General features: G+C 44.5%; 4 protein-coding genes and 3 long non-coding RNA genes across 11 annotated transcripts; 3 read left to right on the plus strand and 4 right to left on the minus strand.

Moving 5' to 3' along the window:
- Nucleotides 1–21,624: 21,624 nt before the first annotated feature.
- LOC6538178 (putative odorant receptor 98b) lies at nucleotides 21,625–23,144 on the minus strand. The gene is made up of 4 exons (XM_002098670.2): nucleotides 22,834–23,144; nucleotides 22,556–22,742; nucleotides 21,891–22,497; nucleotides 21,625–21,675 (listed from the first exon to the last, which is right to left on the minus strand). The coding sequence occupies exons 1-4, from the start codon at nucleotides 23,141–23,143 to the stop codon at nucleotides 21,625–21,627; spliced, it is 1,155 nt and encodes a 384-aa protein (XP_002098706.1). The 5' UTR covers nucleotide 23,144.
- Nucleotides 23,145–30,425: 7,281 nt separating this feature from the next.
- Nucleotides 30,426–35,502, minus strand: LOC6538179 (peptidyl-prolyl cis-trans isomerase G). Its single transcript, XM_002098671.4, has 8 exons — nucleotides 35,107–35,502; nucleotides 34,318–34,405; nucleotides 33,531–33,560; nucleotides 33,328–33,467; nucleotides 33,124–33,268; nucleotides 32,922–33,048; nucleotides 32,663–32,857; nucleotides 30,426–32,604 (listed from the first exon to the last, which is right to left on the minus strand). Exons 1-8 carry the CDS (start codon nucleotides 35,408–35,410, stop codon nucleotides 30,583–30,585), a joined length of 3,051 nt encoding a protein of 1,016 aa, XP_002098707.2. The 5' UTR covers nucleotides 35,411–35,502; the 3' UTR covers nucleotides 30,426–30,582.
- Nucleotides 35,503–36,018: 516 nt separating this feature from the next.
- LOC6538180 (glutamine--fructose-6-phosphate aminotransferase [isomerizing] 2) lies at nucleotides 36,019–38,887 on the plus strand. The gene is made up of 2 exons (XM_002098672.4): nucleotides 36,019–37,992; nucleotides 38,228–38,887. Exons 1-2 carry the CDS (start codon nucleotides 36,316–36,318, stop codon nucleotides 38,600–38,602), a joined length of 2,052 nt encoding a protein of 683 aa, XP_002098708.2. The 5' UTR covers nucleotides 36,019–36,315; the 3' UTR covers nucleotides 38,603–38,887.
- A 620-nt stretch (nucleotides 38,888–39,507) lies between these two features.
- Nucleotides 39,508–57,218, plus strand: LOC6538182 (la-related protein 1). 5 transcript variants are annotated; one of them, XM_039376306.2, is made up of 7 exons: nucleotides 39,508–39,964; nucleotides 41,312–42,304; nucleotides 50,181–50,499; nucleotides 51,149–51,216; nucleotides 51,399–52,390; nucleotides 52,602–53,289; nucleotides 53,624–53,806. In XM_039376306.2, exons 2-7 carry the CDS (start codon nucleotides 41,507–41,509, stop codon nucleotides 53,666–53,668), a joined length of 2,910 nt encoding a protein of 969 aa, XP_039232240.1. In that variant the 5' UTR covers nucleotides 39,508–39,964; nucleotides 41,312–41,506; the 3' UTR covers nucleotides 53,669–53,806. The 5 variants fall into 5 exon arrangements, with proteins under 5 accessions (XP_039232240.1, XP_015048692.1, XP_015048693.1 ...); XM_015193206.3 differs by adding an exon at nucleotides 54,784–57,218 and having other exon boundaries at nucleotides 39,512–39,964; nucleotides 52,602–54,715; XM_015193207.3 differs by lacking the exon at nucleotides 39,508–39,964 and adding exons at nucleotides 40,414–40,725; nucleotides 54,784–57,218 and having other exon boundaries at nucleotides 52,602–54,715.
- LOC120321950 lies at nucleotides 42,239–44,552 on the minus strand. The gene is made up of 2 exons (XR_005561684.2): nucleotides 44,111–44,552; nucleotides 42,239–44,062 (listed from the first exon to the last, which is right to left on the minus strand). It is a non-coding gene; the product is annotated as an uncharacterized LOC120321950 (long non-coding RNA).
- Nucleotides 48,569–49,930, minus strand: LOC120321952. The gene is made up of 2 exons (XR_005561686.1): nucleotides 49,033–49,930; nucleotides 48,569–48,957 (listed from the first exon to the last, which is right to left on the minus strand). It is a non-coding gene; the product is annotated as an uncharacterized LOC120321952 (long non-coding RNA).
- A 130-nt stretch (nucleotides 57,219–57,348) lies between the features above and the next one.
- LOC120321951 lies at nucleotides 57,349–60,616 on the plus strand. Its single transcript, XR_005561685.1, has 2 exons — nucleotides 57,349–59,024; nucleotides 59,078–60,616. It is a non-coding gene; the product is annotated as an uncharacterized LOC120321951 (long non-coding RNA).
- The last annotated feature ends 6,464 nt before the right edge of the window (nucleotides 60,617–67,080 follow it).

The following is a 67,080-nucleotide window of genomic DNA, read 5'->3' on the forward strand; positions in this document are numbered from 1 at the left end:
CAGGACTTGTCTCGAATGTTCTGTTCCCTGATTTCGCTCAGAATGGTTGGGTCAGTGCTAAGGCAATTAAATGGAGGCGAGTTGAGTGAAAATGTTGATCCGCATCAAGTGCTTTCCTGGGAATTATCCTTTGGAAGATAGTTCAAGCATCGCTGGAGAGCATTCGGCAGTCGATTTGTTGCCAGCCTCCCGATTTCCTTGTACATTTCGAAACATTTCCCTTTGTTGTCGCTCCTTTTTTTGGCTTCTTGCTGAAAAATGTTAAATGTTTTCACGGCTGTTAATTTCTGCCAGCCCCAAACGAAGCGTTAAATGTCCCTGGCGAATACAAGCCGCCTGCAGGAGAACATCCAACCTCCTGTTTAACCATTTTCAGCACAGGTGTGAAAGTGTTGAGAGCCTGCGAAAATAATGTTAATTATAAAGCGCATGCGGCTTGGCATGGCATTTTGAAGGGTACAAATTGAAAGTTATTTTTGTGTGTGGCATTTCAATTAGCATGCCGCATAAATTTTTATTTAGCAAATCACTGGCAAGCCAACTTCAAAGACATGACCCCCTGGGGCATTCGTGGGTTTCAGTCCCCCTCGTGGCAATGTGTTTTCCATTTTCTCCCATTTTGCGTTGTCTACAATTCTATTCCATTTCTATTTCAAACCTTTTTCCAAACCCCCCAACCCAACCCGGAAAATCCTTTGACGCCAGCAAGGCATCCGAAAAAAACGAAGTATTATATACGTATAGAAGATGGCAAGATGGAGGATGAGAGACTCGTGCCTGTTTTTCTCTATACAAAATGAAATTAGTGTCAAAATGTTTTTGCACTGGTTGTGACTGAGTTTTCATGCTGTTTTACACCGGCGCCGGCGACAGCGTCAGCATCGCTGCCACGCCCCTAAGCGTTTAGCGTGCCTTTGGAAAAAGGAAGGCGAATGAGCGATAAATGTGCAGGGGTATAGAAAAGAAGGCGAGCATTGAACAACAAACTGTCACGACTAACAGATGCCCAGCCATTACAGCACACATAGAAAATGAGCAGTTAACTCAAAGGCTTGTCCTTGGTCAACCAATGTTGTATGTAGTAATCTAGTTCTATATTTTGCTGGTTAAGTAAACAATGAACTGATTAGAATGATTTTCGAGCTATAAAATCCCCATTGGATTGAAACACCTGAAATCCCTCAGAAATACCCCGGTATAGGAAGAATTGAAGCGACGGGCAGGAGAGAGACAAAAACCAAACAAAGTACGGGCGAAAAACATCAACAAGGAAAACGGGCGATTTCATTCAATGTTATTTTCAGCTTTAAGCAAAAATAAAAGCCGACACCACGCGGCACAAAGGATGCGAAGGATGCAAAGAGGACACTGAAGATGGCTGAGTGAAATGAAATTTTTTGTGACATGCTTCAAATGCTTGTCACCCATCCTTACCTCAGTACAACCCGAAAGCAACCCAAAAGGTAAGTCGTCAACTTCTACCTTCTCCATTGTATTCCACCCATTTCAGCTCACTGGCACGGCTTTCTCCGCCTTTCAGGCAGTGTATTACTGTGTTTGTCGGCCAACAAGGTGTAAACAAGTGAAAGGACATTGGCCTGTTGCTGTATTACTGTTGCCAGTATTAATGCATCAATTATTACCAACGAGCGGCTCAATTAAAACTTACGCAGTGGAATGATTGGGCTCAGAGCTCAACTTGATTCCTGGTTTCTGGTGCTGGTGGTAGTTCATTTGCATTATGCAAATTCTTGGCCAACAACATGGACTGCAGTTTATGGTCACAGTTTGATGTAGCATAAATAAACATTACATGCCAACCGCACCATAAATACGCTTTGCGACCAAGCTTCACTGCCATTTCTCCTGCGGTTGTCTATGCCAAAAATTGCATAATCTAGTCACCGCTACGGACTTAAAGCCATTGCTGCGGCTAACCAAGGATAATACCCCAAATATGAAATGACAATTTAAGATTTTCTTTTGATGGCCAAGCTAAGTTCGAGGCTTATATCGTGCACGTGACTTGCCTAAATATTTGGTAGCACAGTTACCAGGGAAACTGCTAATTTAATCAGCGCTGTAATATTTCAATTGAAAATTTCATCGAATAAAAATGTCTAGCGCGACATCTGACTATATATTATTAACATTCCGTTGCCGAATTGCATTCAGCAATCAAAGTTGCCCTCAGGAGAAAATCCTTTGAAGAAGAACTCCTCTAGGAACTCGATTTTTTTTCACCAGATTCACGTCGGCAGCTCAATTCGCGTTTTGTTTTTTCTTTGGTTTTTTGTCTTTCGCGCTACAAGTAAATAAGTATATGCAAATCACGTTGGCATTCTATTTTTCGTTTTGGTGCTTTATTTTATCGACTGCTCGTTGTTGGGCAGCCCATCGATTTTATATGCCATGTTGTACTCGCAGCAATTTCGGGTGATTCGTTTTTGTTTGGCGGCTTAAAATGCTTGAAATACGCCGTCACCTGCTGGGCGAAATCGCGGAAAAGGACATGCAACTGGTTGCCAAAGTGGGCAAAGCTGATGTGATGGAGAAAAGTACAAAAATCGGGAAAAAATGCAGTCTGTTTCATTTTTTATTCACTGATATTTCGTTAATAACCCATTTTTCATTGCGTTTCACGGTGAAACGGTTTCTAGATAAAGGGGTTTAATATGAAAGAGAAGTAGTTCAGTAACTTCTACGGTAGCAGGATTACCAATTTAAATATAAATAGATAAGGTATTAAACTTGTACGGTTTTGCTGAATTTTTGATACATTTTAAGCACTTTAAGTGCATCAAATGCCAGATAGCAGAAGCCATCCACTGCACTTGAAATATACATCTTCATGTGTCTGCGACCCTAGTTGATGGTTGATTTTTATTCGAGCGCTTTCTTCATTTGTTACGTAATATCAATAACTCACGAGCAGCTGACACATGTAATAATTCAATCGTGCGGACAACCATTAAACAAGATTGATGATCTCTTTAAAGCAGCGCAATGGCAGAATCCAAAGAGCCAAACCCAAAGACCCAGACCCCTTGACGCCAATTGATGTCTTGGGTCTTTAAAGTTTATTCAGTGCTAGGGTCTCGAGTGTCGGTTGGGTCTCGAAAAACGGTTCGGTGAAAAATGAATCGACTATAGGAAGTGAGAACAATTAAAAGGCGACTCAAGCGAAACCGCAACACAAAAAGTAGATGTATAATCCTCGCGATATCTTGCCGTATTCATAGGCCAACATCCATACATACACTTCAATGCGATAAGAGTCGCTGGTATGATTGATGAACTGCTCGGATATTCTGGCTGCTCATTTATAGCCGAGATACATATACATATACTTGTACACCGAATCCTGCCGAAAGAGACACTCCTTACACTTTACGACAACCGCAGATTAGTTGAGATTGCCACCGACAGACCGACAGAGAGACAGACAAAAGACAGGCAGCAAATTCCGCAGCTGTTAAAAAGCTGACATCGTCACCTTTGGCTCTCGGCATTGTGCCGCATAAATATTTACGTCTGGCATTCCATGGAAAACGCCTGTTGCCTCTTGTTTCCTCCTGAATGAAGAAGAGAAGAAGACAACGCAGCCGAACGTCAAAGTGGCGACTGTTTGAGCTGCTAAATTGAAATATCCTTGGTCCTGGCATTGTTGTGGCAGCCCACCCACCACGGGATTCATAATGAAAGGTGTAACAAAGCCGTGCCAAAGTAGCTAATAAAAGTCGTCGTCCCAAAAACCTGAAGGCCTCAACCCACCACGCATTCAACTCCATCTCCATCCATCCATTTCCATCCCATCTCAGCCAGAGAAGACGAGGAACAATTGTTGACTGGCTGGCTGGACGGGATGGGCTGCGATGGGATGGCATGCTCAACGAGTCTCGGCAGTCTCCTTGTTTATTGTCATCATAATTATAAAAGGGTTTTTATGGCCAGCCGGCAAAATGGGATAAATGGCTGGCAGGTGAATGGAGCTCGGTCGCTTTTTTTACGGTGGCCATGACCTTGGGTCGCCAAAGGATTAAAAAGGTATTATCTTAATATGTTGACAAGATTGTGTTAAAAATAAAAAAAAAAATTACAAAGAAGAAAAGCAATCTGTGTGTGACTTCTTTGTTGTTTGCGCTGCAAAAACAAACATAAAGTACAAGTAAAAGTAAAAGTCTTGTTGAAACAAGACATTTAGCTGATTGCCACTCGATTAGGCGAAGTATTTTCCGTTTTCCGAGAAACGCTTGGGAAAACAATTAAATTAGCCTGAGTCGCTAACATCATAAGACTTTGGATTAAGTTATTTATATTTTAATGTCTTACCCAAGGCGACTCACAGAGATGGCAAACAGATGGGTTATGAACGTATTAAAGTACATACTTTAATGGAAAAATTATATTTTTATTTTAAATGCTGAAATCCTTATGGAATCCTTACCACAAACCAAAGCTCTTCAAACCAACTCTATCACTGCAAGCTGTGTAAAAATCACGGTAAAATTTAATTTAAATAAAATAGCCGCGGGAAATGAAGTATCGAAGAAGCAGATACGTGAAACTTGTTGCACTCGAGCAAATAAAACAACTTTCAGCTGTTTAATCGGACGTCAAACACGCCAACACACGACACGACAAACAAACAGGCAGAAAACACGCTCGACTTGCATGTTAAATGATATTTGAGAGGCGGGGAGGCAAACAAATGGCCTAATAGAGCCATAAACTACACCGAGATGAACACGAACAGATAACTGCTTATCAGTTAGACAAAGTATTTACGGAGTTTTTCCATTTTCCACATTCACTCGCAGCACACTCGCTATTTGCCATTGCCATTGCCATTGTGGCTGACATTCTGATGGCAAGAGCCGTAAAGCCAGTGATGCACATGATTGACAACGCACTGAGCCAGTTACCAAGTCAGTCAGTCAGACAAAGACATTTAAAATATTTGAGTCATTCGAGCAAGTTCCACACCCAGACCGAGAACACCCACACACATGGAGACATCCTGTCTGGGTTGGAAAAGAATGGCTAAACAGTCACAGGAATTGAAATAAATGCGTGGGTCTGGGTCGTTGGGATGCCAGTGGAGTTCTGCAGTTCGCAACTGCAAAAACACAAACTATAGCCATCGATGCAATGTCAGACTTGCTATATATGTACATATATCCAGATGTAGATGTGCAGTTTAGATGGCGCCGTGTCTACCAACGTAAATGACAGAATTTGGGATGCTTTTGATGCCCGGTCACAAAATGGCGGACTTGTAGTGCCAGTTTTGCATTCGAATGCTAAAGATTTTCAATTAAAACTACTTTGGCAATCAACATATGTGAGTGAGCGGCAATTGCAGCCAGCGACTAGGCGACTGGCAACACTTGCAAGTGTAATTATGAACTTTAATCGAAAAACTTTGCCAACTCATTGTTCATATTCCTATGCAGGCGGCGTCATCCGGAGAGTTGCACAAACAGATAGCTGTCTATCAAGGACATTCCGGCGCGAATCCTTCGAATGCTGCACATGTAAATCGTCTGCAAGTGGGGTAAACCAATTTCCTGCGCCAACAGAATGTGAAAGTGCTCTAAGTGAAAGCAAGCTATATTAATATTTTAGAAGGCGAGGTATGGCGAATTTTAAAGGTGTCTAAAGGTATGATTTCGAATGTAAAGTGTATTTTTGCATACCTTTAGATCAAGAGTTCGAGTATTTGGTACCAATCTATTTGGTTTCATACTTATATGCGCACTTTTGTGCTGCTTTTTTTTTATTATCAGAGAAGAGCTCAAGAAGCACCAGGCTTTATTTAACTGCTTAAAACACGCTTCGGCATCGAAAATGGAATGCGGTTCTGCAGCAATTTGGCCATTTGACCGTGTTAGCAAACACGGAACATTATTGCCGCCTCCAGCCGAGATCCTGTTCTCTCAGTCCAATATGTTCGTTTTTGACTTTGGAGTGCCAACGACTCTTGCAAAAATACAACAAAAAAAAAACCGGCAAATAAATAGAAAGAACAGCGCGGCGCTGAAAAAATTTCAATTCACAGCGCAGACAGACACATGCAATGAAACGCGATTGCATGTGCCTTGTTTGTATGGGTGAGTGTGTATGTGTGTGTGTGTGAGGGGTGTGTGTGTGAGGGGTGTGTGTGTGAGGGGTGTGTGTGTGTGTTGCTGCTGCTCGGCCTGTGAGTTGTGAAAATTGCATTGAAAATCGCGGGCGCGTAACAAATAAAATTCCGCAATTTCGCTGCCATTGATGCCTAACGCCCCGCAACTGGCCAATATAGAAACAACAGTGGAAATGCCGAAAATAAAGAGCGCTTGGTCAGGGGAAAGAAGGAAGGATATTGTGGCCTCCGTTCTTCAACCACTCACTCACTCATTCACCTCTATTTTGGCCAGCAGGTGAACTTTGAACTCGCCGGAAACTTGACGAGGCCATCAAAAGTTCTGACACCGACTAAGGCTTATGGCGTTGTCTTCAGCCTGCTGCCTGCTGCCTGCTAGCAGCTTCCTTCCTGCTCGCAGCATTTATCTGCATTTTATTTCGTTAATAAATTGAAACTTACTCAAAAGTTTCAACCGGGCCAGAGCTCTTTTGGCCGGAAACAAGTGCCAAGAGCTGTTGCCAATGCGTCAGCCAAAGCGATTTTCAAGACTAGCTGGCTTTAATAGGCCTCTTCACTCCATTAGAGTGTCATATGGCATGGTACTGTATACTGGTATACTGTAGTTTAGTAAGGTATATAGTATATAGTATATAGTAGTGGCCCTTGAGGCAAGGGGCAACCCACTCTGCATTTAATGCCCACCGATTCACAGAGACCGCATTGAAAACACTCCGAGATGGATGGTGGTTGGGCTTCTGGGCTTCTGTGGTTTATCTACGGAAATCTCGGGAGTGGGATGAAACAGGAGCGTGGAACGTGGGACGTGCTACCTTTGCTTAATTACATTCTGTCGAGCAATTAAATCCTCAATAATTGTTTTGTTGCTCGCTTTAATCGCAGTTATTCAGCGGTGGTCCTGGTCTGGTCTGTTCTGTCCTGGCCTGTCCTGTCCTTGCCGACCTGGACCCCCCGTGTCTTGGCCATCATCATTTACGCTTTTCAGCTGGCCAAAGGTGCTGGAATTTTCGCTATCCAGTCTGCGTACCTCTGCGTCGCTGGCTTTATTTATGGTAGCGTAATAATGATCAAACATTTGTCTTCTGCCTGCCTCATCCTCATGCTCGGTCTCGGTCTCGTTCTCGTTTTGTTTTTGTTTTCGCCTGTACGCCTTTTTCAGTTCAACCCGCTGCGCGGCATACACGGCGGATGAGCAATGCCTTAAAGTTTGATTAAAACTTAATTACATTGCCCTCGAGCTGTGGAGCCGGTAATTTAAACAACGTTTGTGCACGGTAATAAGCTTGTGGATTGGAGTCACATCACCGAGGTCCTGGAGCAGGATAAACCGCAAGGTGCTCGACATGTGTCCTCTCTCACATGATGATGGTGCCTCAGATTGTTATGGGTGTGTATAGTTGTGTGTGTGTAATGTACGTATGCTATCCTGCTGCATTGTGAAATCAATAAATCAAAGTCAGAGTGAGGCGCTGATGATGAGGCTACCTCAGCTGGCATTCTGATGAGCTTGCCACTGCAGCAGAGACACCGATACCAAGCCAAAACTCTGGCCCCTGATACCTGCGGTTTGTGGCAGAAAAACAATAGAATTATCTACATATACCCGGACTTGGATTCCCAACGGCAAGGCAAGAGGATGGGCTGGCACGGAAAAGGAAAGGAGCTTGCCGTCTGCCAGTCAATCAATAAATTCTAATGATCGCAAGTGACGCAGTGCGTCAGAGAAAATGCCACAATTTCACTACTGAATTTTGTTGAACGCAAACTATTCATATTACGACAATTTCTGGCGACATTTTCCCCTTAATTTGATGGCCGAGTGCAGCTGCTGCTGCTAATTTTGCTTTCCCGCTTGCTAAATGTAAGTCACTTCATCTAGAGCTTGTATCTGAAAACTTTCGCAATAGCATTTAGGATAAAAATACAGCGCACAAGTTTTCGCCAGCTTAAGATCCTCGACGGTCGACGGCAACCGGCGTCTGTCTGTCTCGCCAACCGCAAGCTACAACGATTTTCGCCCCCCATCGTAAGAAATTTGCAAACATTCGAGGCAATTAAAACTGTCAGATGGAAGTGGGACTGGAAAAGTGGGGCTGGAAAAGTGGGGCGGGAAAAGTGGGCGGCGTTCTGCTGCGAAACGCTGATAACTTTTGTTCATGGCACATGGCCAACGGGCCACGGCCAGCATTTCTAACCACCAAGGCTGTCCGCGAGTCCAGCTGTCCGGAATGTCCAGTGTCCAGTGTCCAGGATGTCCACCCCGTACACTACGTCCACTCCGTCCACACTCAACAGTCAACAGAGTCAGCTGGCCCATGTGGGCACGCAAAAGTTTTTGGCCCACATTAGTTGGGATTTGTGTTTGAGCTGGAATATTGTGCTCTATGGTCAGATCAGCGCTTGGCCCTTCGCTGCTCATCTGCCATTTTCGTCCTTTTTTCACTCATTCTATGCTGCCATCCTTTGGCCGGCCACACAAACAAAAGCAAAGGCAGCGGCCAGGATGACAACTAGTGGAGGCAAAGGCAAACAACAAGGATGGCACAAATTAAGTGCACACTTCCTTTGCATATTTAAATGCCCCTATATACTTCCGCTTTGAGTGTGTGTGTGTGTGTGTGTGAGTGTGTGTGTCTCTGTGTTCCTGTTTGTGTGAACAAACATTTTTTTTTCGACCATTTGTTTGCATGTTGAACATGACCATGGCCAAACCAACTGGCCCAGCTACGCCTGTCCATTGTTGTTTGATTTCTAACGGAATTGAATATAATTTAAGCTCATGTACCGGGATTGTTGGATGCCCTGTTGCCTGGATGCCCTGGATGCCCTGGATGGCCGGATTAGAGCGGTTGCTAACTAACTGGTCCACAGGAATCGCCTAGAGATCGCCTGCTCGGGGGATTTCATAAATATTTATTAAACCCAGGCTGACCAAAGTGTCTGCTGTGAATGCCTGCGGCTATTTATTTATAAGTAATACATTTGGGTGTGGCTCCAGCCGCCAGTCGGCGTGTGTGAATACCCAATGTGGCTAAACGGAGTCGAGATTGAGAAAGATTGAAAAGCTATTGGGTAGGGCTCGGAAAATTCGATTAAATGGGAACTGAAACAGATGCAAACCGCTCACGGAGAGAAAAGTTCTATGATACGATGTCTAAGCTGAAGATACCCAATAAACCGCAGCACTATTAATATGTAAAGCATATTTTCAAACCACATACAAGAAGATTTAATATGACTTTACATTTCAAAACGCTGTTAGAATCAACATAGTCCTGCTTTTCTTGCTGTGCTGAAGTGCAGTGTTCCTGGAACAAAAGGACCATAAACCGCTGACACTGCTTCGATCTGGAGGCCCAGGCTCAATGGCAAGGAAAACTGCCAGAGTGTGAGCTACATGCACTATATGCACTGGCATAAAAACACAAATGTGACGAGGATGCTGGTTGCTGGTGCTTCTGCTTCTGCTGCGTGTGTGCCAACTCAATAGCTGGAAAATTGAAATTGAAAATCTATTGGGTATTATCCAGTCGCCGGAATGTCAAGTTCAGACAAAGCTGGATTAATTGCCAACGCAGCAGTCGGCGGCTCAAATTTAATTGCAAACGGATTAATCGGTTGGGTTCAGCCCACCACGGAACATAATCATATGCGTTTAAGGGCAAAACAATCAGGGCCATGCAAATATGTTTCTAAGAACAAACTAATTAGTGGAACGAAAACACTGCCTTTTGTGGCCTAGCTGGCTACCACAGGCTCGTTGGCTGCACTTTAATTACTCGCAATGGAGAGCGGCACTTGACCATAAAATTAACATAATAATTGGCCAGAAAAGCGGGCCGAAAGGCAACTGGGCACTCCAGCTGAGAAAGCCGACAGGAAACGCGTGACATGGCAGCATTTTCGGGGCGAGTCGAGAGACGAGACGAGATGACAGAGTCTGATGTTTTCAACTGCTTTTAATTACAACGTTGACATGTCTAAGCTGCTTTCGATACAAGCCGAGCGGGCCTAATAGGATTAGGCCATGACGTCGCTGCTGCTGATGGTGTTGCTGTTGGTAGATGTCCTGTCAAGAGGCAGCAAGACAGAAATCAAGCATACGCCGCGTTGTCACGATGTACCAGGAAGATGCTGGCTCATCAGCTGCTCGATAGGTGTTGTGGTGCCACGTATTTAAAAATCAACAAAAAAAATTAACGAAATAAAAAGAAAATCCAGACGCGTTGAGTGGGAAATGAAATCTAAACGCCCATGAAGCCATGGCTTGCATACTTATGCAGGCGACTGTGTTTAATGGCCACTATGCGCTGCGTGCAGAGAAAAAGGCGTAAATTTTGCTAATGGCCTGAAAATTGGGCAATTTTATAGCCTCATGAATAAAAGATTTTCATTTTGCTTCAATTACAGTCAAAGCCAGAGAAGCGAGCCAGCCCCCAGTTGCCATTCAAGGATGAAGTCAAGATAGCAACCACACACAAACTCACACACACGCGAGAAGCACTCACAAGGACTCAAACCCAAACACACACACATTCACACACGCACACACACACTCCCATATGCGACAAGTTGGCGGCCACAATCTTGGATTTATACGGCTTCGAGTGGCTTCGGTGGCTAAGAGGAAAATAGGTGGGAGGTTGCAGGTTGGAGGTGGGGCACTCAAGTTGCCTTTGGCCTATTTAAAAATTAAAATTGTGTAAATTTTTAATGCCAAGCAGCGCGAGTTATTAGCCTAGCTTGATAGCTAGCCGAGCACCACCTGAATATCCTGCTAATCGACTGCCAACCGCGATGATTACAAAAATTTCCACTTGGCCGCGTATTTTCCTGATTAATTCTGTGCCGATATAAAATGCGCACCATGAATATTTCATACCACAAAGCTCCAGCAAATGTCCATATATAAAATAAAAACGAGATACAACAAAATTGGTTAAGCAAAGGGCATAGCAAATAAAACGAAGCTTACTTTATACAATTGGCAACCGCAAACAAAGTGAATTTCGTTTTTTTTTTTGTATTTTTGCGGCCACAGACGTGTCAGTTTGGACACATGAATGATGAATTATATTCGGTGGTCAATTTGGAATCCATATTTCACAGCGCACCAATAAAATATACCACCAGTAACCCCAATGGCACACAACACACAATTTTTGGAACCCGCCGAGAAGTTTACAAAGCCGATCCAAACTTTGTGAAGTGACCTGAAGTCCTTTTTCATTAACCGATCGTTCGTTCGATGCGCCGGGCCAGGGGAAATAATAAAGTGATTTCGATTTAAGCTTCCAACATCAATTCAATTTCAATGCCAAATTGTTGTTACCAGCCCCACGTTGACTGCGTGACTTTTCCAATACCCATCGACCAAAGGTGGAGGGGGGCAGTCGGCGAGCCAGAGCTTAATTGAAAAACGTAATTAACTTGAATTTTCTGCTTTTGGCGTTTATTGCCGCTCATTTGCAACGGGCCATCCGAACGCTTTGGGTCTTTGGGTCGCCGTTGCAACTGCAGCCTGCGTATTTATTTGCACTGCAACGTGTGCAGCAGGATGGTCAGCTGCATGATGGGATTGGGAATTGAGTTTGGTTTGGGGCTCGCTTTCTGCGTTGCCCAGCCTTGATGATGATGATGAGGATGATAATGTTGCTGGCGTCGCTTAGCGATGGCAGTCAGTGCAAGGTAGGACTCTATATACTCGTGATATGAAAGCTGGCAAAGAAACATCGCAGAGTTTAAACAGATCTAGCTGCATATGAATCCCAATACCCCATAGACTTAATCGATAGTGCCTAACTGCCGTGTTTGCCCAGCTCCAAAGCCGATAATGAAGGCCTCGCGGGCCTGTTAATGTTGACCGCAATACGTGGCTGCAAACGAAATCAGTGGCACGGCAATTTGCTGCGAAATATGCAGCCAGCGGACTGACAAATCGCTCACCATTAAATCCAGTAGCCCAAAAAACGGCTTTAACTGGCTCGAGTGCCTGGAAGCTGCACAACATTCATATTTCATAGGAATTTCATTTAGCTAGCTGGTTTAATAAGCTGCACAATGAGCTGGCGCTCATGCTGAATGGCAGCCAGACTTTGGTTTTCGTTGTTGGTTTTTGCCATTTTGCCGTTTTTGCCAGCAGAAAGTCCCTTTACGAGCTGCACCTAATTATGTGACCAAAAAAAAGGCGAGGCCAGGCAAGTGAAGATGGTGAAAGCAAATGTTACCTGAAACACTGGTAATTAGTAATTTAAAATGCCGCACGTGCATTGAATAGCTCTTGTAGAGCTACCTTCAACTCCTGCGTCCTTCGGCCAGTGCTTCCAAACGCTGATTGAACGCCGACTAAGCTCGCTTGGGTAGGGCAAACACGTTTAATTTAATTGTTGATATGGCGACGCTACAAATGAATCGGCCACAGACTCAATTTCAGCGACAGAGTCTCTGGTCTCTGAGCTTCTGAGTCTCTGAGCCAAGTGTCCTGCGTCCTGCGTCGTGAGTCCTGCGTCTTTCGGCCTCGTCCTTCCGTTTGTCAGCTAAGAAAATCCAAGCTGGCATTGGCCCGCTGTGAGCTGCTGGCAGTTGCCACATGCTGCGTCAAAATAAGTAAACATGACGGGACCAAGCGCCCAGACAACAAGCAAACTTGCTGACTTTACAGCCAGCCAGCCCCTGGGAAACCCAAACCGAAACTGAAACTGAAACTGAAACCGGATTCCAGCCCAGCTTCATGGGTACAAAATAATCAAGAGCAAGTAATCTGCGATAATTAACTAAATAAGCAAGCGTGGCCAAATTTGTTGCTTACAAAACGACAAGCAGGCTGCCTGCTGTGCTAAGCCACTTCTTTTCCTGATTTTCCGAATTTTCCCACACCGTTTTATCCGAGCGTTTATCTGGGTGTGTATGTGTGTGTGGGAATTATAAATAATGTATAATTGATTATCCGTTTAATCGCTTGCTGTACGCCCGTACACACGTCGGAACGAATAAAACATGCAAGTTTTCTAATGCCCGGTCATTACTCATACGCCGTGTGAGCCGCAAATGATTTCAATTAGCCAAACTAAATAAACCATTAAGCGTTTTATTAAGCTCTGCTAAATTTGGTTAAATATTTTAATGGCACATAAAATTAAAATTTAATTAACTACCACACTTTGCGTGAAGCGGGGTCCAAAGAATCGTTTTTCACAAAAGCGTGTAATTAAATTGAATGCTGCTGCTGCTGCTACAAAAAACAACATATACTATGTCAGCAAGCGGGGAATTATTTAAATATTCATTGTGCCACCAAGGCATGTACATTGTGCATGCAATAGCAACACAATCAACTGATGAATGAGCTAGCAATAATGAACTGCAAACAGGCGACACGTGCTGCCAATGGCAAAGCGTCCGTTTGCATGTCCTTCATGTCCTCGTCATTGATTGAAAATATTTCGAGCGAACTCCTCGGTCTAATAAGAAAGCAATTATTTCTTTCCTAATTTGTTTCCAAGCCTCAAGCCCCCGTCGCCCTGCCCCTCTGGCTCTGCGAATCAGCTTAAAATGTGGCCCAAAGATTTTGTGAGAATAACCAGGACAACAACGCAAAAAATGCGAAGCAAAATAAACAAGGCAAAAGTTGATAAAGCAAAGTGGCCTAACCGAAACAGGCCATATAATCGGGTTTAGGCCAAGCGAAGAGGAAAATCGAGCACGCTGCAGTTGTAAACTTGAAGCTGATGCAAGAGGTAAGATTATCTTGATCCCAAAGCAAAATAATAATATGTGATGATTAGAAGAAACTACATAATAAAAACATAGCATGTCACAGTAAAAGCTAAATTGAAATATTCTTTAAAAGTAAGGCTCTTCAACGCAAATTGCATTCTCCTTTAAAATTATTTTTCCCATAGGGTTACCGTAATTTCCTGAACTCCCATTATATCTGCCATATCCTTCAAGGGCTTACGTCCTATATTCGAATTTATGCTCCTGCGGTAGCGCACCGAAAGTTCGTGAAGCCAAGGCCACGCACTTGGCCTGTTGTTATTTTTATGCTACTTTCCGCTTACATTTTTTTGCCTCTCAGTGCTCGGCCTCCAAGGACTTGGGGCGAAAGAAGGACCCTGGCCGGCAGGCAATTTTCTGCTTAATAAAAATTAAAAAGGGTTATGCGCGCGAGGCAAAAAGTTTTTCATTAAGCTGCCAACGATGATGATGATGGCGAAGGCGGTCGGTCCGCTCGAGAAAAAAAAAACCAACAGACAACAGGGAAAGGATGAGGACACGAAGAGGTGGCAAACGAATCCTTGGATGCCGCAAATTTGATAATGAAGATAAATGTTTATCGCATTCAGGGGCGTGGCCGTTTGCCAAAAAGTTTGTAACGCAAATTTTCACGCTGATTATGCCAATAAAATCAATGATAAGCTTGCTTGCCACCCAGCAAACAAGGAAATTTGGACCGCCCACCGTTGGCCGAAAACCAACTGAGAAAAACTTTTCACGACAAAACAGATGAATGGGCAAACGCAATGAATTAAAATGATAGGGTCACGGGGGTCACAGACTCTCGCCCCATAAATGCCACAAAAACACAAATAAATGCTAGTAAATATGCACGCTGGAGTGACAGTGGGGCGTCGAGGGACGGACGTGCTGAGCCGCAAGTAAATTGGTTTGCCGTGTCATTAGTGAACACGTATCCACATTTTGGCACTAATTAAATTTCATTTGAGTTTTTCCACTCAGTTGTGGCCAGTGGCCAGTGACCAGTGGGCAATGGGCACTGCATCTGCATTCAGCTCTCACCCAACTCGGCGTGCATTTTGTCAAATTTAATTGCTTCAGCAACGGCATTTCCAAATAAATTTGATATTTAATTGCAGTGGAATCGGTCAAGTAGTTGATTAACTAATGAGTTATATAGCAAAACAAAAATCAACATAACTTCAACTTTTTCTATGGTGAGACTTACTCATAGATAAGATTATGATGTGCTGGCTCTATGTGAGTAATCTTATCTTTTACGCTTCTGTTATTATGTATTTTTAAGTTTCCATTGAATTTCAAGTTGTGTTAACTTTTTCTTCGCCCACATTTACCTTTCCGTCTGAGTGGGAGATTAGATTGTGTCAGTGGGTCAATGCACCTGCACAATTGTGGAATAGAAGCCAAGAAAGTGGCAACAATCCGGAGAGGAAAGGAAATTACAAAACACATGGCGCCCGAAGCTAGTTACACACAGCAGACAATGCAGCCAGGTAGAAGTGAAAGAAGAAAAGCAGCAAATGAAGAGGATTGCAAGAAGGACGATGGCAGGACGAAACAGCTGCTTTCAGGACGTGAAGATGGCACTACAGCCAGGCTATGGATACCAGGGGTATGCTTAGATGGATGGGTTGACAGGTCGAAAAAAAAAAAGAGAAAAGGAGAAGGAAGCGCCAGGACACGGAAGCACATGAGAGCATTTGCTGCTTATTCTAAGTTTGATTCAGTGTCGCTGCAACAGCTCAAGGCTGTTTGGTGCTGGCCACAAAAGATGACTACATTGCACTCAATGCGGAAGTTTTCGCCAGCGAAACGATGTGGCAGATTTAAATGGCCGTACATTAGCGAAATAACGAGTGAAACAACGCTGCAAATGACTGCCATAACTGTTGTGGATTTAATTTGTTGAATTCTGTTTAATTTGCTGCATTTATTGCTCGTCACATGTGCAAAACTTTTTATTTATACACCCGGCAAGCAACAGCCAAACAATTTTTTTTGTAGCTGCCTTTTATGCAAAACTCACAACAGCAATTGCTGTGGAGCCCTGAAGCTTCTCAACCAACCGATCCTCGTCCTTGCTCCGCAGGACCCGCTCCTCTTGTAAAGTTATGGCAAAAGCACTTAAGCGATTTCATGCAAATTTTCGTATATATTTTTTGCCGTGCTTTCGCTCAGGTGAGCATTATGGCTATATGTCTACGCCTGCGACTCTGCAAACAACAACCACTGAGCGTTGCGAATAACAAAAAATACTTACGAGGGTGCAGCACAGTGGCAACAACAATTGCGAGCCGAAAGTTGAAAACTTCTGCAAATTGTTGCTGCCAAAGTACCGTGTGCGTGGAGGGGTATGTTGTATTTCAAGGGCAACTCAAGAAAAACTTAATTACGTGTTACGGTTAAGCTTATCTGCTTATCCATATTAACTTTGAAAAGAAAGGAATATTCTGATGGATTTTATAGAATACTTATACTTATTTATCAAAAATTCAGTTTACATTTGTTTTTGAAAGCTCACTGACTAATTTTAAAGGATAAAAGTAGTTCGTATCCATGAGCAGCTCCAGTTTTTGGTTAAACATTCCTTCCATCCATGTTGACATTTAATAAGGACAGTTTATTTGAGCCAAATAAACTTCAGTTTCCTAGCTGCATACTTGTGTACTTGTAATCCTGACAAATTGTGAGCCACAATTCAAAACAAACTTCAAACTTGTGAAGAATCTCCCAGCAATTAAAGTACCCAGCATCTTTGGATATAATGACGCAGCTCGATGCAATAAACACTTGACAATAAACACATATGTACATGTTGCCATTTATTCAGTAAAATAGTTTCATTTGTTACGCCTTGGCATAAAATCGTTATGTTAACAATTTGCGAACGAAAACGCTTTTGCTGTTGATGGTCGCATATAAAAATGTCAACGCTTAAGTGATGGAATGGCTGAATATCATAATAATAAAGTTGGCTGGGCGGCTGAATATTACTTGCAACAACGACTTTTGGCCACGCCACATAAATTAGGAGTGCGTGAAATCTTTGGATATAAATTTAATGTGCCGCCAGCGGTGGCTGTGGCAGTGGCAGTGGCAGTAGCAGTGGCTGTGGCAACACAAATCAAAAACACTTTTAAATGGGCACGTCGCTGTCGTAAAAACATCAGCGAATCGTAATTTGCTTTGTTGCCTTCGCTTATTTATTGAATGTTTAGTCGAAACAAAAGGCAACCCTCGACTTTTGGCATAAATCAAGCACGTGGTCTGTGCTGGATTATCCTGGCGATATTTGGAAACCCCCCTTCAGCCTTCTGCCAGGATCGGGGATCCATCTGGCTGACAGCACTTTGTTGGCCACGAAACGGAGCGTACTTCTGGCCCGGCCAAAAGCCGACAGCAAGCCGGGCTTAAGGTGAGTGCACCACGTTGCACCAGATCCACAACAGATCCAAGTTGCATTTGCATGCCACTCACCTGTTCAACTGTTTGCCTGTTCACTTGTTCACCTGCTTACCTGTTCACTGGCTCACCTGCCTTAGCATTTTCGACTTTTACCTTTTCATTTCGCTTTTGGTCGTTGGTTTTCTCGGTTGCAGCTCGGTTTGGTTTGCCTTCGCTCTAATTGAAAATATTTTTGTTCGCACTTCATTAAACCTAAACGGAGCAGCAAGCTGAGAGATATGCAATGTCTGTCAGTTCCATTTGGCTGCCGTTAAAAAGGTAAGGTGAAAAGTTTTAATAAATATGCATGCAAATGGGCACTCTATATGGTAAGGGGTATGTATGTATGTTTGTACGATTTGCACAAAGAGATGTCGATGTCTCTGGCTGTTATTGTTGGTGCCCAGTCGAAATGTTTGTTGGTTTAATCCAAAATGCAATCATTGAAATGCATTTTATTTAAGCTGCGCTCGCTTATTGCATTTTTGCATATACATTTTTTGGTGGCCCCTAACGAAATGGTTAGAGTAAAGTGGGAAGTGGGAAGTGGGAAGAGGGAAGCCCCCAAGGGACTTATTTTTATATGCTTACAACTCCTCCGGAACCAAATTCTGGCCATCCTGACCCTATATACATGTACATGTACGTCTGTGTATATGCGCAAATTCAATGACAGTTTGTGCCTTTTGCAACTTTCAGTTGATTTTTTATTGTCAATCGAACAATAACGAAATCATCGGCCAAGTTACGCCAAACGCCACAGCAGCAGACTTCGATTCGTCGATGGGCTGGGATCAGGATGAAAATGTGACTGTGAGTGTGAGTGTGAGTGTGACTGTGACTGTGACTGTGAGTGTGAGTGTGACTGTGAGTGTGACTGTGAGTGTAAAAGTGAGTGTTAGTGTGAGTGTGACGGTGACAGTGACTCAGCACGGCGAAAACTTTAAGGTAGGCAGCCCGGAATTTCTGACACAAGTCGAGAGCGTGCCACACCCCATCGGTGGAGATTTATATGCCCAGGCGTTGTGACTCAATCAATGGCATTTGTGTTGTGCCAGCAGCAAAAGCAGCAAAAGCAAAAGCAGCAGGAGCAGAAAAGCAGCAAAAGAAGCATCAGTTGGATGAAAATGGTAACACGAAGGGGTTTTTGGGGGGCAGAAGGTCCTCCCCTTTCCCTGCCCAGCGGAGCATCAGTGGCAGGACATCAGACAGTCGGAGAGACATGCACAGCATTTTGTGTAAAGAAATCAAAAATTTATACAAACTTTGCACAATGAATGAGCAGCAACAAAGCAGCAGCAGAGCAGAATCAGTACCAGTGCCAGTGCCAGTAGCAGTAGCAGTAGCAGCACAAGGGGGCAAGTGTGTCCCAGTGTCCTGGCAGGACAGCAATTGCCGAAAATTGTTGCAGCTCGCCTCGCTCGCTCCCTGACAATGGCTGCAACGGCAAATGGAACATACGTGCACTGGACAAAAAGTTGCTGCCTAAAATAATGACTAATGACTAGAGCCCCTAGTGAAGTTCTTATCCCATAGTTAAAATCAACTCAATGGGAGCCAACAAACCAATCCAAACAGAAACATAATCTGTTTTAAAGATTATTGCCTAAATTAAAGCCCCAACTAAGCTATTGATATTATTTTTGCGAGTGTGGTCACTTGCAGAGCTGCCTGACTTGCAAGTTGCAGCTACGAAAGTGGGCGCAAGGACAGCTCCGCATCGGACAACAGCTCCAGTGTGTGTGTTTGTGTGTAGATAGGTAGTCAGCAATGTGTATACATGTATCGGTGGGTAAGTCGGGGGGTCAGTGCAGACGAATTAATTAAAAATTCCGAAAATATCCGGTTAGCTCTTTATAACAATTTCGTGCACAATGCCGAGCTCTCCTGCTGCATTCGACAAAAAGTCGTTGGCTCACCTTTGTGCGTTGTGTGTGTTGTGTGTATCCTGCACGGCAGAAATTTAAAACTCGCCATGCTGATGTGCTGTCGGGCGCCTCAAGATGGCTTCATCTATCTGGCCGACAGCCATTCAAACTATTTTCGTTTCGGCCGTTTACCAGGCAATCTACATAAATGAATTCATTTGCTTTTCATACACTCGCACATATACGCATATATGTACAATGGCAAGCGAGCAGTGTACGGGTCGTATACGCAATAGTTGATATTTATGCTCTAATTGAGGGTACAACCCGGACCTGAACTTGGCTTAAAGTCATGTGAGCGCACAGAAATAATTGCGATTTATTTCAGCAGTTATAAGAGAGTAAAATCAAATTTGGCACATTTCAAGGCGAAAAATGTAAGCGGTCGCAAAAAACGGTCATTTGACCATAAAAAATGGTCGGAATGCTCGTTAAAACTAAAAACAATTGACCACATAAATTAGCGGCATTAAAATACCAAAAGGCAGGCGGCCCGAAAATGGCCCCAAAAAAAAAAGAACAGAGGATGGAAGGAAGTGCGAACGATTGATTCAATTAATTGCCAAATTAAAAGGGAAGAATTTCATTCGCAAAAGGCGAGCAAGGAAGGGAGTAAAAGCAGCAAAAGGAAGTAAAGGGAATGAATGAGAATGTTATGACAATGTTAGAAACCAAAAAATAATAAATGATGAGGGCTAAATAAAGGGAAAGCGGAGGCTGTAACCGATCTGGGCTGACACAAAGTGACAGGCGCCGGGGGCCTCACTGGCACAATTGAATTTATTATGGCATTTCAACTGGGAGAGCGTCAATTGAATGAAAGTGGACGGAAGCCCACCCACCGACCTTCCACCCACCCACACACCCACACACACACACTCTCGAGCGAGAGAGGGGCGGGAAAAGCTCTGTTGCAATAGCATCATTATTGGACTAAACCGAAACTATTTGCCTCAATGGGCCACAAAGCGCCACACGACACGCCAAAGGACACAGCCGGAGAATCGAAGACAGAGAAAGAGGCAAAAACACAGACAACTGGCAACTGAGGAGACTGCAGAAAGGACATGGACGACGAACCCACATCGCCACATCGCCACATCGCCAGTGTGATAGTCCAATGCCCTCGGGGTATATTTTCGCCACTTTCGCTCCGGCCAAAAGTGTTGACTGTCTTTGATTTTGTTTGTCTGTCCCTCTGTCCCTCTGCCTCGCCGCCTGGCCAACACTGGGCACAGACATCGTAGTTGCCCCGGGGGAAAGGGGCTAACACCAGCAATTACACACAGTTTTGTCAATCGAGCAAAAGTTGAGAGGAGTGCGCACATAATCAGCAAATGAATCATAAACCAGATGGGCCATTCACTCATTACGGCTTGTAAGTCCGATGCTTTTGTAATTACACAGGGAGAAATCAAACAAAAGTAATGTGAGTAATAATGTATTTATAAGTTAACATAGATACAATGAGCTTGACTTAAAAATCGTTTAAATAAAATTTAACAGGCGCACAAAAGAATGCAATAAATTCTTTCAAGTAAGTTTTAAGTTCTGCTTGTCATTTGGCAAACCTTCAAGCTATTTAATACTTAAAAAAAATATTAGTATATCTATTAACTATTTGATTCGCTTTTGATACCTTTTTCGCTGCGTGTACAGTAGAGCCTGTCAGCAAACGCATTGTGGCTACAAACAAATTACAAAATCGGCTAAACTTAAGCCGCCGTGTTGCGTGCAGTTTATGACTAAAGCGCCGCCGGCGGATGCGCTGAAATCCCGGTAACTGCAATTGGCTTTTTCCCAACCGCACTCACGTGCAGCCTCCACACACACACACACACACGGGATCACAGGATCACACATTTGGTGGACGGAGGGGGGTTACAGGACCCGCCTGTCTATCGGCCAAAACAAAGTTAAATCGGCCAAATCCTTTGACCATGTCACACTTTTATACATAATCGTTGGTCGAGCACGTGCAGACAACCGCAATGTTGTGCGAGGATGGCGCAAACAAAAAAAAAAAAGAAAAAAAACATTAAAAAAGGACAACAAAAAGGACAACAAAAAGCGCACACAAAAACAACAAGAGCGAAGAGCAAATTACAGCGGCGGACAACAGGGCGACAGCAAATATTACGTATACGTGCGTTCAATGTCCTGATGGGGTTGCAAGCAAGGCCAATAATGCAAAAGGCATTAACAGGCCCGGGCACTGGTTTTCCATAGCAGTTATTGCCATTAACATGGCTTAATTAGCCAACTGGCTGTAACAACACCGGCTTAAAGCATAATTGTAAATATTTCCGGACTTATACCCAACCAGCACAACTCCCTGAATAATGAAAGCTAGGCCAGGGATCTGAGTAGCGTTACATAGGATATGGCAGAGCGCACAATCTGTGAAGTAATCGGTGGAAAAGGAAAGGCAATTAATAAATAAACTAGTTAAAAGTAAGTAATTAATAGTATAGCTTAATCATTCACTAAGGGTGTCTAAAAGTGTGCAGTGAGCGGAAGATTTAGGCTATTGAACTCTTCCAATTTAAGCATTATTTTGCATACTTATGGACCTTTTTATAAACGATTTCTAAACTCTTTGATGCTTTTCTTACCCTGATAAGCGTCTCTCGATTGGCCGCAAAGAAGTAGCCATCGATGGGACAGCCCAAACTCGATCGCATCATGGCAATTTTTAAGGAGCTCACAAGCAGCGGGTTTTCCTGCAGCAAATGCAGCCAGCTGGACTCGTAGATGGCCTGGCCAAAAAGCTGACACTCCGAATGGACGCTGGATCCGCAGAAACAGTATATGGACACCTGGCCAACAATCGCAGCCGTAAATGCGGCATAGAACAGCAACGCTGGCTGCAGGATATTGGCAGATAGTTGGTAGCACAGCACACACAAGTGCAGTGAGGCTGCCACAAACTGGGCGAAGATGAGCGGTCTGAAGTATTCGTTTAAGGAATGACCCAGCTGCAAACACAACTCATATAGTTGAAACACGTGCCTTAAGTTCTCACGAGTCTCCGCAGCATTTCGGCCCTCAAAGTGCATCATTTTGTGCCTGGCAATCTGGAACAGGGCACTGAGATTATGGCTCAGAAAACAGAAGAGGGTGTCCACACAAACGGTGGGCAGTGCCACGCCCAGGGCAGCACTCACATTCCACACATAGGAAATTAGGTAATTGGGCAGCTTCTTATTGTCCCAGGGATATCTGTAGAAACTGTTGGCTATTATTCTGATGCTGGTTATTATGGACTCCTATTACTTACACACTGGGAAAGGGAAAGTCCGGCTGGAATTCACCTGTGCGTTGGTAGCTGATCAACATGGCCAGAGGAGACATCAAACAGGCCGAAAGACCAGCCGTAATGAAACAGTGGGCATATATAGCACTAATGAACTGATCCCGACGACTTTCTCTGGTTACTATCAGTTCACCCGCAAGGCAGTGAGTTTCTGAGAAACATGAACCGAAAATGGAGTGCAATCATGCATTTCATTCAAGCCACATACTATTGTCTAGGTATTTTAACAACAGCGAGCTTACCCCTTTGCAAAACACAATAGAACTGCCGTATTAGGAACCTAAAGTCCTTGTAAAGCCATAGGAACACCCCGATTTTGCAGAGCGCCAGCAAATCCACCAGAACCGAGCAGAGTGAGTCGGTTAATTGCTCCACATTTTGGATGTTCTGCAGGCCAAAGCCGATGGTCAGTGGCAAGAAGCTGGCCACCGAAAGGATGCAGCAGATGCTGCGCCAAGGATATCGATGGCCAGCATCCGGTTCGTGCAACAATTCCAGTCCGAGAAGGCGAAAGAAGACGGACTGCAGTCGGAGGAACTTGTCCGTCAGCATGTCGAGCTGGGTGAGTAGTGAAAAGTGAGTGAGTCCTGAGTTCTGGTTAATGGGAAGCAAAGCTCAGTGGAGGTCACTGCTCATTAGCGGCTAAGTAAAATCAATAAGCCATTAAAGCGAGCAACCCAAAATGGTATCTATTATTTAAATTCGAGTGGCAGGACCTTCTGCATGTGAGAGCTGGCAAATGAAGTGGCGGTTTGCAAGTTGCAAAAGTGTCTGGTTGAGTTGGGGAATTTTGAATGCATCAGCATACAAATCTTGGCCCTCTGATGTTTGCACAATAAATTATACTTAATTAAAAACAATTAAAAGCAAATTCCAATTGCAACCAGGCCTGTGGTGTTGCAAGCGGCAAATCTCTGAGCCACTGCAAATATTTGCCAGCAATGCTAAGCAAAAACTAAAACAAATCCTAGCTGCATTTCAAATGTGAAAACTTTTGCTTGCAGCTCCGAATTGCATGCTGCTGTTTTGGGATTCGTCTAACATTTCAGGGTTTTAATTACTGCTAAGCTCGAGACTTTTACCGGCTCTATCGTATCGGTATTGTTGTCGTGGTCAAGAATCACAGCAAATGGCCAGCTGGCCAGCTGGCAAAGTTTGGCCATCGTTTGGTCGGAGAATTTAGATGGGCAAAATAAATTAATGCAATTACATGCTGGCAGCTTAAGACCTAGGTTAAGGCCTAAGTGGAGTCATAAAGCACACACAAATTAAGTTCGGGACAAATGCCACAGACTTTGCAGCGACGGCATTATTCATTCGAATGTGTGAATGTTGTGAATGTCGTGAATGCCGCAGAGGTCTGATTCCATTTACTCAATTATTAACCGTCAGACGGAGTAATTAATTACGAGTTCTTACCTCTTAGATTGAAAACAGAGCCAGCCACCAACGGATGGCAATTCACAATCCACTGGAAAAGGAATAAGATTCGGCCTAGGCACATAAAACAAACATTGACACACTGACCAGGGCACCACGCAGCCCACGAAAATGGAAAATGGAAAATGGAGTTTATATATTTTCGGTAAAGCAAAACTTGCTGGAAAACTCGCCTGGCTGGTTGGCTGGTTGGCTGCTTGGCTGGCAGCTGACAGAAGAGGGAAATGGAAAACCATCTGGGGGGGTGGCCGAAAACTGTTCAAGAACTTTTTCTTATTCCTGGCATTGTTATTACCACGTTGATGCTGCTCGACTCCTCGAATGGTCGAATGGTGGACTCCTCGACTGGTCGACTCCTCGACTGGTCGAATGCTCCACTGTATCCATGGCAGCAAGCTCTCGACGAAACTCGGATTTCCTTTTTGGGGCAGGCGTGAAATATTCGACTTAAGAACTCGCAGGAATTATAATACTTGAGCCACAGTCACTTGATAACTATTGTTTCTCAACACTTATCAGTTCATTTGTTTTGAGGTGGAAATATAGTTCGAATGGAACTATAGTTACGTGGACAACAGGGTAACAGGGTAGCAGGGTATCCTCAACTTGGTTGCCTGCTGCCTTAGCGTTGAAATACTTTGCCATTTAGTTGTTGCACTGCCCGGACAGCAGTTGAATCCAAAATGAAATACTTGATTTCAGCCTCCGTGGGATTTTGCCTGCAACTCCGGAGGGGCGAAAACTTTGCCGCTCTCGCAGGAAGTCAACTTGGCAGGGAACGGGACGACTACGACGACGAGGACGACGAGTGCGACTAAAGCGAAGTGAAGGAGGCCTGGGGAAGCAGTTTGCTTAAAATGTTTAGTGGAAAGTGTTTTAAAATACATTAAAAAGTTCACGGCTGCCCTGGCACGCATTGAATTTATGCGAATTTGGTGAACTCCTTGAGTGGAAACTTTTTGCATTTGCTCGCTGGTGCCGCCCGCCCAATCAACTTAAATATTTGTTTAGCTCAAGTGCTTTCCCCATGCTTGGCCTCAAACCCAAATTTCCACCTTTCCACCTTTGTTTTTTGGGGCCATCCAGAATCGTACTTAGACAGTTGTAATTAATGCCCCAACCAGCTCCATTTTCCACCTTACGAATGAGCTGCGTATCTTGGTTGGTTTTCGTTACCAAGCACCACCATTTTTACTCCCACTCGGTGGATGATTTTCCGCCGCGAGCGTGTTTTCATATTTGCTTCTGTCATCATTTAATGAGAGATATTTTATTTCCCGTCTCATATTTATTGGAATATATTGCTGGTTGGGCTGCCCGAAGGACCCTCGACTTACTTTCGATACCTGTAAGTGCGGTTGTGCGGCGCTGTTTGTGGCTTGATTTGATACGCTCGAGGAAAACTGTCGAATTTGCAAATGACGAAGCCCTATTTTCATCTCGAGGCACTTTTCTCTAGGCCCGCAACCCAATCGCAAATGGGGAAGTATTTTTGCAAAACAAACAAGTCCCAAGTAATTTGTTTTTCTCCCCCATCCACATCGAGAAAAACCCATTTTCGTGGGAAAACAGGCCATCCAGTGCCTCCAACCCCTTGGTAAATGGTTTATTTTTTCATTTTCTTTTTTGCTGAGCTAATTTGCAAAAGCTGGTTGCAACTGTTGAAATCGGGAAATTACATTAACGCCAGTCATTTTTCCGATTGCCATGCTTCATTAATAACAAACGCTTGTAAATAATTGCAACAACTATGGCCACAACTATGCTATAAGTCAATTAAAACCGGGCTGGCAACATGCAATACGCCTCTTTTTGAGATACTCTATGAACTACAGGAAAAGTAAAATAGAACGTTGGCTTCTATACTAATAAATGAAGCTTCTAGCTTACAAACAACTTCGTTTGCAGTAAGAAACATGTTCAAATGCATATATTATCTTACTTATTTAATAAGTTTTAATGTTCATTATAGCGAAAGTATCCATTTTCCAGCATATTGAGTTAGCAATCAGATAGTGGCGTATTTAAAAGTATGACGGCTATAGACCTTTTGTATCTTTCGATACGGTAAAGCTACGCATGAGGAGCTATAAAACGCATTTAAATTAATAATCATTTAAAATACAATCGCTTGCGGGTTGATTAAGGGGAGGCATCAAAACAAATGGCAAAAGGGATGTCATATTGAATTAATGCAACTAATGAATACAGCTCGTGCTGTTCGTGCTGATGATTTCATTCAACATCGCTCAACATCGTTTGCATCCAGATCGCGATAAAGGAAAAAATGTTTAATTTCATTTGTGGCAGGACGACGAGAGGACTCTGGAATGCAACGGGGGGCGCTGGAAATTGTATTAATCAGGCAAATAAGTGTTCGCTTTTATTTTATGAATAATTAAAATTATTTATTGCTCTGCCGGTGGTCGGAATGCTGATGAACTACTATGGCCAGCGGCAAATTGACTGTCCGTTTTGCCCACTTGAGGGGCACAATTGCATAATCAAATCCACAACTATTCAATTATGTCTGCGTCACTCCAATGAGACACACGGCCTCGTGTGAGAATAATTCGTCCAAGACCCAAATCAGAGCCGAATTTAATTGAATTGCATTTAATGAATATCAATATCGAATATTCTGATTAAATTCGATTAAACTCACGCTCTCACTAGCCGCAGTCCCCCAACGACCAAGTGGAGCCATCAACGGGCCGCAACTGAAACGAGGCGCCACAAACGATGGCTAAGCGGAATGGAAATGGATGCAAGTCATGCGCCGCGGATGTCCTGTTCCAATGCCATCATTCCATTCTCTTTGCCGTTTTCTAAGAGAGCGGAAAGTCCTCGAAGAGAGAGATCGCTGTGGGAAAACTTTGGCCAGCAATTAGACATCTGTCAGCGTGTTGACCCAGGCAACCAACACTCGAAGGAGGAATTCCCGCCAGCAGCTGGGGCACTCCATCATCCCAGGACAGTCGGTGCTAGAGTGCCGCCAGGTCCTGCAGGAACTTCACACGCTTTCTGATGACCATAATGACAACAATTAAATATAAATCACCGGGGAAACAACATGCCAAGGATTTACCTTTCCCCACTCCACACCACATGCCCTCCTCTTGAGCCACGCATACAATTAGCTTTTATGGCCGCGGGCAAGAAGGAAAATGGCGGCCATGGCCCTGGCCAATGGTAATTTGAAAATATGGTAATTATGAAGCGGCTTTTGTGTAAGGCGGGAAAACAGAAAAACAAGAAAAGCGGCGGTGGAGGAGCGGAGAGGAGCGGAGAGGAAAGCCAGAACCTCTGACACCGCGGCTGTGTCTGTTCTAATTAGGCGCACATAAATTGCACCGCAAACAAGATGGGCACAAACAACAAGCATCGGCAACAAATCCTAAATAACAATTAAAACAATTTTCAAGATTAAAAACACACCTCACAGCCAGCCCATCCAGCCAATGCTTTAATATTTTAATTAAAAATTCCTCCGCAAAATGCGGCCGCAGAGCGAGGTGTTTGCCGTAAGCCCGGCTAACAGCCTGGCCAATAGCCCAACCCCTCCAGATGCCCCTCCCTCTAGAAGCCCCCCCCCTCTAGAAGCCCCCTCTGGTAGCCCCTTGAGCGAATGAGTGGCCGAGTGCTCCCTGAATGGCCTCTGGAGGCCTATGACTTTGAATTATTGCACGGCGAGTCATAAATTAAGTGCGTGGCCCTCCTCAAATGGCGGCGAGTGTGGTGCTCGTTGGGCGCCACTTGTTCGCTGGTGGCAGGTGGCCAATCGAGCACTTGCATTAAGCGCTTTTCGAGGATTTTCTTAGTTTTGAAACATGTTTTGTAAAACATACATTCATGCATGAGAAGCTCTTACAGCCACTTGCTGTCTAGAAATAACTTTACTTCAGTATTGAAAAGGTTTATTTGTTATATTTGTTATAACTCCAAAGAATAGGCATTTTTGGCGGAAGTTTGTTTATGCTGAAAACCAGTGTTGTGGTCACAAATCCACTATTTTGGTTAGGCAAACCAACCTGTTGAAGTTTTATCCACTTTACTACAGCATTTTCCTTCAGCACCGCTGCTCTTTCACTCAAATATTCCGGTAATAGAATTTGAAGAGCGAAATCGGCGGGCGGAGAAGGATTTCGGTAGCCCTTTAGACCTTCATAAATAAATGCGCCAAGTTCTGCGCGGGGAGTTGAATCCTTTATCCTTGTAAAGGAGATGGTGATGGAGATGGGCACTGGAAGTGGAAGTGGGAGTGGCACCTCTTGAGTCGCTGTTGTGGCCGTGCAATCAAATTCAGACATTTGGCGACACTCACGCCGCCCACTTGCGTTACTTAAGTGTCGTAAAGTCCTGCCAGTAAAGCGAGGTGCGGTAGAAGGGGGTTGGGAGGGGCAGGGGAGTGGGAGGTGCAAGGACAACAACAAGTGGGGCTTTTATGATTTATGCAACTATCGCCTGCAGCCAGAAGTGGGTGGGGCAGGACTCCAGGAGAGCCATTGCCGAAATCCTTGAGAGAGCCGCTCGAGGCGCGTAAATTCTTTTCTTGGGCGCCTCGTCTTCGTTTTTTCTTTTTTTAGGGGACATACGTCTCAGACTAAGCGGCTCGTGGGGAAAGTGGGAAAAGCGCTTCAAATTGTGCAATTTTTATGGACGCAGTGGGTGGCTGGGGGCGGCATTCATGAATAAAAGATTTTCCGATTCACCCCGACACCAGAACCAACCAAACCGAGCAAACCGCCTCCTCCTGTCGCCCAATTTATTATGCTGTTGGCCTTGCCGAGTGCAAATAATAAGCAGCAAGTGCACAGCCACGCCCACACAATTGTCGGAGGGGGCGGAGCGGTGAGGCGGGCCAAGTAGGTGTGGCACTAGAGAAGAGGCTCCAAAGGCTGCAAAGGCTGAATGCCTGCGAAATTAGCAAAGCAAACGCTCGGCTGCAGTTTACTTGCCATTTAAGCGCCGCACTCGACAGCTGTGTTTGTCAGTGGCACTTGCAACCGGCAACCACCTAGGCGCAACAACAACAACACCAGCAACTTGCAACGCACGAGCTACAAGACGAAAAACTACCGACACACAAGGAAAAACCAACCAAAATGCCTGGCCAAAATGTGTGCGTCTCTATTGTTGAATGAAATTAATCAATAAAATTGAATCGGATTTACAAATAAAGATTTCAACGTTCAAATTTACAGCCTTTTACACTAAAGAAGAAAGCAATGGAAAATCTTTTGTTCCGAAATCACTAATAAAAGTGTCTAAAAGTATGTAACACTTTATTCATTGATTTTCCGCTCCTATACATTTTTGTAGCATTCCATGTCCATAATATACTCCCTTTCTAGGTATTGCATTTTATGCCACATTTTCTTGCTGTGGAATGCTGCACCTGCAGCTTGCAACGACAGCCACAACAACCCACAGCCCAAAAGTTGAACTTGCAGTTGTGTTATTTTTCTTGCTTCGCCATTGTTTGTCTCTCGAAACCAAAGGGTCGTCTTTGGTCCGAAAGAAATGCACATAAAATATAAGAATATTAGGCAAACACTGGGCAATTTGGTCAGAGGATATACGAGTGTTTATGCAAGTTTCCTTGGCAATTAGAGCGTTTAAACAAGTAAGAAAATTGCAATTCCGACAAATCTGCTCGGAAATTAAAAATATATTGTAGTCCGTAATTTGTTCAACAATGGCACTTTGCTTTGCAACCGTTTGGATTTGTGGGGTGGTTGGATTATTTTGGAAAGCTCTTTGATTGCAGATGGTTCAAAAGAAAATTTAAAATATAAAAAGAAGAAAAGTGTTAATATATCAAATAATTGAATCACATCAGAAATTAGGTAATAAATTTTGTTCGTACGCAATAGTCAATCAATTAGCGCGAAAAAAGGCCTCGCCAAGAATTGCACGAAATAGAGAAACATAAATGTCCTTTTAGTCCTAATAGAAGTGGCGCCACCTAGTGCCTGAACCTTCCTAAAAGAGTGCTGCCAAGCAAATGCCAGCAGCACGTTTTGTATGGGCTGCACTAAGCTAGTATCCGAGCTCAGCACCTTGGCGCGAGTCTTAGCTAGGTTCCGAACACAGCTATTTGGTCTTCATTTTTTCCAGGGCTTTGGAATATTAAGAATAAATAAATATTTTAAACTATTTTAATAAATTATATATACCAGTACTAAAAATCAAATCAATATAAAATGTTAAAATATTTAGATTTATAAATTATTGGTTTAACACATTGACACGTGTTAGTTAGTTAAATAAACTAAAATATGTATGAAAATCTTAGCAAATTCAGAAAAATGGTATAAAATAATTGATATAGGCGATGGCCTCGTAGCTACTACTAATAAATAAATAAATAAATAAATGGACATTCGATCAGTACAGTGACGTTTATCTTTATTAAACTACAAAAACTTGAGGGTCGCGATTTTTACAATTGCAATTTCGAGGAGAGGCCTGAAATTGGTGGAACATGACCAGGTGATCTGTCGCTGTTTTGGGGTGTCAACTACGGTCTAGGATTAGTTTGATTTTGATTAATCGGAATCGGATCGCGCCGAGGACTTCTTGGACTTCTTGTGCTTGCGCTTCTTGTCGCGATGCCGATCCTCCGTGCTGGACTCGCGTTTGCTCCTGGTGCTGGCGCTGGCGCTGGCGCTGGCGCTAGTGCTGGTGGCATCTGTTTTCGCCTCACTTCCGGTGGCAGCAGCCGCTTCCTGGCCGACAGAATCCACACGTTCCTCGTCCTGCAGCTTCCTGAGCGTCTCGGCCTTGAGGCGCTCCAGTTCGTTGAGCTCGCGGGTGGTGCGCTCCTTCTCCATGTCGTCCTGGCGCTGCTTCTCCAGGCGCCGTTCCTCCTCCTTGGCGATCTCGTTGCGCATGTGCTCCTTCATCAGCAGCGCGGCCTCCGCACGCTTCTGCATCTTCTCGCGGGCCGCCTTCTCGCGTTCCTCGCTCATGGGCAGCGCGGAGGTGAGCTTGGGCAGCGGACTGCGCGAGCGGCGGCGGCGGGAGCGACTAGTTGAGGGACTGCGACTGCGCGACGAGCTGTGCCGGCGTCCGCGGCTGCGACTGCGTCTGTTGCCGGACGATTCGCGACGTCTTCTGCCATCGGAGTCCTGACGCCTTCTGCCGGAGGATTCCTGGCGTCTTCTGGCCGGTGAATCCTTGCGCCTTCTGTCAGGCGAGTCCCTGCGTTTTCTTTCCGGCGAGTCCTTACGCCTTCGGCCTGGTGACTCGTGTCTTTTGGCAACCGAGTCTTGTTGCTTTTTGTCGGCGGACTCCGCTCGTTTTTTGCCAGGAGAATCCTGTTTTCTGCCTGGCGAATCTTGCCGCTTTTTCTCTTGCGAGTCGTGACGCCTTTTGCCAGGCGATTCTTGTCTTTTCACAGGAGAGTCCTGACGCTTCTTGTCGGAATCCTTTCGCTTTTTGCTCGGGCTATCCCCCCGTTTCTTTCCCGCAGCATCTTCCTGCTTGTGGCTGTCCTGTATTTTCTTATCTTGGGAATCCTCCCTTTTCCTGTTGGCAGAGTCCTTGCGCTTCCTTCCAGGTGAATCCTCACGCTTCCAGTTCGCAGATGACTCTCGCTTCCGGTCGTTCGAATCGTCTCGTTTTCTTTCAAGCGAGTCTCTTCGCTTCCTTTCCGTTGAGTTCGGACGCTTTCTACCCGGCGAATCCTGACGTTTTCTGCCCGGCGACATCTGACGCCTCTGGCCGGGCGAATCTTGCCTACGGTTCTGACTGCGGGAGCGCTGCTGACGCCGGCGGTCTCCACTGGGCGAGCCTCGTCCTCTGATTGGCGAGAGGGGGAAACGATTGCGGTACTCATTATCCTGAGAGCGTGAGCGACGGCGGCGATCCCTGTCCGCGAACGGATTACGGCGATTGCCACGATTAAACTGATTTTGATTGGATTGGTTAATGTTTTGACCAGGACGTCGGGCGGGCGAACGTTGCTGACGACGTGGAGGCGACTGGCGACGAGGGCTCCGGGAGCGACTGCGCTTTGGTTTGGCTTTCTCATCGGGCTTGCGCTCATCGCGTTTAGCGTTGCGATCCCTGCTGGTCGATGACTCTACTTTGATATCCTGTTTGGTTGGTGGTTTCACCTTTAACTGTTCCTCGTCTTCGGACTCGGCTTCGCTTTCTGTTTGCTGCTCGTAGTCCAAGGCGTTCATGTCCATCGACTTGCGGCGCTTGACGGGAGTCACTTCCTTCGCTTTATCCTTCTCGCTGGCTTTTTCTCTCTCCTTGGCTTTACCGCGCTCGCCGGTGTCCTTTGACTTGGTTTTGTGCTCTGGAGAGAACCTATCCGGAGTTACTTTACCACCGTACGTGCTGGCATGGGATAGCTCGAAGAACGACTGCTTGGGATTCTTTGTGGCCTCCTCGTGGCGACGCTTTCTCTCGTGCTCGCGACGCTTCACCTCCTCCTCGCGCATCTTGCTCTCCTCCTCAATGCGCTCCAAGTCGGACAACTTGATGGTGCGCTTTTGGGCGTGTTTCCAGTGAGGTGGCGTAGTGCTTCGCGAACGACTACGCGACGGGGTGCGAAAGCGCTGCAAAGTGTTTTATATTAGAAATGGTTTGAAGCGTTACAAGTTGTTCTATACTCACAAACACTCCACGACCTTTGACAATGCGACCGCTGCGCGATGTGGGCGGTGCCTGTTTCTTTGACCAACCGAAGTGGTTACGATTGCGCTCTCTCTCCTGATCCCTGCCTCGATCGCGTTCCTGTCCACGAGCTCCACGGTCCTCACGATCTCGCGACTTTGATCGCTCTGCGCGCATTAGGAATTTGTTTGATACCTGAATACAAAAGGAGTTAAAAATATGGATATGCAATTATAATAAGAGAATCCAGTTTAGTTACCTCTGGTATCTCGTTAGGATCTATCTTTGTAATTGTGACCAACGGATGCAGCTCGCCTTCCTCGCGATCCTCGTCATCATCCTGCGGATTCTGGTCATGCTTTCCGTTGCCACGTCTTGCTTCATCGCTACACAAATGTGAAACAGATTAGAAAATAAAAACTATAAACCGAATATATACAAGATGTTGCACTATCACATACTCTTCGCTATCGCTGGACTTTGTCTCTTTGCGGCTGCGTTTTTTCTTCTTGTCCTTGCGCTCGGCTTTAGCCTCAGCCTCACTTTCCTCGCTCTGTGAGTCATCAGTGGCCGTGGAGCGCCTCTTTCGCTTCTTCTCCTTTTTGGCTAAGTGTCGAAAGGCTTGTCAAGTATAATAGTTATGTGTAAATGGATGGCAGTCGTACCCTTTGTCTGCCTAACTAGTTCGCCACAGTTGGCAATGGCTGCATCCTGCAGCGGGCGAGAGTTCCGATCGACGGGCAAATCCTCCAATTGTCGCACCAACTCCTGACCCGATATAACTTGGCCGAATACAACATGGATACTGCAACGAGGAAACAAAACGTTAGAAAGGTGATCTTTTAAGGGCTGCTTAGGGCTAACTTACTTGTCCAAATGTGGCGCAGGCTGTGTTGTACTACAATGAGAAACAGAAGAAGAGAAAAATATTCTTTACACTTTGGCTAACTGGTTGTTGGGCTGCAGTAGGCAGTTGTAGTTGAAATCGGTGTTGTTGGTTCAGTTGTTGTTGTGGTTGCTGTTGTCGGTTGAGGTGGAGACAATGTCATGTGCAACAAAGTTTAAAGGTTTCTACGTGTAGGTGGCAGAGGTGGCACACAGGATTTTGGCAAGCCACCAACCACAAGAGTCGCTGCAGCTGGCCATGGCCAGCACATCGTCATCTATCATCTAGCAGATCCATCGGGAGGATCCACACCAAGATTCCGCCAAAAGATCCACAAAGAGCCGACAGCGAGAGAGAGAGAGACACACTGAGAGCCAGGAACGAGAACCAAGACCCGGAGACTTAGAGACCAAAGACCAGGGAGCTGAAAGACCTGCATCGTCTTTCACTTGGTTTTTGGACCCACAGACCAAATGCACTGGGGATGGTGGATGGCGGTGCATCGGGCGATGGAAGACAGATTGCGATGCATCTGCCCGCTGGTCAGTGGGACGCAAGCACACACTTTACTGCCCACGGGCTAAGGCTAAATGGCAATAGATTAATGAACAACAACAGAGGTTTAAGTATAGATCAAAAAGAAGGCGAAGAGAGTTTTTAGCTGAATTATCGGTGCCTGAAACAGAACTGAAACTAAATTTACGGCCACGTTAGTCCGGAGTCCGGAATCCGGACCAGCCGGTTACGGCCCTCCATTGAGAGCACTTACATAAAGAACTGCGAGCCATTGGTGTTCTTGCCCCGGTTGGCCATCGACAGCAGGAAGGGACGATCGTGCTTCTTGTCGAAGCTCTCATCTGGAAAGAGGAGTAAGATTGCTTAAACCAATTCCACAATTCTACTTAAAAGCCCAAGATGAGCACCTCAAAAACGCAACTTTTTTAACAAACAACTTTTTTAATGCGCATGTAATTGGAGTTGCCTAAAACCGCTTCTATTTGCATATTTGACCCATTTTCCACTTATTTTCCACCTAGACGTATAATTAGCAACATGTAAATGAGTATGCACCATTCCCTTATATTTCTAATGGAAATATATGCCAAAATGTACATTTAAATTGAGTCGCTTGAGTGACGATGCGAAATGCGCATTTATTTTTGACATTTAAATGGGGTATTTGTTTGAAATAAGGGCACATCAAAAGATTTCTAGTCTTTTCTACACAGATCTTCTTTCTAAATCTTTGCAGCTTGTTAAACTAAGTGGATTATTGTAGAGTAGTTTAGAGGTAATTGGTTGGAACTTTTTAAAAGGCCGAAATGGGAATCATACAAATGGCTGCCAAACTAAGAGTAAAGTAAAGTTTTTTTCATTATCCCCCCTCTTTAAATTGTTATTAATTGGATCTCTCTGAATCGTAGCTTCTAAAATCCTATATAATCCCTTATGTTTTCTGTTCCTCTTATCAGATACCCACTGTATTGATTTTTGCGGCAGACGCGTGTACATACATACACACATACATTGATATCTGTATGTAACCGGAAGAACTCACCCTCGAATGTCCCGCCGTAGATGGACTCGCCGCCGGTGCCGTTGCCCGCGGAGAAGTCGCCCGCCTGGACCATGAAGTCCTTGACCACCCGGTGGAATATCACGCCCTTGTACTGCAGCTTCTTGCCGGTGACCTGGCCGACTCCCTTTTCGCCCGTGCAGAGTGCGCGGAAATTCTCCGCCGTCTTGGGCGCCACATCGCTGTAGAGCTCGAAAACAATGCGGCCCACGCCCAGTCCGCCAAGGGAAATGTCGAAGAAGCATCGCGGTCGCGTGGCACCTGCGTCGCGCTTGTTTACCGTCATTATTTACGCCGATTTTCGCCAATAAATGCTGTTTAATACGTATTTCTCGCCGTTTTCGCGTTGCACAATGTCGGCGTTGCCAGCTATTTTTAAAACTTGGGATGTCAAAAACATACAGTTACAAATATCGATATCCAACACTTTGCATTTTTTTTGAGTATCGATATTTCATTTTGTATTTTATTATTTGCTAAATTTGTTAATAAATTTGTATATGCGTTCTTAAAGACTGCAATATCGGGGTTATACACAGCTAAAACATTTAAGTGGAGTCTTACAGCAACCAATTTTCAGTTCATGCTTTTTAATATAATTCTCAATATTGCCTGAACATGGGGCTGAAAATATATCTTCAATGCGCATTTTTTTTGGGAAAAACACTCTTGTGTTCAAAACAAAATTGAATTGATAATTGGTCTTTCTGGTCATATTATTCATACATTTTAACAATAAAATAAACAGGTAATATCTGACTAAACTATTTTTAAAGTATATATCTATATTTAAAAGCAACTTCCATTCAAAGAAAAATAAAATTCATTACAGAAGCCGTTCCATCCCTGGCTGGAATACGGTCACACAAAGCCAATGTTTACATGGCAACTCGCATGTGGGTGTAGCTGTGTGCGTGAACGAGAGCGCAAGAGCGGGGCAAAGGCGGCACGAGTGTAAGTGCGAGGGAGAGGGCAAGGCGAAGACGTGTTCTTTTCGCCGAAAAAGCAAATAATTGGTTTTATCAGAGAAAAACAAAAAAACTCCGGCCTGTGTCGCGATAAAAACACGACAATCGCATTGCGACCGCTTCAAAAGCGAACGATCAGCCTCAGCTGACCGGAAAGTTTACATTGCGACGTGGAAAACCACCAATCACTTGAAAATTTCAAGACGAGCAATCGCAATTCAGAATGTGTGGCATATTCGCGTACCTAAATTACTTGACGCCCAAGTCGCGTCAGGAGGTCCTCGATCTCCTGCTGCAGGGACTGAAGCGATTGGAGTACCGTGGCTACGACTCCACGGGCATAGCCATCGATGCGCTGAATTCTGGCGAGGCACAGGCCATTCTGCTGGTGAAACGCACGGGGAAGGTGAAGGTCCTGGAGGATGCGGTGGCGGAGGTTTGCCTGGGCCAGGACTACTCCCTGCCCATCGACACCCACATAGGCATAGCACATACGCGTTGGGCCACCCACGGTGTGCCCTCCGAGCTCAACTCACATCCGCAGCGATCCGATGAGGAGAACAGCTTTGTGGTGGTGCACAACGGCATCATTACCAACTACAAGGACGTGAAGACCCTGCTGGAGAAGCGCGGCTATGTGTTCGAGTCGGACACGGACACGGAGGTGATTGCTAAGCTGGTGCACCACCTGTGGCAGCAGCATCCTGGCTACACCTTCGGCGAGCTCGTGGAGCAGGCCATTCAGCAGCTGGAGGGCGCCTTTGCCATCGCCTTCAAGTCGAGGTACTTCCCGGGGGAGTGCGTGGCCTCCAGGCGGGGATCGCCGCTCTTGGTGGGCATCAAGGCCAAGACCAAGCTGGCCACCGATCACATACCCATCCTGTACGCCAAGGCCCATCGCCCACATGGTCAGCCGCAGCAGCAGGCCTTTCAAGTATTGCCGCCCGGCGATTGCAGTGCCGAGTTTCAGCCGCTGGAGCGCAAGGAAGTCGAGTACTTCTTCGCCTCCGACGCCTCAGCCGTTATAGAGCACACGAATCGGGTGATTTACCTGGAAGATGACGATGTGGCTGCCGTCAAGAGCGATGGCACCCTCAGCATTCATCGCCTAAACAAATCCTCGGATGATCCGCACGCCCGCGAGATCATCACGCTGAAGATGGAGATCCAGCAGATCATGAAGGGCAACTACGACTATTTCATGCTGAAGGAGATCTTCGAGCAGCCGGAATCAGTGGTCAACACCATGCGCGGCAGGATGAGGTTCGATACGAAGACCGTGGTTCTGGGCGGCATCAAGGAGTACATACCAGAGATCAAGCGCTGTCGCCGCCTAATGCTGATTGCGTGCGGCACATCCTACCACAGTGCAGTGGCCACAAGGCAGCTGCTGGAGGAACTGACCGAACTGCCCGTAATGGTGGAACTGGCATCTGATTTTCTGGACAGAAATACGCCCATTTTCAGGGACGACGTGTGCTTCTTTATCTCCCAGTCGGGTGAGACAGCGGACACCCTGATGGCGCTCAGGTATTGCAAGCAGCGAGGAGCCCTCATCGTGGGAGTTACCAACACGGTGGGCAGCAGCATCTGCCGCGAGTCGCACTGCGGCGTCCACATCAACGCTGGACCCGAGATCGGAGTGGCCTCCACAAAGGCCTACACCTCGCAGTTCATTTCGCTGGTCATGTTCGCGTTGGTCATGTCGGAGGATCGTCTCTCCCTGCAACAGCGCCGCTTGGAGATCATCAATGGCCTGTCCCAGCTGGACGAGCATATTAGGACTGTCCTGAACCTGAACTCGCAGGTGCAGCAGCTTGCCAAGGAGTTGTACCAGCACAAGTCGCTGCTCATCATGGGCAGAGGCTTCAATTTCGCCACCTGCTTGGAGGGAGCACTGGTAAGCGATGAATGTACCTTCCATTTCATCAATTTCAGCTGTAATTTAATCAGATCTCATACTAATATATGCATGAGAACGTGATGGTATTGCTTGATGGAAAAGAACCTATGTCAACATATCACTTAACTTGTTTATTGCAGTAATATACCACTTGCCAGGTGCACTTCAACTAATCATTATGTTTGTGCCACGATTTAAAAGCTAATTTAACCAATTTACTTGCTTATTGCAGAAAGTGAAGGAGCTGACGTACATGCACAGCGAGGGAATCCTGGCTGGCGAACTGAAACACGGACCACTGGCCCTGGTGGACGACGAGATGCCCGTGCTGATGATCGTGCTGCGGGATCCGGTGTACACCAAGTGCATGAATGCCCTGCAGCAGGTGACATCTCGCAAGGGCAGACCGATCCTGATCTGCGAGGAGGGCGACAACGAGACCATGTCCTTCTCCACGCGTTCGCTGCAGATTCCCAGGACCGTGGACTGTCTGCAGGGTGTGCTCACAGTGATTCCGCTCCAGCTGCTGTCCTACCACATCGCCGTGCTTCGCGGATGCGACGTGGACTGCCCCAGGAACCTGGCCAAGTCAGTGACCGTGGAGTAGGCAACCCAACTATCCGGCTCCAGCCGCCGCAAGAATTCCATTTTAGTATCTGCCTGAGAAAAACAAAAACAAATCCTAGCACTTAAGTTGAAATCTTCTGGTATTTTCTCGGGTTAAAATCCGACCTACTCCTTTAACCCATTGTGCCCCTTCCGGCTGAAGCCGAGTCTGTTTAACCCATGCATTTGTGGCATTTGTAGCCTGTACTGACCCCTTGTATTGTAGACCCACTACTTTTTGTGAATGTGCAATTGAAATATAAATATTTCCAGTTTTTCTTTAAAAGTATCTTGCTGTTTTGAATAAAAAATGGAATGGAAAATGTTTTAGCATTGAATACATTTTGAAATGGAAATACACTACTCTGCAGTTAATATTAAAAACTAAAGCTCTCCTACATAAAATTCTTATCTGCCATTAAACATCTTTTTAAACAGATAGATAGATAGATAATTTAAAAATCAAACGCCACGTCACGTTATTGCTGTAAACGTTTAAATATTTTGCTTACGTTATGTTAACACGTGCATTTCAGATAAAAGTAAATAATTACTTGTTATTATGCACAATTTTGAGAAATATTCTAAATTTTAAACATGTTAACGAAATTAAAATTTAATATTCCTAAAACTAGGCACTCAAAGAGTATGAAATCGATAGATCGCATAAATTTAAATTTTCTTTATATGATTTAAAATCAAAATGTAAATGGGGGAAAATTATTTTGTTTTTTAAATAGCAATTTATGATTGAATTTTTGAATTATGAATTTTAGAATCATAATTTAAAACAACAAAAACTAAAGAATATCAGATGCGCGCTGATTTGCCCATCCCTAATAACCGTAGGTATCGCAGCAGCCGATAGCTATCGCAACGCAACGCAAACGAATTGAACAACAACCCTGCTCTTTTTCTTTTGGACCCGTAGAACCACATGTCTGGTAACCGATTTTGATTTTTGTTTCGGCGGTATAATGCTCCAATTAATTGATTAATTGCGGTTAATTGACAAGACCAGTGAACGGCGAAAGTACGGTGCAACCAACAAAGCAGCGAGTGTGTGTGCAATTGCGAAAAAAACGCGATAAATAATATTCGTAACGTTCTGACCACCAGCGCGTGAGTGAGTGCGAGCGAGAGGCAGCGATTCGAGGAGTGTAGCAGTGCGAAAGTGTGTGTGCGAGGAAACCCGCAAAAGCAAAAGCAAAGCAACAATAACAACACACGCACGCACACACACACTCGTGTACGTATTCACACGCGGAGCGGAAAGTGCGTAGTGAACATACGAAGCATACGAAACAAGAAGTGGGAGAGATAGCGGAATAAAATACAATTCTGGTTTCCATTTCATTTTCTGGTGCGTATTCAAATCAATCTGATCCTTTGCTTGTGTGTGTGACCGCGTGCATCATTTTGAAATTCGAGGCGAGTTGCAGTCGCAATCAGCTGTTTTCAAAGCCCCGACCAGGGCGGCACTAACAACACTGCAGGCCGTTAGCCGAGTGCATTTGATATTGCATAATATTGGGTGAAGCAAAAACAGGGTTATTGTTGCGGGCCACAGAGTATGCTTAACCCAAATAGCATCTGCAAACTTAGTTTATTTTATCTGCGGCTTTAACTGCTTTTGATTTCCTGTCGTAGACCAGTTACGTTCTACGCAATGTCATTACGTTATACTCCAGCCTGGCAAGTGGACAGCGCGCTTTGCGGCAGCCCTGGTCGCTTAGCGTTGTGTTGCTGCTTCCTCTTCCTCTTGTGTGGGGCAAAAATCTAACCTCACTTCTTCTTCTTCTTTGGAACACTGCTGTGTGTGGCTGCTGCATAATAATATAATACCTCTCGATTCACGATTGGTCGTGCCTCGCAACTGATTTTCTCCGCTCCCCCAAACTGCAGTATATAATCGTGCAAAATCCGTGGCAGTTAATTCAATTCGCCGAGCAGCGTGACAGCTGAGGAAAATCGAGAAAATCGGCCGCTGGGAGAGGCTTTTCCTTTCCGATGGCCAGTTTCTAAAAAATCACCGCACTCCTCGGGAGGCTTTTTTGCAGTCCCATAAGAATATTAATCTGCCTTGTGAAAACCCCAAGTTCAAAGTGCAGTGTATGTGCCTGTGTATGTGTGTGTGTGTGTGTGTGTTGTAATAGTTGCATTAAGTAAATAAATATTTATGCAGGAGGGGCGAACTTGAGATTAATCACTGTAATTGAGCAACAAACACCTCGAGTTCGCCCATCTCGCAATCTAGTTGGAAAATCCTAGCAGGCACAGTAGAGCTCGGCTTCATGGACATTCCGTATTTCCATTGAAGAGCTTTTAGTTTCCATTCCATTTAAATTGCGTTTTAATCTCTTCATAGGTTTTGGTATAGTTTTAAAAGTATTTTTTCTACAAATGTAACTATTAAAATTCAAGAAATTAAGTTTTTCAACTACATTTAAAAGTTTAAGTTAATGCAAAGTATTATACAAATTACATCAGTATTGACCGCAGAGTTGCCCTGAATAATTCAATATGCAAATGACCCAATACAGTCAAGCTTAGCTATGACAACTTTTCTAGTAAAAGGTATTATATGACGTAATTGCAGTGTTTGCGAATAGATTTTCCTCTTAAGTCCAACAAACAGGCAGGCTTACGTTATACTTAAGCTACACTGTAAACAAAACTAAGCGCATCCCTCTCTTGCCAACCCTTTCAGTTCGGAAGCCGATCTCTCGAGCCACCGCATCCCGTTGAGCCGGCAAGGAAGCAGCCAAGAGTTTCCCCAACCCGACAACGAGGATCAGCCGCTGACGAAGCCGGAACAGGAGCAGGAGCAGCGAGTGTGCTGCCCACTCTGGAGAGGAAACCGGAGTCGCAGGAACCGCAGGAGTAGCAGCCGCAAGTGAGAAGCATGTCCAGCAAGGAGGAGACGCCATCCACGGGAGGTGCCGCTCCTGTGGCCACCGTCGCTGCCTCGGGCAGCGCCACCACTTCCTACGCCAATGTGGTGCAAAACCTGGACACCAAGAAGTCCGCCACCATCACCACGACCACCACCAGTGCCACCGTGGACAACAAAGAGAACCAGCCCAATCTGAAGAGCTTCAAGTCGTGGAGCGCGGAAGCCGCCGCCGCCGAGGCAGCCGGTGAAGCTCCACTCGTCGGCAGCGTTAGTCTGGCCCAGACGGGTGAGAAGCGTGCCGCCGCCTCCGGTGGAGATAACACCGCCGAGAACTCATCGGAATTGGACGACAACAACGACTTTGTGCCGGTACTATCGCATCACCGTCGCGATCGCAAAAAGGCGCGCAAGGAGAAGCCGCGCGATCAACAGCCGGCCGGAGGACGTGGCGATGGTCAGAAATCCCAGCAGGCTGGTGGCCGCCGCATCCCCGGATCCTCCGACACCGATCGCAAGCCAGTGCGCCCTCGTGCTCCACGCGGCGGTAGTCCCCGCAAGTCGGCAGCCGGAGCTGCTGGCGCCGCCGGATCCAATGTCGTGTCCTCCGCTGCTCCTGCTGCACCGAGAGTACACAAGGACCGCAAGGACACCTCGCCCAGCGCCAGCATCGAAGGAGCCGGGAGCAGCGGCAACGAGGCCAAGTCCGGCGACGGTGATCAGCAGGCGTGCGAGAAGGGTGCCGCTGGAGCTGCTCCGCCTCCCAAGCGATTCATTGCCGCCCCACCGCCCAAGGTCAACGCATGGAAGGTGAGTAATTAAGAGATTGATTTTGCGTTACTACTTGATTGAGTGTAGTTGGGGTTTCATTAGAGTTATTCATACATCGATTAGTGCGCAGAGTGTTCTTTGGAGCCTCCTAATTGGAAATCTTAATGTATTCCGATAGCCAGACGTTTTAGAAGTGCAACGGAATAGAATTAGGCATATTTGCATTGGCAAAAAAAAAAAAATCTTGAACAGAACATTGAGAAATGCAAATGAGCAGCTCCGTTAAAATGAAATCTATTCAAAAGTCAATGCAAATATGCCCCAAACTAACGTTAAAGACCATTTTTTATGGCTTCTCCGAAGTGGAAGTTAAAAGTTATACCTTAGAAACCTAAGAAAATCTAGATGAGCAGTGCTCCAATATGAACAGTAATCAGTGAAGTCATGGCAAATGAAATGGTACCGATATAGTATGCGAGTACCCACTGTAAGTGGCGATAAGGCAGTTTTTTAGGGAACCCCAAAGTGAAGTTCACACTCTTTGTTGTTACTCGTTTTTCGGTTTCACCTTCATTTTGTTTTGTTCAAATTGCGTCTTAAAAATGATGGAAAAACATGTCCATGCATGTGTGGCCACTGTGCTGAGTGTGCGTGTGTGTGTGTGTGGTTGTTGGTAAACAAATGTGCGTAGAATGGCGGAGGCGAAGAGAGGGAGCAAAGCAGGGCGACCGATAAACCAGAGTGCGAGGCGCAGCTACACAACAAACACACGCGGTGCAGTGGAAACACGTTTTCCGCTTTTTGTTGTGCTGTGCTTTTTCATGCCCTTATCACCGTTATCCGTTATGCGAATGCATCGAAAAAAAAACCGATTACGATGGCAAAATTGTATCTCACAGATACACAACGGCAGGTTGCATAATGTCTGGCAGGCAGTTTGTCATCAAAAGCAAAACAAAATCGAGAAAAACAAACTGGCAATTGTGTTTATTTCTATTTATTCTCGACTGTTTCTTATTACGCAATGTCAGCGCCAATTGCCGCCGGTATTTCGCATTTTGTTTGCTGCTTGACTTTCTAAAAAAAAGAGGTTCTTTTTGGCAAAAACAATAAATGCTCGCTTAGCTGGGCTACATACAGTAAAGCCTCTAGAGCTTGCACCGACTTATATTTTCTAGAATAATTTGTATGCAAAGCTTATTCTACTTTTCAAGTGCAGACTGTATATTAATTTTGTCACCCAATCATTAAATTTGTTTTGTTTGTTGCTACGGCGGTGAAGCTGAAATCCAAATTCTTGCTGTTTATTTGTTTTGTTTCTGTTTTTCGTGTGTATCTATAATGGCACATCTGTTTTCGGTGTCGCAACGAACGAGAGAAAAAGTTAAATATTTCACAACTAAAAATAAATGTCAAGGTCAGCCGCCGCTTGTCGTTTATCTATCTCGTCAGGCGGCCGCCTCCCACCACCCACCACTCACTTTACCCCCCGCAAACATGACGAAAGCGGGCGCAAAAGGGAGAGCCAAATAAACAGGGAGCGAAAGCAGAAATAGGCACGAAAAAGGCAAAAAGGTGTGGCTAATTTTCTTTCTGTGGAAAAAGCTGTAAGCCAAAAGTTTACACGTCCAAAAGTTGATAACTCAACTAACTAACTTGTCGTCAAGCGTCAGTTTGAGATTCGCTCTGCTTTCGAAAGCGTTTTAAGCCACTTGGCATGGATATGCAAACATCTCGCTCACTTTTGACATTCTCGACTTATGCTAATCGCACTAATCCGGAAGTTAAGACCTGAAACTAAGCAAAATCTTTAAGAATGCTCTTAAGAAATTCAAAAACATTTACCTTGACTTCCAGAGATTAGTAAGTTGAAGGTTGTGCAGAACTATAGGTGCATTTGTATGTGGATCTGTGGATGATAATTGTTCAGCCTGAAACGAATTATACATTGCCATCACTTAAATTCGTTTTAAACAACTACTGCAGTTGGATTGTATGCATATCGTTGTGAAATTAATCTCGGAATGATTCACAATTGCCAAGCGTTGCTAATTCGATATTCCACATCTGATCTAATTGCATTTAAGGCTAAAAATATGCATCAAAATTGGTTTAAATGCTTAAATGAGCATGTACCGTATTGAATTAATAAGAGTAAACTTGAAAAAGAGTGGCTTAAATTTGCTTATCATCGATTCTTGTTTTTAACTACGACGCCGACGCAGGCAGAGCTGCAGCTGCGCTGCGGCAGCGTTGCAGAGCAGCAATTCAAATTCGTGTTTCCGTCTATTTTTCCACGCCAGTTGCCGTTGACGTGTGTTCTGGAAGAGTTCGCGGCTGGGAAAACTTGGCAAACTCCCACTATTTTTTTTCTCAATTTTTTCAATATTAGAAAGTGCGATCGGAACGGGAAATCGGAAATTCAAAAGTTAGGAACGTAAACAGCTGAAACGGCACGTGTTACCGAACTCACCACGTGGTGGAATGGCCGGTTCGTAACTGTTGCGAGGCGCCTAAGCAGAATAACTAACCAAAATTAGAATAATGTACTCATATACAGCTGGAAGGCTAGAAATCGCGTGTGCCGCCTACGTGGAAGCTAAAACTCGATATACTTGTTGATATTTCAACGCCCTGCTTATCGCGCTCTCGCTTCCTCCCGCTAACGTTGCGGTGCGCTACGTAACGTAGGGCTACGTATTGCAGAGAGTGATAAGAAACCGCACTCTCTCTCGCGCGTGCTATCTCTCGCGCTCTCTCTCTTTCTTCGACGGAACAAAACAAAAAAGAATAATGAACATGAAAACGAAAGTAAATATGCAATCATCTTAACAACTTAATTGAAAAACAGACTTTAGGCTCAAATTTAGAAATAAAGTGGACATTCTATACAAATGTTTTATTAAAAAAAATAATACTTAACTGTCAAGCTTGAACTAAATTCATATTAAATGTACTAGTTCCACAACAACCTCCCTTCACTGCTGTAATTATAAGCCCATTAAAAGTCAGTGATCAGCGATATTTTCAATTGTTGTTATTGCCCCATCCACTGTAACACAATGTTCTATTTTTAGGCATTCAGTTGCAACCGGAGATTAATAACATTAATTTGTCTCAATTACGTTGACGTTTCATTGTTGGTTATATCGGTGTTTCCCCTCCCTTTTGCTGGATATCACGTTGCAGTACTGTTCGAATTTCAAACTGAAGGGAAATGTGAATTTCAGGCTTCATAAGCCTCTTATCAGAGTATCGAATTAGCTGTATGTTGTACTTTTCCATTCACGCTGCGTTCGGAAAATCCCAAGGTACAATCACAGTCGTATTCATTTCCCATTATTTCCCAGGTTGCTGTCATCTTTGTTGTTGATATGGATGGATACATACAGTATTTGCCTTTATTATCAGTTCTTATTCGTTCCTTTTTTTTCTCTGCGCTTCCTACTTCTTTGTGCTTGCGATAAATATTTTTCCTTGTCGCCAAGAGAAAATGGCAAAATATTTACGTATAAGTGCACTTTACAGTATAGATGCACATGTGCGAAGATCGGGCCCCTGTGTTAATTTAATTTAAATTTTAAAGATAATTTAATATACACATAACAACAGGCCATTTTCTAGACCAACTCGTATGGGTTTATTGTACAACCAATCAATGAAGTAATTTGATTTCCCAACAGTTTTGTAATACCAAATCAATACCTTCTTGTATTATTTAACCAAATAAAGTACTACAAAAATTTTAAGATAAGATGATGTGCTTCAGAATGTATTGGATAACCGTTGGTAGTAAATTAGGTAATTCGTTAACGCACACTTTTGATTTCTGCATTTAATCTCTCATTTATATAGTCAGTAGAGAAGCGCCACCTCAGTTCTTTATCATTTATCTACCTGTTGATCCTTGAGTAATTATTTGCACTGAATAAGGGAACCCACTAATTATTTGCGCAACAATTTCGAGCTTTCGCAGTTTCTAGAAGTCACAATATGAAAAGTAGAGTTAAGGTCACAGCGCAAACTGTTTTTCCAATCACTTTATATAAGTTCCATTCAGTTACTCAAACTACTGATAGAAGTAATCTGTGGGATTTACTCATTATAATATATATTGATGCGATACTGATACGTGACGGATTATAAAACCATGAGGTGACGGAGACTACCTCAAATATTTATTCGCAAATTATAGAAAACCCTAGGAACGGCATCTGTTTTACTTTCACAACTAAATATGGAATATAGAATTTAAACAAGATTCTTGAGCATATTTGTTCTCGGCTTGTTTACCACCCTGTAGGGACCTCGATAAGACTTATGTTCCTAAGCCAGCTACGCATTAAATAAAGTTGCTCCGCTCGCTACAAACGTAAACAACTTTTCGCACACACCCCCTATAAACTTGGAGTGCTATCAATCATCGCTGTTTGTGCGCTGAGTGTCGATGGAGTTCGTCGCCTCGCATCAAAATTACCCGGCTTTGGCACTCTACTCAGCTCTCTGCGTATGGCAATCTATGGCTGGTAGTTTAATCGCTTAATTTAATCACGAATGAAACTATAAATAGAAAGAGAAAAACGAATTGTAGTCATTAAACTGTTTGCGTTTAAAGCTGGGCGACCTTTTTCCTACCCATCAATTGTGGGGTATGCTGTAGTTATAAGATAGAAAGCCGTTTTGTATCTTTGACCAAACTTTTGTATCTAGTAGCAATGGAATATTTCAACAAATTGATTCTTATTCCATCTGTTTTAAAGAGAGATTGTGCATTATTACACCTGCGTATCTTTCAGTGTAAATAACTCCTAGAGATTTGAGCACTATCAGTTTTCTGTGTGTGTTAGTAAATTTATTGCTATTCATGTAAGCTGTGCTGATTGTCGGTGCTTGTTCTCCATATGAATACTTTATTTTTGTTGCTCGCTTAACTTTTTTTCCATCTTTTTGCTAGCCACTCGATTGGCTGAGCACGTTTTCTGGTTTTATTCTCAATTTTTTTTTTTTACAATATTTTTACATAATGTCTTGCGGCCGGCATTATTGACTGGTTTTTGCATTCTGCTCGTATTTTTCAATTTGCTAAGACGCAGAAAGACCCGCCGACCGACTCGCAACCTCAAAAAGGGGTATAGTATGTATATACTATAGCCCAACCCCGATCCCGGCTGCACTATAACCTCAAACTGATTGCGAGCCATTCGGCTGGGTTGTTGACTTAGAGAACGAGAACCGCTGAATGTGGGTCTTTTTGCACGTTTACCCGGCTCTCGGTCATTGTTTGGCATTATTTGTACTTCTCTTTGTCGTATTTTGTGCGATTTCAGTTGCTATCGTGCTAGACCGATTCATTCTAGTGCCATTTAAAATAGTAATTTCGCACTGCAGGCGCCTCAGTTGTCTTTCAGCGATCGCTCGATGTGGTGCACTTTTACGCAGATCCCAGAGATATAGTATTCATTACAAGTGGTGTTTTCTTAATGGCAACAAACTGAAAAACGCTGGATTCTTGAAGCACTATTTTTAGGCAAGTTCAAGTTTGTAGTGCTGTATGCAAAAGTGAATTACAATGACACAGTTCTCTATGAGTCACTTGTTCACTGCAATCCATTTCGATTGCTTTTTATACTATGATTGACCTTGAACCTGCCATCCTAATGAATGTATAATCTCTGCTTGAAAATAGCTTACCTATGGGTATTATAGTATTCGAAATTGAATGACAAACAGCCAAGTACGTCAGCAATTATGTGGGGGTTCAAAATGTCCAAAAGTGATAAGAGCCATGCTTGTGTAAATATAGTATTGGAAACATGTGCTTGACAAGTGGCACACGATAATCTTAGGATTGTGGGAAAGTGTTTCTTATAGGTACGCATACGCATAGTGGAAAATTTCAAACTACAAGAGTTACCTCGTGACTCATGGGAATGCGCAGAATGGCAAGTCCTTGTGACTCATGATGTCCCTGCAATTGGGTGGAGTCATGGTTTTTATTACGTACTTTTCCAAAAACTATGCGCAATGAATGTTGTTTGCAATGGCGGATAGTTTATTGGCACACATCATGCATTTATCCTTGGATATTCATACGAATACGTGATCAACTGCATGGAAAGTGTTGCAATATATTTAGCACAAGCCTGACACAATCGGTTACACTACAAGAAAATGTTTAACTAACTAACCTAACTATTTCTATATTGAGTTAGAGGGTGGGGAAATAACATTAATATCAATACCGATATCGTTTATTATGAACATGACTTCAAGGAGAGTGAAATAATTTTCCATGTCTTATTGGAAGCCATAAAGGTCTTCTGATATGATATATGGGTTGATAATGATTTAAGGTCAGAACTATATCGTTCAAGTTCCAATTTAAGCCTTGTTTGTCATTGTTTTTGGACTGAACAGTTTTTGTTGTCACTTTTTGTTTTGTCACTTTGTTGTCACAAATTTTCAAGTGTATCTTTCTTTGTGAAGTTTTATCTTTGTGTAATATTTTTTATAGGCTTATTTAAGCATTAACACGATTTTCTCTCTCTCTCTCTCTTCTTAATCCACTCTCTTTGTTTTGAAGTTTTTCCACCACGTTTCTCCATTTTCGGCTCTCCTTCGGATGGCCTACGTGCCGAAAATCACATGTTGTTTTGTTTTGCCTCTTTTTTTATGCTCGGTTACTGTTACATCTGGAGCGAGCGAGATAGCCAATGTTTATGTTTATAATTGTTAGGTTTTTGTTTGTTTGGAGATATGCGTATCACCTGTTTTCGCCCTATGATCGATGCCTTGTGGGTGTGTGAACTTCAATGCGGATCAAAACAACATTTGTAGAAAATGCGTACAAAAACAAAACGATAAAATAAACGCACGTACGCACACTGAACGAAAACCTGTATCCATCGCATACACATAGAGCTTCAGATTCAGATACAGATACAGGGTGCCCTGCGCTCACTCTCTCGCCGGCGAAACTCTCTGGCTCTCCGCTTCCTCCTCTCTCACGCTCCATGAACCGGCGCATCGGCTGTTTTCTGTTTTGTTTTTGTTTTGACTCTGAGGCCACAGTGGTGCTTCTTCAGATGGAAATAGAAGTGATTTGATAGTCTTCATTTATTTCATAAACTCTTGGCAAATGTGTATAGACTGTAGTATGGGCGACATTCGAGGGTTCACTGTACCCTTTTTTATGCTGCGCTGTAAAACCAGTTGTTGTTGCTGTGCTTTATGCCTCGCCTCGCCTCCGCCTTTGTTGTTGTGCCATCTACTTCGTCGTTTCTGCTCACGTAGCCAACGCGTGGACAGCGAAAAGTGGAAAGAGAGCGGGAGCGACGGAGAGCCGGAGAGGGAGAAAGGGCAGAGCGAAACGGAGGCGGAGGCATATTCAAGTCGAAAAACTGTCGCTATCGCACAGAACTCATCCAACGTTTCGAGAGAACGGACGCAGCAGTCGTTCGTAACCATCAGACAATTGTTTAAACAAAGCCAGAGGCCCAATAAAAATAATAGTGCCAGCAACAACAACAACAACTGTGCCAATTGCTAGTTTAGCAAAGGTGTTGTATGAAAAGCAAAACAAACAACGATAAGAGAAAAGCCCGCAGTGACAACTGATTAGAAGTAAACGAAGGCAAGGCGACTGAAAGTTCTTGTACAAAACGAGGTAATTTTCCAGTGGGCAGATCGAGAAATTAGCCGCTCTCCAAGATGCATACATATATACGCGATATAAAGCTCGAATATAGAATAGGAGCCAGCCACCCTCGTCGCGAACTAAATCTAGGTTAGGGGCACTGCGCATAGGGAGTGGAGCTGGAACTGGAGCTGGAGTTGCATTGATTTTTACCCGTTTTTCGGTGCTACCAACTCTGCGAAGTGTAACTCACATTCTTGAATTCTGCTACTTCCACAGATATCGGCCAAACAATCCGGCAGCCCAAAGGCAGGAACCTCTCCATTGGACAAACGTGTTTTGCAGCCCAAGGCACAGCAGCAACAACAAACCAAACAAACTGCCAGCCAAAGCAACAACGCACAGAACACCGCCAGCAACAAAAAGACACAGCAGCAACAACAACCTCAACAGGGAGCAGCAACAACCACACAGACAACAGCAGCCACAGCAACAGCAGCAGTCGCAGCAAGCACATCAGCAGCAGCAACATCATCCACAGCAGCAGCAGCGGCAGTAGCAGCAGCAGCAACAACTGAAACCGCAACAACAACAACTGGTGAGTGCCCCATGGAGAATGGAAAACTTTCCGTACTTAACTTAATTGATCTCAAGTGAACTATAAATATAACTGCTAGTTGTGAGCCAAAAAATTAAGTGGTATGTTTACATTCAATAATTTATGAAAGCAATCTATTTTTATTATGCTATATTTTCATAAAATATGTACATCTTGCGAATATTTCAATAGTTCAGCAACCTCAAGAAATCTCAAGTATACTATCAAGATTATATAGAATTGGTACAATGTTCTCGATATAGTTGTGTGTCAAGGCAATTTCCCCAGTAATGCTTAGACGCAAAATACATTTGTGTATTTCTGTAAATTCCTATATATTTATTTATATATATATTATCTACCCCCTGGGGAGTTGTTTTGATGCAAGAGAAGGATGAGAGAACCTGGACCCGACCACCAGACCACCGTCAACATGTGACTACTCTGGTTCTCGTTCTCTGCCGCACTTGCTCACGTGGTTCCCGCTCACCGACTCTCCGATTCTCCGGCTCTCTGTTGACCCGATGCTCCGAGAGAAGGTGTCGGTTTGTGGCGACGCATATGCCGCGACATGGCCTGATTTCTTATTTTTAAAACACTGTTCTTGTACTTCGATATGCTCAGCCCAGAACTGCTTGTTTCATTACAGTTGATGTCAGTCAGGCGGATGCTCTTGCCAAAGTCGTGGTAAAGGACAAAAAGAAGGTCAATCAAAAGGTGGGTACCTAACTTTAGCCAAAAAATCTATCATTGAAATAAGCGACTAGTTTTTAAACTAAATAATCATACATTTCAATGGACCCTTTTTAATATGGGCTTTGTTTTCGTAAGATGCCCATATCCACCACTTCATGCAGGCACACAAATAGCATTCTAAACAGCGAATCCATCTCTTTCAGGCCAGCGACTTTAGCAACGTTGGTGACTGGCCGACGCTTATTGGTGGAACTTCTGGCAGTGGCAAAGCCACCAGCAACGAACCCAAGCGCAACCCAACGAAAAAACAGCAGCCAGCCAAAACAGCAGCCGCAGTAGCAGCCAGTAGCAGCAATACCACTTCAAGTGAAGTTGCCACAGAGTCTAACGTCGCATCCACAACATCCAGCAGCAACAACAGCAATCCCAGCAGCAGCAGCACTAGTAACAGCCAAGCCACAACTGCACCTGTTGCCAGCACGAGTCATGATGCCAAAGCCCAGCGAGACACAGAGCCAGCGGCCAATTCTGCTGCAGGAACTACTGGCACCTCTGCCGGGCCTGCCCTTACAAAGAAGATACCCAAGCACAAGTGGCGTCCGCTGCCCATCGATCTGGCTAAGTCCAGTCGCCCCAAGCCGATTGGCGGTCGACCAAATCGGCGGTTCAGCGACGATGGTGCCGACCAGCGCCGTCCGCCGCGCGTCTACCACGACCGTCAGCCAGGTGCTGGAGGAGCGGGAGGCGAGTCGCGGCATCCACACGCTGGCCGGCATCCGTACGGGTCACGCCCAGCGACTGCTACGTCCGAGCGCGTGGATTCCTGGCGTAGCAGCAGCAGCACCACCACAGCAGCGCTCGATGAGCAGCGCTCTGGAGCAGCGGGTGGTGCCGGGTCAGCGGGAGCGGGAGCTGGTTCAGCCACGCGCGGGCCGCGTCGCTACCGGACGCCGTACCGTGGCGGGCGGCAAGGCCGGGGCGGATTCTCCCGACAGGGACCAGGTCGCCCGACTCATCGCATACCACGCCATCTGCTAGCTTCGGGCGAGTATGCCAACTATCTGCCGGCGGACGCCGCCGGCGCCGACTCGCAGTCCTCGTATGTGCTCATGGGCACCCACTACTTTGGCAACGTGCCCGCCGCCTACATCGAAATGGACGCCAACAGCGTCAAGGAGGCCATCAAGAAGCAAGTGTAAGTATATATCGATACATATCGCCTAATGCCTTTTGCTGGATAAATATTAGAAAAGTCGTTTTATCTATAACATGTTAAGAAATTGGCACAATTTATTTTATATTATTATATACATTTAAAAACTGAACTCTATAGCTAAAGGCATTATATCTGTTGCTTCTAAGAACCTCTTTGTTGACTCCCAAACTCTCTCCATTTGCCCCCATAGTGAATACTATTTCAGCGTCGATAATCTTACCGGCGACTTCTTTTTGCGCCGCAAAATGGACCCCGAGGGCTATATCCCAGTTACCCTGATCGCCTCGTTCCATCGCGTTCTCGCACTGACCACCGATGTGGCTGTGATCGTGAACGCCATTAAGGAATCGGATAAACTGGAGCTCTTCGAGGGCTACAAGGTGCGCACCAAGACGACACCGACTACCTGGCCTATCACGGATGTGCCGGAGATCACCGAAGGGGAACAGAAGGCTATCGGCACACTGCAGCAGGAGCAGTTGGAGCAGATTGATGGCCAGGAGAAACTGGAGGAGCAGACTGAGGTCGGTTCGCCGCCGCCCATTCTCACATCGGCGATGGCCACAAAGCCGTTGAGCAGCATTCCGCCGCCGCCTGTGCCACGGAACTCCCAGAGTCTGGTGCCGAAAATGTTGCAGGATAAGCAACAGTCGAGAACCTCGACAATTGCGGCTCTAAACTCTGTGAATGCGATCAGTGCGCTGACGCAGCAAGTGGAGGGTGGTGCCGCTGAGCTGGCTGGACATTTGAGTGGACTGGCTGAGAGTGTAAAGCCCAAGTCGACATCGACGCCGGACAAGAGGACTGCTGCTTCAGCGGGCAATGGAGCTGGGTCAGCAGCTGCTTTGGTGGCGGAGCCGGATGGCATATGGAAAGAGGTAAAGAGACGCTCCAAAACAAATGCTATCAAAGAAAACGCTACTACACCACCACAACAACAACAGCCACCGCTTTCACAAACGCTCAACAACAATAACGATAATGTCAAAACGAACAACACCTCGTCCAAGTCCAAGTCCTCGTCCAACAACGCCCCATCCAACGCCTCATCATCAGCCACTGTGTGTGTAACCACGAACAATGCTTCCTCAGCCACCAAAGCAACCACCAAAACCACAACCACCTCCACCGCCACTACCACCACGAACAACAACATTAAATCTGGCAATGCTGCTTACTCCAAAACCCACTCCAAATCCTCATCCAAAACAGCTGCTCCGCCATCCGCTCAGTGCCATGCCGAAAAGGAAGAACTAGACTTCCAGTTTGACGAGGAGCTAATGGACCCCCTACCCCCCGGAACCGGACGCATCAACAACTTCACCGAAAACTTCTCCGACGACGACGAGTCCGATTACGAGTTTGCCGATCGCGACATCAACAAGCTGCTGATTGTGGCCCAAGTGGGTCGCGCACCTAAGCACGAGGGCTACGACCGCACCGCCGACTTTACGTCGCGCACGAAAATCACCCAGGATCTGGAGAACATCATCAACGATGGTCTGGTCAACTACGAAGAGGATCTGTGGACCACCACCAATGTGGTTGCCGATTACAAGACTGTCAATGTGATTTCCCAGGCTGACTTCGAAAAACTGGCCGGTGGCCGAAACAAATCAGTGTTGCCGCCGCAGGTGGTGCCACCACCGCCACCATTTGAGGAAGATCTTGATGAAACCCTGGTCGGTGACACCACTCTCAACTCCACACTGAACAACACTCTCAAGTCCCGACGTGCCCGCTTTTATGCTGCTCCCAACTCGCACTCGATTGATCCCCGAACGCCAAGGAAGAGGAAACTTCGCCACACCGCAAATCCGCCAGTGGAGGCCCACGTCGGTTGGCTGCTCGACACCGTGGAGCACCGTCCACGCACCACCTCGATGGGTTCCTCGGCGGGCACATCGCCCACCGCCTCTTCATACGGATCGTTTGGATCGTCGGTGCCACAGTCGCTGCCCGTATTCCAGCATCCATCACATGCTCTTCTCAAGGAGAACAACTTCACCCAACAGGCCTACCACAAGTACCATTCGCGCTGCCTGAAGGAGCGCCGGCGCTTGGGCTACGGTCAATCGCAGGAGATGAACACCTTGTACCGATTCTGGTCGTTCTTCCTGCGCGAGAACTTCAACAAGAGCATGTACAACGAGTTCCGATCGTTGGCGCTGGAGGATGCCGACAATGGTTTCCGTTATGGTCTTGAGTGCCTCTTCCGGTTCTTCTCGTACGGCTTGGAGAAGAAGTTCAGACCGAATGTCTATCAGGATTTCCAGGACGAGACGGTTGCCGATTATGAAACAGGTAAGCATTAATTGGGCAAATTGTAACTTTAATTATGATTCATTACTAATTTTGAACATTTTCACCAGGTCAACTGTACGGCCTCGAGAAGTTCTGGGCTTTCCTGAAATACTACAAGAACGGTGAGAAGTTGGAGGTGCAGCCCAAGCTGGCTGAGTACCTGAAGAGCTTCAAGAACATTGAGGACTTCCGCGTGGTGGAGCCAGAGATCAACGAGATGCTGCAAGGAGTGGGCAGCCTGAATCCAGGACGCCAGCTCAACCGCCACCGCAGTGTGTCGGAGAGCGATGGCACGGCTGTAGTTGCGGGCGGCGGACGTCGCCTCAACACAACCATCACCAACCGCAGCGACTATGTGGGCAGGTTGCTGCAGCAACAGCACCAACAACAGCAGCAGCAGCAGCATCACCAGTATCAGCAGGGATACGGCGGCTATAATCAGCAGCAAAACCGCAGGCGCACAGGCTCTTTCGGCAGCAGCACAGTGCGCATTCGAAGCGGCTCCCTGGGCAACAAGCCACAGGTGGCAAATCGCAATCAGGGATCGCAGCACGAGTTGCGACGCGGCGGTAGCAATTCTGGTCTGGCGCCACACAAGCGACAGCAGCAGCAACAGAAGCCGAAGCCCGGAGCAGGATCACAGACAAACTCGGCACGTGCCACCACATCAGCGGCAGCTGCATCAGCAGCCGCATCAGCAGCAACATCAACAGCAGGGGGAACGGCAGCAGCGACGCCAGCGGTAACGGTATCGGGGTCATCCTCGTCGCAGAAGTAGTTACACGATAATGCAGAGACACTTTTTGGATTAGGCTTAAGTTAATATCTACGACTTAGTTTTCAGGGGGCACTCGCATTTGATGGCTCCACACTCTTTTGTTTATTCATTCTTATTATTCTTTTGTAGTATTCGAGTCAAGCGTAAAGTGGGAACAGTCGTTAGCGTTTAGCATAATTAAGTGAAATTTTTGAAATTTGTTTATTGCAATTTGCCTAGCGCGCGTTGGTTTAGTAGTTACGATTCTATATGTTTGTTTCTCGCATACCCTCGACAAAAAACTAAAACAATGGTTGCTTACGAAATGCTCAATGCTCACACAAAACACACACACACACCAACTACACACAGCGGGGTCTGTCTGCTTTGTACCAGTGCCAACCAGCCATGATCTTGGAAAATAACGAAACGATTGCCCTTATATTTTTTGTTCTGTTGATTATTCTCCTTATTTTTAATGCGATGCAAAAATCCAGGCAAAGATTTTCCTACTTAGAGCAGCGTTAATAGTTGACGTAATGCCATGAACTGTTGTACTATACGATTAAAGTTAAAGCTAATAACCATAACGATAACGATATAACCTATGCATATATTACCTAACGAAAACTGAAAACCAATCAATCGAAATTGATACACAACCAACAACAAAAACCAAATGATCTTAACGCAAATAAATTTTGTAAATTACAAAAGAACATATATATATATAAATATATATATATAAATACATATATAACTTTATATGCAAAGGTACACTGAAGCCATGAAAACGCGTACATAAGAATATGATTACTAACTATAATTATGATTATTTTTTGTGTGTGTGACCTTAGCGCAAATGTAAAATGTATTTGTTTAAGAGGCAGCGAGATCTTGTAATCCTTAAAACCAATTGAGGCAAGCGGGGCTCAAGTGCCAGCGAATTTTAGTTATTTAAGCATTTACCACAAGCCAGTCCAGCGCAATCGCAATCGCCAGCGGAATAGGAATAGGAATCCGACTTGGACTCGGGTCCTTTGCTTCCCTTGTCGCACTGCACTGTCCCCCCAGTCTATATCAATCCAATCTATCGAATTGGTTAACCCCCGAAAACCTCAGTACCCCGCCAAGCATTTAGAAGCATGTCAAAACCATTTATTTTTTACTTTTAGTTTTTGCACTTGTTAACTTTTAATTCGAGAAAGCTACGACTACAGAAAAAGCTAGAAAAAAAAACACAAAAAAATTTAAAATCACACAAAAATTGTCAAGTCCAAAAAAAAGTTTAAAACTTAAAAAAACGAAAAGGCAAATCATGCAAACGAAAAAAAAAGCATTCAGAAATAATGAAGTTTGTTTCGCATAGTGAATAGACCTAATCTTAAAAATATGTGAGAAATCAAACCTAAGCTTAATACGGATAATAACTATAAACATATATCTGCATATATCCAAACACATATAGAGAGACTTTAAAGCGTGACTGCAGTTTGAAAATACCATAACTAAATAAGAGGCAAACGGTGAAGTTGCAGATGCCGCCCACAGTCGAGCAGTTTGCAAAACTCTCTCAAGGTCCTTCAGCTCCTCGATTTTGCTTCGCTCATCTAGCCTAAGCAAGCATACACACAACACTCAACACACAACACCACACAAATACGAAAAGTGCAAAGAACGTTTCATTAAATATTATTTCGTAATCATTAGATATCTGTAAATATATTTCCCAGCTTCTTTTTAAAATGTCGCCTTATCAATTGATACAATTTTATCCACACATAAACACAATCACATCCATATTGGCCAGACGCTTCTGTATCTGTATGAGCTTAACGAACCGATCTATCAATATTATAGATATTACAAAATGAGAGAGATGTCCGACGACAATTCAATCGGCTGTTGCGTAATTATACATAGTTCTGCCACAACCATTTTGTTTTTCACATGAAGTGTTGACTTTAGTTTATGATAACACACAACCACACATTGATCACTGACTTTTATGTGCCCTTTAAGTTTGCAACTTTTATATGAATAATTTAAACTTAACTCTACGAATATGATATGATACGATACACACACACACACAGACCTACAAAATGAACATAATGGAAACTCTATTAAAAGTAATTTTGTAAGCTACTTAAATATGAAAAATGCGAGAGGAAAACTAAGCAAAACGAAAGGAATGATTATTGTGAAAAACGTGATAGTTTAAACCATAAAGAGTAATATTTACTACTATTATTATATTAATAATTAATTATACGATGCATATATATGGACATGTATGTGTAAAACGGAAACCACAAAAATTTCTAAACTAACGTGAACAAAAAAAGTAAAAAATTTTTTTAAAATTTCCAACACAAAAAAATGTTAAAAACAATGAGTAGAAAAACTAAAACAAAAAAATGAATAAAAAAAAACTTGAAAAAACCAATATCTCTGAGTTTCGTATAAATGCCTGGCTTGAGATGGGTAAATTCTCTGATATTCCGAATATTTTGGTACGGGAAACTTTCCAATTTTAGGTAAAACTGGCTTTTCACTTCAAATGACACAACAAAAGGACTCGAAACACGCCCAATCGATTGTCCCTTTGAGTAATTAACCCCTTCGAGTGTGTGTGCCATATTTCACCCGGCGACAAAATGCAGGCAGGGGCTCCAACTACGAACATCATCCCATGCAGCAGCTGTGATCTCCATCCCCGACACATGTTGTTGGCTTTGCGGAGCATTGGGTGTCACAGATTAACGCCTTACGTGAATTATGGCCTGGCTCCTGGCTCCAAGCTCCAGAGCAAACTACTCCGCAAAATCCGGTCGAGCGCGCGGAAAAATCATGTATAAAACATAAGCGCCATCCACAAAGGCATTCACACTTAAGTTTCTTATGAACTTTACTATTCAATGTACATAATTCAACCCAATTGTATTAAATTTCTAAATTCTCACTTATGTATCCTTTTATTTTTTTGTCCAACCAAAAATTAAGAGCCACATTAGTTTTATAAATGAAAAGTACTTAAATCGATTCCAATACAATAGACTATTTTTCCAAGTGCACCGAATGGGCGCTTGTGCGGCCTTATGTCGACAAAAGGACAAGACGCAAAGGCACGCAAGGACCTAAGCCGGAGGACGAAGGACCTAGGACCTGGCACCTAGCAAGCGATAGCCCGGCGAGGCGTTTAAAAATTGAAAACCAATTTTGTAGCGATTTAAAACAGACGATTGGAGGGGGCAGAAGTTGAGGTCCTGGGGCGCCACGAAATGAGTGGCGGTGCGAGCCGGCAGATGGCGTGTGTGTGCCGGCTGCCGGCTGCCGACTGGCAGTGCGACTTTTCGCACCTCAAGCACAAGTCCTGACCCCGACAGAGCTTAGATTGTGTTACCAATATTTATGGCTCAATGGGGATAAGGGCTTTCGGCTGGCGTGACCGCGACCAGGTCTAATCACACGTGACCCCTTCTCGTGTGGCAGGGGGCGGGGTCACATATCGCATTCATATCGAAGCTAAATTCAATGGGCGTTTAACGTGTGAGTCGCCTTTGAACTTTGTCCGCACTTAGCTCACGCACATGCTTCCGCAGGAAAGTGGGCTGAAAAAGTCGTGTGCTTCGGAGTTCGGCTGATTGGAATACCCGTCAATGTTGCAATTTATTGGCATTTTCTGTAATAACCAGTGACTGCTGCTCCATTCAACAGCTGAAACTTGCCACACATGCTGACAAGGAACTTTGTAGAATATAATATGTTAAAGGGTTGTGCTTTAATAACGCCTGCTGTTCTACAACCCCTTTGGACAATCTTTAATCCTTGCTCTGCTACCGGACAACCCACACAAACTGTCACAAGTTGTCGCTAAACAGACCCCTTCCTATCCACATACTGCACCATGATACGAGTGCAGATTGCACACAGAGAACCCGCCCACTTTCCACAGGCTGAACAAACATTCGGCATGTGATGGACCAAAGAGTTTGGGGTCCGGGGAAACCACAGGCATAACAATTTGCACTTTGGCTTATCGTAATTATTGCCGCGATCCATAAATATAATTTTGAGCTTTCAGCAATTTTAATACCGAAATTTTCGCTTTGGTGCGCCGTCTAATTAGTTCGACCCGGTCGGGGAATTCCGGATTTCGTGTGCCGAACCTGTGTCAAAATTGTATCACCGCAACAGAATTGGCCGGAACCCGGAATAAAACTGGCATGGCGTGGCCAAAAAAAAAAATGATCCCAATAGTCGAAATAATTAAATAAAATATTTCATAAAATGGTTTCCGGTTGCACACTAGCGTCGCGTTCCATCGAAAAACTAATTATATTTTAGGGTTTTCTATGATTGGTGGAATCAACCGAAGCCATTGACCATGGTAAATACAGTACATGAGCAACAAATATATCAAATTTATAGTCTGGCTGTGAATTTCAACTGGTTTCCTATGGCGTCGCATCCTTTGAACGTATGAAACATTAAGCATGTTAAAAATACGCATGCCAAATTGTAGTTGGCCATTTGTATTCGCTATTCAAAATATTTACTTGCGTCAAATTATTATTGGCAATTAATGCCTGCCTATCTGGTATCAAAAATCAACACCGATTGAAATAATGATATATTTTAGGCAAACCAATATTTTCTGCGATTAATTTCCATGTTTCACTTGCCCAATTAGACGAGTTGTTCGCTTAGGAGGAGGCCGCAAATTCGAGGATCTGTGCCGGAATGCAATTCCATTAATTCAGACTCAACTCCGCTCTGTTTGGGTCTACTCAAACTATTTGCATTGCCATTATGTAGCCCACGCACTTGCCAGGACCTTAATGGGTAGGGCTTACACAGCAATTACATTTCATTTGAAATGCACTACACAAGTAGACCCAGCACCCACTCCCCGGACCTGACAAATTGTCACAAAGCTGGCCGAGTACCCACCGACCGACAGGGAGACGGAATCAAATTAATGATATGAATTTCTTATTTAAGGACATTAACGCAAGGTCTGCCTCCTGCCGACAACGTTGGGCTGAGATTCGAACAGAGATGCCAATGGGAGTACCGAAACATATGTGCGTTGGGCTTATATAAAGTTTTCTTCAAGAATAAATATAATAGTAAAATTATTCAAGTAATGACCTTAAAAAGCAAACAAATATCCCAAAACATCAGCATCCACATACAGAATCACATAATTTGGGTATCGAAATTGACGGCTGCTGAGTCGAGTGCCAATAAACAGGAAACGGAAGTGCGTCAGCGGTACTCGCCAGTGCTCGGATATTTATTAAACGTCAGGCTGGCCAGGATCAATTGTCCCCACAAAGACACACACAAGCACACGCACACACACATAGGGTGCAATTAGATATATACAAGCGTATTTTTATGAACGCACAAGCATTTATCTGGCGGAGGAATTGAGCAAGCTAAAAATGTCCTTAAAGGCATTGGCATTGGTGTGCGGCTAAAGGACAATTAGATAAATACCAAGACACGCACAGCCACTAGCTCCTGTCGTCTGCTGCCTTTTTTTCGTTGTTGTTTCCTAGTCCAGCCCCCGCACCTATTTGCTTTGTTTTTTCTGCCCCGTTGGCATTTTTGTACACTCTGTGACCCCAGGACCTCTGCTGCTTGGCCAGTCAGTTAAGCTGCCATTGTGGCCATCCTTTGTGTGTGCTGTGTCCTGTCCGTGGAGCACGGGCACTGTTGTTGTCCGATAGTTGTAATTGGCCAACTAAAATCATGTGACAAATTAACAGCGCAGAATTTATTGCCTGCCCGCCGCCTTAAGCTGTTGATGAAGAAATATTGTGTGCGTTCGTTTGCTTCGGTCTTATCCTGCGACTTTGCTTCGCAGGCATGAGACAGCATTTTGCGATTGCAAACGGCTGGAGCAGGAGATTCAAGTGGAGCTGAAGGTGCAGATGGGGGTGGGGATGGGAGGGCTATAAGGACCAACCACAAGGACCTGACTGAGTGTCGAAGACATTGGCAACTCCAATCGGTTGCCTTGCTTACCTGTGGCAATTAAATTGAAAGCCCTCCATTGTGTGTGCGTGTGTGGGTGGGGTGTGTGTGGTGTGTGTATAATGTATCTAATGGAAATCGCCCCGGTGAATTGTGGCCACTTCCCTGTCCCAGCTAAGCTGGCAATTAGGATGCGATGTGTGATCGTTTGACTGCTGCTCAATGGGATTCAAAACCTTTTATTTGAAATGTGCAGATGCGGAGAATATATCAGGATTTTATCTTGATTTTTAGCTTGCACCAGTCTCTTGTTTAAAATTACCAAAATCAATGCTGTTCAAATCGAGGTAATGTGTAACTATGTGACATAGTTCGACACTTCTGTAAAAGCTGTTCCTATGGTTTTCTTGGTAAAATACTCAGAATCATGAATTAATTTCCTTACTTTCAGCAAATTTTTAAGTGTATCTGAGCACTGGATTTGTTAGCCGGAGCGGCGGTGTTGTTGTTTGCTGATGCCGTCGTTGTTGCGGCTCAAAACATTAATTAATGCGCCTGCAGCCAAACGACGCCATTTTGTATGAGTCGCTAGGCAAAGACACACAAATACACACACACACACACGAGCACACCCGTAAACAAACTGCCGGAATACTACGGCAGAAGTACAACAGACTCCGGCCGGATAGGCGATGAGCGGTGGGCGGCGGAGGGGCGTGGCGGAAACACACCTGCAGGCGACACGGGAATGCGCTGGGCCATGCAAAATGCGTTCATGTCTTATGAACAATGAATTTTAGATGTTCCGCCCCTCTGCCTTTACGTGAGTGCATCTGTGTGTGTTTGGCCAAAAAACATGCCGCCATCACACACACACACATTTGCACCTGTGCAAGCAAACATGTTTTCCTCGGATGCCAAATGCCGCTGGCCAGCGGAAAGGAGATGTGCACTTCCAAAGCTGGGCAGCCGGATGACCAGCGGCCAAAACGAGAGCAAGCAACAAGGATACGGCAGGACCAAAACTAAGAGCGTCATGTTTTTCCATGGCCGAATGCGAAATTTCGGCCGAACAACAACAGCAGCAGCAGCAGGATAAGGAATGGGAATAGAGGTTCTAGAATCCTTCAAAAAATGATAGCGTGACTGGATCAAAAAATATTGAATATTGAATATATTGAATACATGAGCATTAACTAACTTAAAACAGATATGTACAAATAATGACTTATGCTACTTTAAAGGAGTGATAAGTTATGTGTTATCTGTTTTCTCTATATTCATATTTATAATTAAAAGTCCTAAGCCTGTAATCAAGTAATTCATCAGCTTCATTGACTGGATTGCTCATCTCTAGTTCGCGGGTTAAGTAAGAGCAACAGCCGCCGCAATTAAACACACAAAAGCTGCAACGCTGCGAGCATTTCCGGTTGGACCCTTTCAACAGCCCCGCTGCGTCCACTTCCGCTGTCGGATTGTGATTAAATTAAAATGGCTGGCGGGCAAGGGTTTTACGCGGCGACACCTAACCGCTCCAAAAATATGATAAAACGAAGTTCGCCAAAGGATCTGTGCAGTGGACAAGGAAAGAGCCCGACAAATTGAAGGCGCTAATGGCGCTGATTTGGCGCATTTTAATTAACCCTTGGCCTTGGCTGATGGACATCGTCACGACTGCGTGGCCGACTGATTTGCAAACAGGCAGCCAGCCAGGCAGTCAGCCAGGCAGCTCCTTGAATATCCTTTAGCGGCAATAGCCATGGCAATAGCAATAGCAACAACAACGACAACGTTGCATTTGTAATGAGAGTGGTGCTTGAGCAAAATGGAAAATTTATTGCGCTGACAGTTATGGGCCCATAACAATAATAAAAACAGCAGCTGCATCGGCGGAGGCACCGCGTCGGTGGCACCAACAAGGATCCATTCCGGCTTGCCCTTTGCCACGGCGACAGCGGCTTCGTCCTGGCGTTGATGATGATGGCAATGATGGCGTTGATAGCCCAACGAGATGCTACTTCAAACTCGACTTCAATTGCTATGCCAGCAAGCCATCCGGCCAGCCATACAGCCATACAGCCATCCAGCCATCCTGCCATCCTGCCGGCAAAGGACACTCATTGGTTTGCCTGCCATCCAGCCGTGCAGCCATCCTAGTTGTCCCTCTATTTTGCACCGCCAGAAAATAAGGACATAATCATTGTCATTAAATCGGCACTCTTATTGTGGATAAGTAAATTATATTTACGAACAGAATTATTTATAATGAATATATAGATGGGAAGAAAGAGAAAATACACTTTTTGCATTGAATACATCGGATTTCCATTTTATAAATAAGTGATTTAGAAACTATTCTTGTTTATAAGAAGAGTGAAATTGAACTGAGCCTAATTCAGCACTGTCTTCTCACAGTGTATTCCCGCTAAGTGCGCTGCCTCCAAGTGCAGTGTTTCTGCGTTTTTTTCCCCTTTTGTGCCCTGCTCATCAGCGTCGCATTTGGTTAATGGCAAAAAAAGAGCCGCCTGTCATAAATGTGTAGCTGCGCTGGCAGGCTTTCAACGCTGGCGCGTCTATATTGACGGCCATGCAAAATAGATGTCCTGATTTGGCCCCTGGTCGCGTATTGAGTATACGCAGCGTGGCCGCATTAAAGCCGCTTGACCTGACTCGGCTGCTTGAGGCGGGCTTTAAGCCGACGAGGCATGCCACAAGACACGTACCGGGCGTCTAAAAGTGCAAACAGTCTGGCTATTTATGCACAACAAAATGCCACGAATGGTTGCCGGCAACAAAAGGTGGAACTTGGGTCATCTTGGCCAGATGGATACTCTAAAGTCAACTCAGGAACTCGAGCATGTAGAGTAGTTATTATCAGAATTTTATATTATAGGCAATACCATATGAATATAACTTGCTTTGAAGCTCGTTAAAAAAATTGATTTATCTGTGTTTTTGAATAATTTTATTTATTTACCTATACAACTTTTTGTGCAACTTTAATTCTTCTGAATTTCTGTGGCAATCAATTAAGTGGCAGAACATTTTTCATTCGTCTTCAACTTTTCTATACCTTAACATGGATTGTTGCTCCACACAAACGGAATGCTCCACGATATAGTATTTTAAACATTTTTATTGTGCAACCTAATGGCCGTTTTGTTGTTTGCTCCGGGTGCTTTGATACGAGCAGCTCACACATGCATGTGTGAGTGGGGGCAGGTGGGTTTTCTTTATGCCACAGAATTGTTTCACTAATGCACGATTCTCGTCTCGAGAAGAGGTAAACTAGCCCCAGCTTAGCCCCAGCCCCACAATTGAATCCAAGAGTGTGGCATTCATGGCGGGAATGCAACGCATCTAAAGTTGGATACTTTAAGATTTTCAAACATGCTCGGGCTTACAATAAGCATATTTACACATTTTGCCTCTTGATATGCGCACTTATTTATGTATTGGACTGTGTTTATTGCTGCAGGATCTTAAGAATCCTTTCGTGAATCTTTGCCACGTTCGGGCAATTGCTCATAAATAGCCAACTGGAGAAACAGGAGCAGAAAGCCATGGCTGCGGGGCAGCAAATTATGAATTATAGTTTCCTTTAAATAAATTTCTTGTGCTTCGCTTTTTCCGTTAGCTGTTCTTTAATTTTATTTATTTTCCTGTGCGTTGCGACAGTCTCGCACAATTTACGAGTTCGCCTAATTGCATGCGACAATAAATTGTCCAACTGCTAAAAATTATGAGCACAATTTTTCGCACTGTATTTTGGTATTTCGGTAGCTCGCTGCCTTTTTCCTACTTTTTTTTTTTTATTTTCCCAGAGGTCAGTCTGTGTCGACATCCGACATTTTTGGCCTCTTGCTGTGATTTTATTTATGCACCATAATAGTGAATAAAGTGCAGTGCCTGGTCGAAATCGAAACGGATATTAAGCGAGAGATTCATGATTCAGGATTCACGGCTAAAAAGTATGGAATTTGCATGCGTGTCCGAATTCAATCATATTTCGCCATATCCTCTGGCCGTTGAGCGTTAAATTTTGTTATATTTAAATTGCAATTAACAAATTATACGCATTTTTCTTCGCATGCAAATATTCTCATCAACGCTTTCCTGGTCTCTTATTAATTTTGAATATAGTTTACAGCATTCGGGAAACCAAATTAACTTGCCAAATGGCGTGGAAAGTCAATAAACGTCTATCTGATATGTAAATTGAACAAACGAAAGGTGGCTCTTTGGATTTATTGCGAGTTTTATTAAGCTCTCCCGTTGAAATTGCAATTTAAATGAATTACCCAATCATTTGTAAGACTTTTCGAAAAAGTCGAAAAGTTAATTATGGTCCATTCATAGAGAACTACATTTTCAATTAATAATATTTGTGTTAATAGTATGGTTGTTTAACTTCAAGAATGAAGTTACAGCTAAGCTGCATTTATAGTTTATTCCTAAAAACGGCAGACAACTAACTTGCGAGTTAGAAACTTAGTTAGCTTCTACACTGTTTGATCAACTCATTCCGAACACGTTCTTCATTTCCCGTGGATGTCGCCGCTAAATATTCCGGGAGCTCTCACGCTTCGCTTCCGTCCACCACATGCTCCAGTGCATCCCAAACTGTCGCTGCGTATTTGCATTTACAAATACAAAAGTTTGCAACCTCTGCACTGTGGCCTGCCTGTATCCTTTAGCCTTTATCCTTTATCCTTCGGCTCGATAAACTTGTCCCCCCGAAATGTTTGTCACACGTTTAAATGTCAAGTACGCGCCAGCTAAAGACAATTTCTAAGCAAATCGCACCAAATGCAATGCAAACCACATAAAAATGTCAAAGTTTTGTCGAGCGCCCCGCGAATTCCGCGTGTCCCGAATCGCGGCTTTTGTGAGAAATGCAAATTTTATCTTTCGCTGAAACTAACTTTTACAATTTCATTATGTTTCATTTGCATCACGGCGTTGCATGCAAATGCGCCACGCCTTTCTGTGCGTGTAACCAAGCCGAAACTACATATCCGTAATGATGCAGGTTGAAGGCACCGTCGAGATAGGAGTTCTAACTTGTGATTTACCGAAAATGCCTCGGGCTTATCTTTGCAGTGGAAAAATGGAGAGAACTTTTTTGATGTATTAAAATAATCGAGCCACTTAGTCGAATAACTAATAATAATAACTTCCTTGGAAGTAGTAAAGTAGTGACCCGGTTTCCTGTGAAACCTAAAAAGCTCTTATATTGGATGTATTACTTATTAGGTTTGCATGTGTGTCAAACATAATGACGTTGGATTCCCCCTAAAATTTCCTTGAAATTTTTCTGCGGGTCAGCTGCCTGAGTGCTGGGACCCCTTTATTTGTTTTGACTGGAACCTTCGGCCTTAAATGGGCTCGAAACTTTTAGCCAGTCCAAGGCTGCTTTAGCTGTGTGCGTGTATGTGCGTTAAGGACTGGGGCAGAATATAATATAATTAACATTAACAGTTGTTGCGATTTGTTGGAGCGGCAATGCACATTTACCTAATGGCAAACTTTGTCTCAGTGCCGTGCCCGTTTTCTACGGAGATTACTGGCACGCCGGGATTAAAAATTCCCTTTCAAGTGTTGTGGCAAGGACATCCTA

The sequence above is a fragment of the Drosophila yakuba genome, chromosome 3R (genome assembly GCF_016746365.2).
Source record: "Drosophila yakuba strain Tai18E2 chromosome 3R, Prin_Dyak_Tai18E2_2.1, whole genome shotgun sequence".
NCBI lineage: Eukaryota > Metazoa > Arthropoda > Insecta > Diptera > Drosophilidae > Drosophila > Drosophila yakuba.

What these genes read in the sequence shown, in the direction of transcription:
- LOC6538179 (XM_002098671.4), bottom strand. Translation starts at nt 35,410, where the DNA reads ATGACGGTAAACAAGCGCGACGCAGGTGCCACGCGACCGCGATGCTTC. An exon ending in ACTAGTTAGGCAGACAAAGG is followed by an intron (nt 33,269 to 33,327) that starts GTACGACTGCCA and finishes TTCGACACTTAG; the next exon opens with CCAAAAAGGAGAAGAAGCGA. An exon ending in ATCCTAACGAGATACCAGAG is followed by an intron (nt 32,858 to 32,921) that starts GTAACTAAACTG and finishes TTTTGTATTCAG; the next exon opens with GTATCAAACAAATTCCTAAT.
- LOC6538178 (XM_002098670.2), bottom strand. Translation starts at nt 23,143, where the DNA reads ATGCTGACGGACAAGTTCCTCCGACTGCAGTCCGTCTTCTTTCGCCTT. An exon ending in CTATTGTGTTTTGCAAAGGG is followed by an intron (nt 22,743 to 22,833) that starts GTAAGCTCGCTG and finishes CATGTTTCTCAG; the next exon opens with AAACTCACTGCCTTGCGGGT. An exon ending in ATCGAGAGACGCTTATCAGG is followed by an intron (nt 21,676 to 21,890) that starts GTAAGAAAAGCA and finishes ATTACTTCACAG; the next exon opens with ATTGTGCGCTCTGCCATATC.
- LOC6538182 (XM_015193206.3), top strand. Translation starts at nt 41,507, where the DNA reads ATGTCCAGCAAGGAGGAGACGCCATCCACGGGAGGTGCCGCTCCTGTG. An exon ending in AACCGCAACAACAACAACTG is followed by an intron (nt 50,500 to 51,148) that starts GTGAGTGCCCCA and finishes GTTTCATTACAG; the next exon opens with TTGATGTCAGTCAGGCGGAT. An exon ending in GGTTGCCGATTATGAAACAG is followed by an intron (nt 54,716 to 54,783) that starts GTAAGCATTAAT and finishes CATTTTCACCAG; the next exon opens with GTCAACTGTACGGCCTCGAG.
- LOC6538180 (XM_002098672.4), top strand. Translation starts at nt 36,316, where the DNA reads ATGTGTGGCATATTCGCGTACCTAAATTACTTGACGCCCAAGTCGCGT. An exon ending in CCTGCTTGGAGGGAGCACTG is followed by an intron (nt 37,993 to 38,227) that starts GTAAGCGATGAA and finishes TGCTTATTGCAG; the next exon opens with AAAGTGAAGGAGCTGACGTA.